This window comes from Acomys minous, assembly GCF_964271855.1.
Source record: "Acomys minous genome assembly, chromosome: 1".
Taxonomy (NCBI): domain Eukaryota; kingdom Metazoa; phylum Chordata; class Mammalia; order Rodentia; family Muridae; genus Acomys; species Acomys minous.
Window position 1 is genome coordinate 92,107,112 of NC_140483.1, and position 72,089 is coordinate 92,179,200.

Here is a 72,089-nt window from a genome sequence, read left to right on the forward strand (position 1 = left end):
TCACTCAGTTCTGTATACTGCCTGAGGTAGTATGGCATTTTTTATTTAATTTCTTGCATATTATGATCATGCCTTCCTTATTTTTCAGTAAAGATATATTGTCATGGAAGCTATGGAAAAACCCAAGAGAAACATATAGCGATATCTGCTTGTAAAATGTTCCCAGTAGACATCTTAACACATCCCTATACAGTTGGAGAAGCTTCAGTCCCTCTCCTGACATTCTAGTGTCACTTCTGTTCCCCCACCCTGACATGCATGTTTTGGGGGTTGCTGTGATGCAGAAAAAGGAACAGAAGTAATAATTTTATTAAAAAGTTTTAAATTTATTATGCAGTCCCTCATGTTAGGATAGTAAGGTGAGGCATGACTAAAAACCAGGGACACTAGAAGAAAAGAGATTCCCCAGTTTGTTGACCCCTTGAAGTCTCTCACCAGGTGAGAATAAAGACCTCTAACACAATTAACATGTGCTATGAAGGTTCCAAACATAGGGATATTATTTTTTTCATAAGTAAATGTATTGAAAGAAGAGTCCTAAAAGATAACCAGTCTTAAGGCCAAGTAGATCCACAAGGTCTTGCTACATGCCTTGGTGTGAATGTTTTTTTAACAAGAATAGTTTATATTTTTACAGTAAATCTATGCTAATTTGCTGTTTACCTTAAGAAGTATAACTACTTCAGATATTCCTCAGGAGCCTATTTGTGATCTAATTTAATTTACTCACAAGCGATACTTTTGAGACAATAGCATTAAAATACACCAAAATACACTCAAACAGAACAATGAAATGAATAACATTATTCAAGATGTAAAAATGGAAATGGTAGCAATAAAGGAAACAGAATCTGAGGATATCAGAAGATGAAAACCCTATGGAGAAAGAAAAGGAACTACAGACATAATCATCTCCAACGGGATACAAGAAATGGAAGAGAGAATCTCCAGTAGAAAAGATACAATTCAAGAAATCAATATATTGGTCAGAGAAAATGTTAAGTTTAAGAAGTTCCTAATACAAACATTCCAAGAAATCTGGGAAATTATGAAAAGTTTAAACCTAAGAATAATAGGAATAGAAGAAGGATAAGACTTCCAGCTCCTGAGCTCAGAAAATATTCTCAACAAAATCACAGGAAAAAACTTCCACCACTTAAAGAAAGAGATGCCTATAAACCTACAAGAAGCTTACTGAACACAAAATAGATTGAGCCCCAAAGAAAGAAAATCGTCCCACCACGTAATAATCAAAATATCAAATGTACAGAACAAAGAAAGAACATTAAAAACTGCTAGGGAAAAAGTGTAAGTAACATATAAAGTCAGAACTTACAGAATTGCTCCTGACTTATCAACAGACAATGAAAGCCATAATGGTCTGGGAAGATGTCATGCAGACTCTATGAGACAACAGATGTCAGCCCAGTTTAATCTAGGCAGTGAAAACTGAGTCACAATGGATGGAAAGAACAAGATATTCCATGGCAAGTTTAAACAGTACCTATGCACAAATACAGCGCTACAAAAGTATTTCTGTTTTTTCCTGGGTGCGGTCAGCCTCCTTTGATCTTTTCATGGATTTGGGTTTGCAAGTATTTTCTTTAGAACTTTGCAACTAACTTCAAAAAGGACCTTGACATATCCCCATCCTCAGGTTGAATTTCTATGTAGGTATTTGTTAGGATAACTGTGACATCATAAAAATAATTGGGCCATGTTTCTTATGCTTTTTTATAGAATAATTTGAGGAGCATCAAGTATGCTGCATTCCGGAAATACAGGGATAACTCAACTGTGTAAATCAATAAATGTTATCTACCATATAAAGAAGTTGAAAGAAAAAGGAAGGGTGTGACTTTCCATCGCAGAGCTGCCATGCTCTCAGTTATGTCTTACTTTCAGATTTTTAATGCACATTCTCTTTGTAAGTTTTTTTATTTAATTTTTGTACATGAAACTTTTCCTGCATTTATGCGTGTGTACCATTTGGGAGTCTGGTGATGGAAGAAGTCAAAGAATGGTGTCTAATACACTTGAAGTCAAGTTAAAGATAGGTGTCACAAGTACTTTTAAACAACTAAGTATCTCTCTGACCCAAATATGTCTTACTTTCATCCAGCGGCCCTCTCTTTCTATTAATATACTTAAAATCTATGTTAAAATAACTTTTAATAAAGATAAACTTCTGCTTTATACTGGCTTATTGGAATTTTTGTTCCTCTTAGAAAAAGCTAAAGATATTTTCTTACTTGAATTGAGGTGATTAAAACATAAAAAAAGGGGGCTAGAAATACACAACAGAAGTAGACTGGATTTAATACCTCCTTCTGCCATTCATTGGTATATAATTTACCCAAAAATACAGTCAAAACACCCATACATATACACTGAAAAAACAGTTACCCTACTATATTATATATTTTTGAGACTATTGTGAATGGTATAATTGATTTCGTTTTCGGTCCACATATATTCATATATTATAGGAAGGCTACTGATTTTTGTGAGTTAATTTTGTCCCTAGCTACTTTTCTGAAAGTACTGTCAACAATGGGTATTTTCTGATTAATTTTGGGGTCACTTCTGTATACTATCATATCATCTGCAAATAAATATACTTTGATATCTCACTACTCTATTAGCATATACTTGATTTTCATTTCCCATATTGATCTAAGACTTTAAGTTCTATATTGAACAGTCATTTAGAATGGAACATTTTGTTGTCTCCCTGATTTGAATGAGATGCTTTGAGTTTCTATTTAAGATGATGGAGAAAATAGCCTTGTAATTTTTCTTGTTTTGTTGAGTTGTCCCTTATTCCTAGTCTCTCTAGGATTTTTTTTTTCCAGACAGGGCTTCTCTGTGTAGCCTTGGCTGTCCTGGACTAGCTTTGTAGACCAGGGAGACCTCAAACTCACAGAGAAACTTTTGCCTCTGCCTCCCCTAGTTCTGGGACTGCAGGTGTGTACCACCATGACCATCTTCCCCAGGATTTTTAGCATATGGTGGTGTTGATTTTTTTCAAAATCTTTTCTGTCTCTAGTGAGATAATCATAACCGCTTCCTTTTTCTTTCAACTTCTTTATATGGTAGATAACATTTATTGATTTACATAGTTGATTTATCCCAGTATTTTTGGAATGCAGCATACTTGATCATAGTTGATAATATCTTTGATCTTTTCATAGATTTGGGTTTGCAAATATTTTCTTGAGAACTTTGCAGCTAACTTCAAAAAGGACCTTGACATATTCGCACCCCCAGTTGAGTTTCCATGTAGTTTATTTATTAGGCTAACAGTGACATCATAAAAATAATTGGGCCATGTTTCTTATGGCTTTTTATGGAATAATATGAGGAGTATCAGTATTAACTATTTTTTTGAAATTCTACTAGAATTTAGTGTTAAAGTAATCAACCATCTGGTTTTTTTTTATTACCTGACCTTATGATTGATTCTATGTCACTATAGCATAAAAGGTCTGTTTAAATTCCTAATTTATCATCACATAATTTTGGTTGGTTGTAAAGATCAGAGAAATTATTCTCTTATTTTAGATTTTCCTTTTGGCAAAATACAGATTATAAAAGTATGTTCTTATAATTTTCTGGATATCCTCAGTGGCTCTTTTTTTGTTTTCCTTTCATTTCCTATTTTGTTAATGAGGATCTTCACTCTTTTATTTTAGTTAATTTCACTAAGGGGTTTGCTATCTTACTAATTTTCACAAAATAAATAACTCTTTGTTTAACTGATTCTTTGCTTTTGTTTGTTTTGTCTTTTTATTTTTTATATTTGGTTGGTTTTATTTCTGAGTTAGATTATTTCTTTCTGTCTACTCCTTTTTTATTTGATTTGTCATTCCTCTTTCTTTCTTTCTTTCTTCTTTATTTCTTCCTTCTTTTGTTCTTGAGTTTTCAGTGTGCTGTTAAATATTCTATGTAAAATCTTTCCATTTATTTTAATGTAGGCACTGGATGCTATGAACTTGCATCTTTCATCATTGTTTTCCATAAGTTTGTTAGTGTCGTGTTTTTATTTTCTTCCTCCTCCTCCTTTTCCTCCTTCTCCTCCTCATCCTCCTGTTTCTTCTTCCATTATTTTTGTTTTGTTTTGGTTATGGTTTTTGTTTTTTTGAGGCAGGGTTTTCTCTATGTAGCCTTCAATGTCCTGGACTTGTTTTGTAGAGCAGGATGGCCTGAAACTCACAGAGATCTGCCTTCTTCTGCATCTTCAAGTGGTGTCATTACAGGTGTGCATCAGTTTGTAATTCAATTATGAAACTTCTTAATTTTGTTTCCTAACACATTGCCATTCAATAGTGACCTGTTCACTCTACATGATTTTTTTTATGATTTCCTTTTTTTCTTTTATCGCTGATTCCCAGTTGTAATTTGCAATGGTCAGATGAAACGCTGATTGTCATTTTGATTTTTTTCCTCTCTATTAAAACTTTCTTTGTGACTATGTATGTTCTGTAAATATCTGTTAGATATTTTTGGTTTATAAAATCAATGAATGTCTGCTTTTCTTTAAGTTGTTTCAAGTTGATTTATTAACTGGTAAAAGTTGGCTATTGAAGTCTCTCAGTATATGTGTGTGATGGTCAGTCTGTGATTTGGGCTGTACTTTACATTTCTTTCATGAATATGTGTATACTTTTGCTTGTTTCATAGATGTTAAGAATTGCAATATTCTTTTGGAATATATTTCCTTTGAAGAATAAATATGCCCCCTCTATGTCTTCTGATTAGTTTTAGTGTGAAGTTTATTTTGTTAGAGATTAAGATGAGTATCCTGTCTTGCTGCTTTGGTCCATTTGCTTAGGATTTTTTTTCCATTCTTTTATCCTGACATGATGTCTATCCTTGATATTAAGCTATGTTTCTAGAATGCTCCTGGAGGATGAATCCTGTTATCGATTCTGCTACTCTGTGTTCTTTTAATTATGTAATTGACACATTGACTTTAAGAATTATGAATGAGTACTGTTATTGACTCCTGCTATTTTATTATTGTGCTATGCTTTGCGACTTTTGCTTGGTGTTATTTTCCCTCTTATTCATTTTATATCCTTGCTTTAGCCCAAGTCCTTTCGGACTCCCAGTCCTACTCTCTCTCCTTCTCTCACATTCCTTTTCCTTATTACTCAGAAGAGGGAACCTCCTTCCACTCTACCCCAGCTCATTAAGTCCTATACAAAATAACACCCTTGGAGGAATTTTTGGGGTCATTTATATACAGTATCATATCATCTGCAAATAGGAATAATTTGACTTCCTCCTTTCTCATTTGGATCTACGTGGTCTCCTTTTGATGTCTTATTGCTCTTGTTAGAACTTCAAGATCTATATTGAAGAGATATGGAGAAAGTGGGCAGCCTTGACTGGATAGAAATTTAACTAAAAAAACTCAGTAGCTTTCCTATATACAAACGACAAACAAGCAGAAGAAGAAATGAGGAAAACTACACCCTTTATGATACCCACAAGCAATATAAAATATCTAGAAGTAACTCTAACCCAACAAGTAAAGGACTTGTTTGAAAAAATCTTTAAATCTCTGAGAAAAGAGATTGTAGATGATATCAAGAGATGGAAGGATATCCCTTCTTTGTAGATCGGGAGAGTTACCATAGTATAAATGGCCATCTTACCAAAAGCAAATTACAAATTCAATGCAATCCCTATCAAAATACCTATAAAATATTTTCAATACGTTGAAAAATCAATTCTCAACTTCATATGGAGAAACAAAAAACTCATGTTTTAGAACCATGTTAATAATAGTTTAATGTCCTCATATAATTGCCATTGGATCTCATTGTGTTGTTTGACTAATATGATAACTGTTAAATTAGCAATCTCATTACAAATAAATAAGGACAAATTAAAATGATATAATTTGTGGTTTTCTAAGTGTTTAATTTTATATATATTTTAAAATACAAGACTTAAAAGAAATTATATACTTTCAATTCATTTTTTTTGCTTAAACCAGATGGATACTTGAACACACATCTGGTAGACACAAGACAACATAATTTGAGGTTTCTTTCTATAGCAATACTAGAATAGTATCACCATTATATGATGTGTAAGGAATAATTTCATAACCATAAGGTCATTCTTGCCTGTAATCTCAGTAAAATTTTGCAACAGAATCCTCTTACAAATATGGGTTCCTCTCTTACTAGGTTTACAAATCCATGTAGATATTAGGCAAAATAAAAATAATCAGCATCATCTCAAGATATTACAATAAGACAATAACTGCAAAATCAATAAGAAAATAAATCTGCCTTGTTTGCCTGGTCCACCTAGGGCACAGCCAACAGAGGTCCGTTGTCAGGTCCAAGGATCCATCTATTGCTCTGAGGATTCCTGCATCAGTAACATCCAGCCTATATCAGGACAGCCAGATAGCTTAAGGACAGCCTAAGAGCACAGTCAAGAATATCCAGGGTACTATGACAGCATCAGAGGCCAGAGCCTCGTGGAACTTTTGTGACCATATAGTTGGTCACAAAACAAGCTTGAGGGCATATAAAAGAATTGAAATTAACCCTTGTATCTTATCAGATCACCATAGATTAAAGCTGGACTTCAGCAACAATAGTATCAATTTAAAGCCAACAAACTCATAGTAACTGAACAACTCTTTGCCCAATGACATTGGGTCAGAGATGAAATAAAGAAGGAAATTAAAGATTTTCTAAATCTCAATGAAATTGAAGGCACAGCAGAGCCAACCTTATGGGACACCAGTGAAAGCAGTACTAGTAGGAAAGTTCATAGCACTGACTACATTCATACAGAACTTGGAAAGATCTCAGTCCAGCAATTTTAAAACACACTTGAAAGTCTAGAACAAAAAGAAGCAATAACACCAAAGAGAGGTACACAGCAGGAAATAATGAAGCTCAGGGCTGAATCTATAAGTTCAAGTAAAGGAAGAGTTTTAAAAAAATCAACAAAACCAAGAGCTGATTTTTGAGACACTCAAAAAGATAAATAAACCCTTAGCCAAACTAAATAATAGGCTGAGAGACAGTATCCAAATTAACAAAATCAGAAATGACAACTGGGGCATAACAACAGACACTGAGGAAATCCAAAGAATCACTAGGTCTTATTTGAAAATCCTATACTACACAAAATTGAAAAACTCTAAATAAACCAGTAGTTTTTCTGAATATATACCTCTTATCAAAATTAAATCAAGAAAAATTTTAAATAGATCTGTAACCCTTAAGGAAATAGAAAGAGTCATTTAAATTCTTCCAACCAAAAAGAGGTAGGGGCCAGATGGTATTAGCACAAACTTCTACTAAACATTCAAAGAAGAGCTAATACCAATATTCCACAAGTTATTTCACAAAACAGAAACAGAAAGAAGATTGTCAAACTCATTTAATGATGCTATAGTCACCCTGATAACTAAACAACAGGAAGGCTCAACAGAGAAAGATAATTTCAGATCAATTTCCCTTATGAACACTGATGTAAAAATACTCAATAAAATACAAGAACATCATCAAAAATGATCAAGTAGGCTTCATCCTGGGGATGCAAGGATGGTTCAACATGTGAAAACCCATCAATGTAATCTATGAAATAAATAAACTGAAAGAAATAAAGCTACATAATCACTTAAGTAGATGCCTGAAAAGCCTTTGGCAAAATGCAACCCTCCTTCATTTAAGTCTTGGAGATATAGGGGCCTACATAAACACAATACATGCAATATTCAGCAAGACAACAGACAACATCAAATTAAATGGAGAGAAAATCAAAGAAATTCTACTAAAATTAGGGAAAAGACAAAGTTGTCTTCTATCTATATATCTATTCAATGTAATACTTGAAGTTCTAGCTAGAGTAATACGATAACTAGAAGAGATCAACAGGGCATGATTTGGAAAAGAAGAAGTCAAAGTACTGCTATTTGCTGGTGATATGATAGTATACCTCTATGACAAGAACTTCAAGTCTTGAAAGAAGAAATTTAAGATCTCAGAACATGGAAAGAACTCCAGTGCTCATGAATCAATAGGATTAACATAGTAAAAATGGCCATGTTGCCAAGAGGGTTCTACAAATTCAATGCATTTTCAATCAAAACTCCAACACAATTCTTTAGAGACCTTGAAAGAACAATTATCAACTTCATGTGGAACATTAAAAAAAAATAGAATATCTAAAACAATCATGTTCAATAAAAGAACTTCTGGAGGTATCTCCATCTGTGATATCAAGCTGTAGTACAAAGCAATAGTAAGAAAAATTGCATGGTATTGGCATTTAAAAAAAGACAGGTTAATCAATGGAATCAAGTTGAGTACCCAGAAACAAATACATACAACTGTCTCCACTTGGTTTTTTAACAAAAAAGACAAAACCAGAGGAATGTCTAGTGGCCAAGAAGCACTTATAGATATTCTCAATGTCCTTAGTTACCAGAGAAATGCAAATCAAAATGATCAAGAAACTACATCTTACTACCTTCAGAATGGCTAAAATGAAAAATTCAAGTGACAGCACATGCTGGTGAGGATGTGCAGCAGGGGGGGATACTCCTTCAATATTGGCAGAAGTGCAAACTTGCACAACTACTTTGAAAATCAATTTTGTGGTATATCAGAAAATTGGAAAGAGTTATACTCAAGACCCCATTATACCACTCCTGGGCATATAATCAGGATATATTCCATCACACCACAAGGACACTTGTTCAGCTATGTTCATAGTAGTTTTATTAGTAACAGGCAGAAACTGGAAATAACTAATTGTCCCTCACCCAAAGAATAAAGAAAATGCAGTGCATTTATGTAGTGCAATACTACTCAGCCATTAAAAACAAGGAAATCGTAGCAGGGCATGGTGGCTCACACCTTTAATCCCAGCACTTGGGAGGCAGAGGCAGGCAGATCACTGTGAGTTCAAGGCCAGCCTGGACTACAAAGTGAGTCTAGGGCAGTCAAGGCTACACAGAGAAACCCTGTCTCAAAAAACAAAAACAAAACAAAACAAAACAAAACAAAAAAAAAACCAAAAACAAAAACAAAAAACAAAGAAATCATGAAATTTACAGGCAAATGATTGGAACTAGAAAAGAACATCCTGAGTGAGGTAACCAGACGTAGAAAGACATGTGTGGTATGTACTTACTTACGAGTGTGTTTTAGCCATAAAGTACAAGATAGTCATGCTATAATCCACAGATACTCAGATGAGAAAAATAGACATCTGAAGTAGATGGGCAGACAGAGGAACTTAGCTGGAGGGAGTAGAGATTGGAGTAGATAAACTTGGAGAAAGCATGCAAATTGGAGGGCTTCTCTGGGAACTAGGGAGGCTCCTGAGTGTCTATTGGTGTAGCCTTATTTGAAAATCCCAGAAGATGGGACTATGGAGCCTGAAATAGTCACCTACTATAGCCAGGCATGACTTGTAGTCCGGAAGGAGGATAATAACTCGCACACAAAACCTTGAACCTAAATTTGTTTTGCCTACAGAAAATGTAGGGGTAAAGATATAGCATAGATTGAGGGAATGACCAACCAATGATAGGTCCAATTTATGAATAACACCATGGCTCAAACTCCTCTCCAAGATGACTGAAACAAAATGGCTTCTCTCAGCATCTGACTGAATTGTTCTGCTTGGCCTTAAACTAACTGTAGGAATCTGTTCTAATTTTTCTAGCTCTTTCTCATTCTCTAGCAAATTCTGTCTTCACCTAAGTCTAGCTTGTTTTCTCTGAATCCTATCTCTGTAAAAATCTTCTAGTAAAACTGCCTTACCTCTCTCTCCTTCTACACTGCTCTCTCTTCTGGCCTCTCTTTTCTATCTGTTCTTTCATGAGTTAGGCATATCCTATACTGTCATATTTTAATCTCACTTGTCACTTTACCTCTCAATTAGACATCAATTTCAAACACAATTGCTTCCATCTACCAAAAAACTCACCAATATTATTTGGGATTAAAGTTGTGTACTAAGGGCATTTCTGTGTTCCAACCAGGAGGATTAAAGTTGTGTGGTGTTGTGTCTGAATTCCTTCTTGAACACACAGACATAGAAAGTCTTCGCATGTAATCAGAGCAGCCATGGTGTTAGTTTAAAATTCCTCTATATAAACTACCAGTATATAAGTTTTCATGGCTGACATTTTTACTGAACAGTCAGTTGGTATTTTTAAACATCATTTTAATATTTTTTGTAAATTCTGTCATTAGGCTACATACATTTCATCTACATTGACTGTTTGTCCAGATCTTTTGGTCTTTGAGTTTATCTTTCTGAAATGATAAAATTGCCAGATAGGAATTTTTTTTTAAGAAAATATCTTTTTATATTCACTATCTACTAATGTTTTAAAAGAAATTCTACTTGTTCTGTCCCTTCACATTACCAGTCCTTTCCCAATTGCTAAAGATTCCTAGTTTTGCTGGTTTCCATGAAGGGACAATAAAATAAATCAATGACTTTTTTTTTGCAGTACATATTCCTAATGTGGCAGGTTTTATAGAGATCCTTCCTTTGAAACCTGAATATTACACATTTCTATGGTCTGGATCCCATATGATAAGGCCTGGTTAAAAATATTAATGAAGTGATCACTAATTATCCCTTGCTACATTCATAGATGGGTACCTTGCCCAGTCATCATCCGAGAGTCTTCCTCTGGCAGCATATAAAAGTTGATGCAGAGACCCATGGCCAGACATTATGCAGAAAAAGTACAAACTGGAGGTCTCTTCCAGGTCCCTCCTCTCTGAGATTGGGAAACCCTGAAAAAGTGGGGATGGGAGGATACTAGGAGTCAGAGTGGCAGGAGATAGAAGGAGTACATGGCCCACCAAATCAACTAAGGCATGTTCTTCTGGGCTCACAGTGATGAAAGCTGCAGGCAAGGAGTCTGAATGAGTCTCCACCAGGTCCTCTGTGTATATGTTATGGCCACTAGCTTGGTGTTTTGTTTGACTTCTAACAGTGGAAGCAAGTGTATCTCTCACTCTTTTGCCTGCTTCGTCCTGTTTGGCTGCGGTCTCTTGGAGGCAGGCTTTTTTCTGATGAAAAAAAATAGAGAAGTGGACATTTGAGAGATAGGAGGTGGGGGTGGCTGAGAGGAGTAGAGGGATGGGAAACTGTGGTTGGAGTGTATTGTATGAGAAAATAATCTATTTTCTATAAAAAAATGCTAAGAGACACACTAAATTACCAAACTTATTAGCTTTCCTGTGAACTTTTAGCAGCAGTGATCTCTAATGCTAATGCATGTGTCAATGTCAGCATACATGACAGTTTCATTGTTTACTCTTCTGTGTATAGGCATACACTTCTTGATTGAAAAACATTCTTATAGTTGCTTTCTATTTCTCTATTTGTTGCTGTTTTGTTGTTATTTTCTATTTGTCGCACCCTCCTGCTGGCAGGAACGACACAGATACCAGGATTCTTCTCAATTGCGCTTTATTGGGAGCGCCCTTGAAGCTGAAGTGAAAGACCCCGAATGCCCACTAGCATGTCATTTAAATACTGTCTGTACGTGGCGTGTCAAAGTCTCATTGGTTGCATTTGGATGCCTTATTAGCATGCCTCATTAGCATGCCTCATTAGCATGCCTACAGTCAAGAGGGCCGTGTTGGAGTGCTTCATTTGCATACCCCTGTTCGGGAGGGGTGCATTGAGAGGGCTTATGTCTGCGTATGCGAGGGAGCGTTAATGGTCGCCGCCAAGTGGTAACGGTCGCCGCCATTATCGGGTGCGGCCATGCCTTACATCTATTAAGAGTTACATGGTCAGACAATGTTAAGGTGGAAGCTTGCTTGATAACATTTCAGTATTTAAAATCACATGAAACAGCATACACCTTGATTCATAGTATGTCAGAGGTTGACACAGGAGGATTGTCATTTTCAGGCCAGACTGAGCTACAACATAATACATTGTCTGATATCTGACAAGACACAACAATAACTGAAGCACAAAGAAAAAAGAAAGAAAGAAAGAAATTCATTTATTGCAGTTGCTATTTTCACTTAATGTCAACATTCATAAAATATAGTGAGATGACTCTTTTTTGTTTGTGTTGTTGTTTGTTTGTTTTTCAAAATAGGGTTTCTCTGTGTAAGATTGGTTGTCCCAGATTCACTGTGTAGACCAGGGTGGACTCGAACTCACAGTGGTCCACCTGCTTCTGCCTCATAAGTACAGGAATTAAAGGTTTACATCAAAATGCCCAGCTGAGATGACTCTTTGGATAAGAAAGACAAAAGAATCTATGCCTAGAAATCCAGCTTTATAGAATATTCTTATGGAGACGTATGACTCATGGGCTTTTGAGTCACTTTTATTATCCCTGAAATAATGATATTGAGAATTTTATGGTCTTGAGTTATATCACAAATTTTATGTAACAAATATCTAAGAAAAATACATTAAAGATTTCTATAAATTGTAAATCAGTATGTTGTTTTGTCTTACTAGGATAATGAACATATTTAGAGTACGCTTGCGTGATTCCAACATTAATGCTAGTCCTGAAACCAGACTCATTGAAACATTCTAATGAAGTAAATTTTCATGTTGGCCTTTCTTGTTTGTATATTATTTTTCTGTATTTCTATTAACCAGTCCATTAAAATAATAAAAATTACATTACATACAATAATCATAGGAAGGACAATTATGGGAATGGAAATGAAAAAGTGTGAATAAAATGATGCTTTCCCTAAAGATGCTGTGTAGAGAATAATTTGGGTTATCTATTTAACAGAATAAAAGTGTTCTTTTCTTCACTCATTGAAATCACTTTTTGGGGGGACACTCATAACTGCTTTTAAGACTTTCTTTGAAAACACATCATTTTCAAAGTACCTTTAAGAGCACCTAATCCCTACATAATTTGAAGAAATTGCACCTTTCTGAAATAATGGAAAATTTCTAGATAACTAGTTTATACAATAAGAAACTACTGCAGACTTTTTCTAAAGGGGATTACATTACAGAGTGAAACCTTGTGCCACATGTTGGGTAGAAAATATACCCCACAAATAAAAAAAATACATGGATTAAGCAACAGAAAATGGCAATCTAAGATTTTTTTTCTCAGAATAATTTTCAGCTCAGAAAACATCTAGGCATTTTTTTTTTAGAAAAGATGATTATGTAAAAAAACAATAGTTTTAAAAGACATGTAAGAAGCAAACACAGAACTATTTGGATGTTATTCAATACCACAGTATTTTTAAAGGTAACTTTACACTGTGTGTGTGGAGAGTTACACACATGAGTAAGAGAATGCAGATTGAACTTGACCTAACTTGACAAATTATATCTATCACATTTACTGAGTGTTATTTTTACATCATTACTATGATATCAAGGCACAGAAGAAAAATAGAGAGGAAAGCCAGAGAGCAGATAAATCACTATCTGGATGATTTTAACCCACCTCTTTAAGAGGGAAAGACAATCACCTTTTTATGTTTCTCCATAATGTAAAGCACAGGTACCTGTAGACTGATTTCAGGTGTTGCAACTTAATTTGTTTTCATTTACTCATCACAAAGCAAAAGCACATCATACCTGCCTCAGTTAGCTGACTTTATACTCACAAGCAATTGCAAATATCATCTCCAGCACAAATCTTACAAAAATGGCCATTTTATTTAATTACTATCAACATAAACTTATACAAAATTAAGAGGATTAAAATCAATTTCCTGGAAAGCAATACATCCTTTATGGTCAAATATCCAAGCAGCAGAACTCTTACAAAGTACAGTCATATAAATCAATTTATTTTTTATATTTTTACCATCATCTAATAATTTTGTATAGGGAATATGGCTAACCATTTCTTCTAAGGATTCACTTGAAACTAAGGAATTTTTACAAGTCATGATCTCTCTGCCAAATTTGATTTAAAAAAAAAAGGCACCACAGGAGATGAAGGCAAGTATCTTAATGGGAATTGCATAAGGGTTACACATGGATATTAATCTAATAATCATATCAATGTAAAGGTGAAGTAATGTAATTGTATTTAGATGAAAAAATCTGTAAATATCACAATCAAGAGGTGAAAATTTCTTAATATTATAAAAATAACTAGGCCATATAGCTAGGCTCTTCTCAGACTAGCTCATTATTAAAATAATCAATTTATTGTAATCTACATTCTGTCACATGGCCAGTTACCTGAGCTCAGGAACAACACATCCATCCTCTTCATATGTAGGTGCCTGAATGCTGCATGCCTGGCTCTATTCCAGAATCCCTTTTCCTGTCTGATATCTACCTATTTCCTGCCTCAGTCATAGGACCTATGATTTGTTTTAATTGACAGGTGTTACCTCCATTCAATACATAAGAGAGTCCTCCTACATCTCCCCTTTTAAGTCTAATAAAAGGTTCTTTTTCTTTCAACAATGAACTAAGATATAATAATAACTATGAAACAGTTACGGAAGCTATTGGGTAAGATTTACTTTCACGATGTACAGTCCATATGCATTGGGCTACTTGGGAGAAAGTGTTTTATTATCTTTCCTATCTTGATGAGTTTAGAGTTCATTTTCTAAATCTTTTCTATTTTTATTTGTATTACCAATTGAAAAATGTCTTTGTAGTCCAGGCTTGCTAAGACTGAAGTACCAACCAAGAACTTTACATGGCCTGTACCTAGTCAGTCTACAAAGATATGGCCAATGCACAGTTCAGGCTTCATGTGAGTCCTCTAGTAGGCAGACCAGGGCCTGCCTCAGACATGGACTGTTTTGTCAGCTTTTTGATCATATTCCCCTGGCAGGACTGCATTGCCAGGCTACAGTGGAACAGGATGTGCTCAGTCATATACAACTTGATAAGCTGGGGAGAGTGAAAATAGGGCTCCACTTTTCTGAGGAATAGGTGAGGTGTGGGGGGTGGGGCAAGAACAGCAAACATTCAATGGCTGAAAAATATCCCTGGTCTGCAAAAGCCATTTTGTATAGTGTCATATAAGGAGAACCATCTGGCCTCTTGGCCTCACACTGGTTCATCAAGCTTGTATTTCTTGGGAGGTAGAGTCACATTTCTCCACTGGAATATTCCCTCATGCACTTTCTCTACCATACTTTGGACCTAAGTGACTTTATGAAAACCACTCTTATTAACAAAAGAGGATGAAAGCAAATAATGAAAACAAAATTGCAAAGATGTTATGTGCTGTTTAGGCATACCTATGTAGATATCATCTAATTCTTCTGTTTGTGAGATACTTTTCCATTTTACATCAGTTATTTATTTATTTATTTATTTATGTAATTGCTTATTTAGATAACCTAATTGATGGATGTATATTTTATTATTTATTTATAATAAAATAATAATATGTTTACTGATTTATTTTTTATAATGTTATACTACTTTTGTTCACTTAAATTTTCAATTTTGACTTTGTTTACAATAAACTCCTTCCATGGGTGGGCATTTAATGTATAAAAAGTAATTCATATAATACATTAATGTAAATCTATACAAGAGATTTGCTGAAAGCACTTGACATTAGTGGGTGCTGTGATCTTTATGAAAAAAATTTTCTTTAATAATGTCTATGAATTTGGGAAAATATTACTTTTTTCAGATTTTATGTGACTAGTCTATGTGTATGGCAATGGGCAATAGAATATTTTTCTATGAAAAATAAAACTTGTTTATTTTATTCCACATGCCCTGTATTCTCATAGTAATGTAAAAAATTTAAAAAGCAGTTACAATATTTTGAACAAAAGAATCATAAAGAAAACTTGTATTATTGTTACCAAAATTTAAAATACCAGATTCTCAATACCCAATAATGCAGCACCATAAAAAAGAACTTATGAGCATAACATTGATGGAGTTATCTGAAACACTGTAGCTTATTTTTGCACATAAAACTTTGAAATTTTCTATTTCTGCCTTTTTTCCTTTTCTACTGATAAACATTTGGATATTATACAAAACACACACGTATGCATGCAAATAAAATGGTCAAATAAATTTGCTAAAAGAAATTAATTAAGAAGCCCTTCTTCTCCAAAGAGAATTAATGAACATAAACAAAGATGACAATAGGTTTTCATTTTGTTTGAGCAGAATGACATTACACATTTTAACTACACTGGTTATGAAAACATGTGTCAGCTTGAACATAATTTCTTAGGATTCTAAGAGTATTAAATATTGCTTTGCAGCTGTTCATAAAGTATGTACCCATTTTTTGCCATATGGGAAGGACAAATGAACGTCTTCAAAGATCAATAAGAGAAAAACAAATCACCATATGCAGAAATTATTCAATGCCAAGCTGGCACAGTGACCTCTTTTTAAGTGTCTGGAATGCTGAGAGCTCAAAGAAGTGATCTCTAATTTCACTGAGGGAACCATATCAGAATTTAAATTTGCTTATTTTGAGAGAAGTGATGTATTGTTCAGCATTCTATAGAGGAACAGAACTGATAGAATGAGTAAATACACACACAAGCACATATATTATCATATATATGACACCATATATACACTATATATATATATACATATATATATATATATAAAATATAAAAGTGTATGTATGTGTGTTTGTGTGTGTGTGTGTGTGTGTGTGTGTGTGTGTGTGTGTGTGTGTGTGTAAGTGTAGTCTATAAAGGGAATTTATTAGAGTGGCTTATGGTCGAGCTCAAGTAATAATGGCAGTCTCCCAACATTAAGGTCAACAATCGAGTAGTGGTTCAGTCCACAAGGCTGTTCTTCATAAAGTGGATTACACTTAACTCAGTCATATTAACAGAAAACTAGCTGTTATGTTAATCCTAATAACTTGGTGAATAAATCAAAGTTCAATCTATAACAATAAATAATTTGAGCATTATGAAAGATACAAACACAGTCTCAACTATTAGGTTAGGACCAGGACCACCAAGACTGTGGACCCCACAAATTCTTTCATTTTTCCTTCTTCCATACAATACATCCTAACTGCAGTTTCCCATCCCTCCTCTCCTCCAAGTTCCCCACCACAACCTCCCATCTACCCCTGATCCACTCCTCCTGTGGTTCTCTTCAGAAAAAAAAAGCAGGCCTCTCAGGGATATCAAATAAACGCTGTATAACAAGTTACTATAAGATGAGGCATGAACCCTCTTATGGAGGCTGAAAAAGGCAAAGCAGTAGTAGGCAAAAGAGTCAGAGACACACCTACTCCCACTGTAAGGAATTATGCAAACACGCCAAACTACACCAACATAACACATATGCAGAGGACCTAAATTAGACTATACAGGGTCCTTGACTACTGCTTCTGTCAATGTGAGTCCCTATAAGCCGTCTTTAGTTGTTTCTGTTGGTAGTGTTCTCCTGGTATCCTTGACTCTTCTGGCTTCTACAATTCTTACCAACCTTCTTCCACAGAGATCCCCAATGTCCAAGGAGAGTAGGTGGTGGAGATCTCCAAGTTTGCCTCTTTCTCCACCTGATGTCTGGTGCTGGGTCTCTGCATCTGATCCCGTCTGCTGCAGAAGGAAGCCTTCCTCATGATGACTGTTCAAGGCACAGTTGTAATAGCAGACTAGCACTAAGAATATTTATTTATTTATCCATCCATTCACTTATTTATTTGTTATCTACTTATTTCTTTTTCTATCCAGTGTCTCCAAGCTGTTGAGCCTCATCTTCCTGATCATTCAGGCAATGTAGGGCACTGACTCACTTTTGTGGCTTATAGCAATCATTGGTTGACAATTCCCACAAGTTCTGTTCCTCCATTTCCCTAGTGCATCCTGCAGGAAGGATAGACTGTAGGTTGCAGGTTTTCTAGACCCACCCCTGGAAGCAGTTTTGTTACAGAAGATGGGCAGTTCAGGCTCCACTTCCTCCATTACTAGGAGTCTTCACTGGGGTCAACCTCATTGCATCCTGACGGTTTCTACTGAACCAGCCTTCCACACACCCCCAAATGCCTTCCAGATTCAAGTGTCTCTCCCCATAGTCTCTCCTTTCATTGACCCAACTTGATCTCTCCTACTCCCATTTGCTCCTGCCCCACCTCCACCTACAAAATCTATTCTGTATCCCTTTTCAGAGAGAGCCAAGAATCTGGCTTAGGTACTTTTTGTTACTTAGCCTTATTTGGTCTGTGGATTATGGCACGATTATCAATTACTTAATAGCCAATATCCACTTTTAAGTAAGTACATACCATGTTTGTCTTTCTGGGTCTGGATTTTGTCACTTACGATGATTTTTTAAGTTCCATCCATTTTCCTGTGAATTTCATGATGTCTTTTTTTTTTAACAGCTGAGTAATACATTGTTGTATAAATGTACCACATGTTCTTTATCCATTCTTTGGTTAAGAGACGTTGATGTCGTTTCCAGTTCCTAGTTACTATGAAAAAAGCTACCATGAACATTTGAAGTGGCTTTGTGGTAGTATTGAGGGTCCCTTTCCTACATGTCCAGAAGTGCTTAGCTGGTTCTTGAGTTAGACCAATTCCCAGCTTTCTGAGGAACTTCCATATTAATTTTATAGTACTTGTACAAGTTTACTCCCACCAGAAATGGAGGAGTTCTCTCCGTGCACCACATCCTTTCCAGTATGACATGTCACTTCTGCTATTGATCTAAAATTCAGTCTATCCAGCACCATAAATTGAAGATGCTTCTTTTTTTCTGTTGTGTCTTTCTGGTGCCTTTATCAAAAATCCAGTGTCCTTATCTCTGTGGGTATATATCTGCATCTTCATTTCTATTGGTCAACCTCTCCATTTTTATGACAATACTATGTGGGTATTTATTACTATAGTTCTGTAATAGAGATTGAAACCAGGAACAATGATCCTTTCCAGAAATTCTTTCATTGTACTACATCTCTCCCTTTTTATTATAACAATATGTGTAAAATATTTAACTTTAAAATCAGAATAGTTATTATGTTTATATTTGATTCTCTATTAAATTCTGTGACATTAATATCATTTTGGATCCTACTACAGAAAATTAATCATTTTAAAAGATTTATTTACTGAGGTTAGAATATTTTTAAATTTATTTCAAATTCATGGTCTCTTTTTCCATTAGTTATTGTTACATGCATATGTATGTGATATATGTGTATATACCTATGTATCTAAAATACCTAAATACAACTTGCTCAGTCTGTATTACATTCCTTATATTAATATATTTTCAGGGCTAACCAATCAGTATTGGAGAGCTGATTCACATGGTGTTTCCTGAGCAAACTATTTCTCCTGATATCCACATTCCTTAGTTCTCTGTACATGTTTTGTATAAGGTTGAAGCCTCTTGAGCTTCCACCCATTCACTGTGACATGTCTTCTGCTCTTGTCCTTGTTCAGCTAATAATTATGCAGCCGTTTTGGTGAGATTTCTTTGGATGCGATTAAAAAGGAATATGAAGGAAGATAATACTTAAGAGTCTCAAAATTCATGAGCTATTTGGCTCAAAATTAAAAATGTGAAACATATGGTTTCATAAATGAAGAATAAATTTATATAATTATTATATCATATTGTTGCTTCTTCATAATACTTCTGTTAAAATGGACATTTAAAAAATATTTGTAAATATCAAATATTTATGTATATTATTATTACTACATCTTAAATCACACAAATATGTAAAAAGAGTGAAATTGATGAAGAAAAATGTATGTCATAGAGTTTAGGATACCAGATACATTAAGTGAGGTTAATCATCATAATGAATAAAAATAGATAAAAATGCATGAAGTTGATATTTAAAGCTTAATTCTTAGAAAATATGTGTCTGTATTTTTTCAACTAAGGGAGTCTTGGAATAGAACCAATTACCAATTGACTAAAGCTTATACTATTTTTATAATATCTCTTTAGGTTTTTTTTTCTTAGGTTTCCCATTTTTGTTACTAAAATTTAGATGAGTTCAGTTGCTTAAATTCAAACTTTTAATACATTTAGTTAGTAAGGCATAAATCACAGCATTTTCCAATGTGCTCAGAAACAACACTGATGCTTCTGTATGTTCACAGGTTGCAGTCTGTTCCCACACTTGTACTCTTTCTCTTTCCAAGAACATGTCAGAGAACTTTGAATAGGACTATGTCAGTTTAAATTCATAACACACATGCACACACACACACACACACACACACGCACACACACACATGCACACACACACACACACACTCATATGAATCTCAGTTTACCCAATGTTTATATATAATGCTAAGCAAACTCTCTTTTGAATTTTTTAAGTTACTAGGCCTGAAATTAAGAGAATTTAAATAACAGAAAGGGTAAAACAAGAAGAAATCATTGTAATGAACCACTCGTTATCACAGAGACAGTGTGTAACTGACAGAGGATTGAGATATTAATTTTTAGTGCCAAGATTCTAAATCATATTTATACATCAACAAATAATAACTATAATTGATGATTTGTCATAATATTTATAAATATTAATTTTTACATTGCATACATTAAAGTGATTAAAAGGAATTAAAAGTTAACCCCAGACATATCTCTATGCTTCTGTCTGACTGCTACCCCTCCACTCTGCTCTGTCTCCAGTTTCCACTCTTTCATGGTGAGTCTAATAACTGCTGAAATAAGACAAAAAAAAAAAGTAAAACCTAGATAACAGATTCAGTAAGACTCCCATATGCATTCCACTCAACTTTTATATTAGACTAAGAAATGCTTATAACACATTGGCATAAAAAGGGAAGTTATTTAGTGCTGGTATTGCTTGCCAGCTTTATGATAATTTTAATGAAATGTTCTCCAGTATCTCCACATATAAAGGGCATTTAAAATGTGAGACAGTGCTCAACAGTTGAAGGTGTACAACCAACAGGGGAGAAATGGTGCAGTAATAAGCAATTCAGATTGTTGTAATGTGACTCTTCTTTTCCGGTGTCAGATCCACTTCTTTTTATACTTGGAATAAACTATCTTATATAGACGTGAATAAGTAATAATGGATTATATCCCAGCTGTGAGCCTTTTTGAGGTTGGCAAAATAAGGAGCAACTTGAGACTTTCAGACAAAATAGCACTATGTATGACAAATAAAACTTAAGCAGGTTGCCCTGAATATTCTTATTCAAGGAAACAAGAAACTATATCTTGATAGCTCAATTGTTTACATGTAATCAGTCCTGTGCCTTGAGACTCAGGAGCTAGTAAATTAGGGAAGTCATCCGACTTATTTATTTTATGATTGTACGAATATTTACTAACCCCCAAATTGGTTATTATCATCCTTATAGTAGGTTTTCAAGTAATATTTTTGTATCTGAGAAATATACTTGCCTATTCTTTTCTTCCCATTGCAGTCTCTGCGCCTATTCTCAGATTGAGAAACTCCCAAGACTCAGCTCAGGATTGCATTTCCTTTCTACTTACACAGTCTTACTAGAAAAAAACCTTTCTTGTCTTTAGTTATAACACTTGATTAATCTTGATGGTTTCTGAGCTTGGATATTTCTCATTGATGAACTCTGACATCATCATACTCAGCAACTCTTCTTTCTTCTGTTAATATCTAATGTCAATAATGTGGAAAACTGACCAAGGAACATCAGCAGGTGAAGACACTAATCAAATTTACAGTGCAACAAGTGTTACCATAGTTCTCACCTACTTCACATTATGGCAAATCGAGTAGCAAACTCTGGACATTCTACTTTCAAACTATCCTTGAGCAGTAGTAACTTGTATCTCCTTACCTTCTAACTAAAGTCCAGAGCCTTCTCCTCTCTCAACTAAATGGCCACCATAAGTTTCTTACTGTACTCCCTGCTTTTTCCTTACTGTGCTGCTAGGCATCTCTCTTTCGCAGTCGCATGATTATTTTCCATTATAAGTGATGTAAAGCCAAATTTTGCTTACATGAAGTATGCTGGGGTCCTGGCTGTCATGGCACTTTGGATTCCCTGGCCTTAATCTCCAATCTTGTTTATTAAGGTTCTATCTCATATCTCAAGATACTCAAATGTCTACATCAAGGCTGAAGAATACTTGAGGAATACTCATTCACGTCTCTATCCACTTTGGAGATCTAGTGCAGTTTTTCTTGGGACAGCAGAAATGTTTTTGTCATGAGGAAAGGCCAAGACTCAGTATACCATGTTCAAGGTCAGGGTAGTGAGAGAAGTGTACAGAAGACACAGCCAGCTGTGTATGCTTAGGAGAATTTCCTTATTGACATAACTGTAGCTAATGCAACACTTTCATTACCTTCCTATCATTGTACCAAGTGACCACAAACACAGCAACCAAACAACTTAACAGTCTTTTTATTTTATTGATAATGCCACACATGCCACACAAATAATTTTCATGCCTGTCATGGCAAATATGGCTTATGATTTCTAAGCAACACTGGGAACATGTTTTATCCTTAGAATTATAATTAAAAACAAAGTTTGAAAAAACACATTTGTTGATTCAAATAGTTTTAAAAGCAATCATATGAAATTTTTACATAATAAAAATTTTACATTGGCCTAATGCTACATATTTATATAATAAAATTATTTTTTACATATTACATATGTAATTATACATATATATAATTTCACGTGTGTGTATGTGTGTGTGTGTGTGTGTGTGTGTGTGTGCACTTGTTTGTGTGTATGTGTGTTTATGAGAGAAGACCTATGGATAGGCAAGGTAAAATGACTGGCCACTGCCAATATTTAGTGGATACTTTGTTCTCTTTCTTTTGAAATACAGGAACCTTCTGTTTTGGTTATGTTTTCCACTCTTCTTAATTGAAATACTTCTCATTCAATATGAGAATGGTGACTAAATTGTAATAGTATATAACACTGCATTACTTCATATTTTCTCATATATTCTAAGAAAGACATGTCTTTTTCATAATTCTTAGAAATTTTCCTGGTGATTTCTAGGTACAATATTGCACTGACAATTGTAGTATTTATAAGTATGAGAACATCCTCGTGAAAAAAAATTGTCAATCACAAAGTTTTTAATTCAATAACACTCTAAAATATGACAGGAAATATGAATATATTTTTCAAATTGGCAAAATACAGTGGTTGTTGGTTTGTTGTCTGTCAATATTACAGAATTAGTTGCAAAGCTTAGAGAGCATTTGTCACAGTTGTGTTCTGAAATGCACATAAATATAAATTTCTACTCAGATATGCATACAAATTTCAATTACTGCATTAAATGTTAGATATGCTCCTTTAAATACATATAATCAATTTATAATAAATAATCCTATAAATCTATATTAAACAATCAAATAATATTGAACAATGTAAGTTACACATTGAAAGTTGTATAGTAATGGAAATATATGTGTATAGAATTGCAAACATAGAATGCTTCCTATGAACTAGGGTCTGGCTGAGGGTTAGAGCACCTGCTGCCAAGTAGGAAAACCAGAGCTTCTATCATAGCATACATGTATACAGCAGTGAGTGGGTGTAGGTAGGTATAGGACTGTTCCCCATGAGCCGACAACAATTCCTGAGTCCCTGGAGCTTACTGCCCTCCATCCTGCATTCAGTTTCACAGAAAGACCCTGTCTCAAAAAAAAAAAAAAGAGAGTTATAGACCAGAGCAACTTGCTTCCTCTTTGAGCCACTTTACACACACTACTCTGTGCACTTGCATACATATGTGTATACACCCTACACATTCATTTTACACATTCAATCTAAACAACTATTTGAATAACTTACTTTAAAAAATCTCTTGAAAATAAATTGGATACCACTCTAAAATGGTGCTTCCATTATAATAAAATTTGTTAACAATTATTCAATAATGAGGAAATTGAAAGAAACAAATTAAAATGCATTTTCTGATTTTTCTATTAAAAAATGAAACCTCATGTTCACTAGAGGCAACATATAAATTATCCTTTTGACCTTATATCTGGTTACTTGATGCAATGGTTTAGAGACTAATATTGAATAGAATCATTTGGGAAACAACAAATATGAAGGAGAAATAAACCTATCAGTTAATACAGTTATTTCTCAAGTGTCTGATAGAAAAAAAAACAGAATTAAATTTCCCAACTCCACTAGTTGAATAATCTTAGTGTCATGGAACCTAGAGCTTCAGAGGGCCCTAGGGAGGATAAAGGATTTTTCCTCCCTGTCTATAACTTGCCCCAGAAATTGAAGAAATACCTTGTCTTTTTCATTATAGGTCCCTAAGAGGAGCAGCTTTCTGACTTATTGCTTCAACTACATCAGTTCACTTTTCCATGTTCTCTCACTTTTCCAAGTTAACAACCCACAGCAAAAGTGTCAACTACTCTACCTTTAGAGACACAGCATCTCCCAAACATCCCTTGAGCACTTGAAACTACTTACTGATGGTCACTATCACTATGAAGTAATTTTTAAGGTTCCTACTTTACTCAAAACACATAATAATCTTTCCAATTTCCTCAATGAATGTAACTTTTCAGTCCACTTATTAGCCTACATTCTTTCATAATACTCTCTAGTTACTCTTCATTCCAGTATCTGTATGTAACAAGAAACTGATCAGAGTGTCCTTCCTCATATTGTAAAGTCCACTGTCCACTTGATGGTACTGAACATTGAAAATGACCCCCTAAAGTAGTAATTTAGCTAACTGTTTGATTAATTTCTTATAGTCACAGTCATGAATCTTGCCATGTAATGGCTTTTTTAAAATTATTAATAGAAAAAACTATTTCTAAAGTTTCTTAATTTCTTATTTTTTAGTCAAGATTTTTTAAAGTTTTGCTAATATCAACTATTTTTCTTTAGATTGATAAAACAGCCTACTAACCTCTTAAAAATTCCACTTACATACCCATACTTGATTATAAAAAATTTACAAATGGAGCACTATTGAAAGAATTTATTATATTCTGTTTAATATTTCTCAGTGATATCAACTTCTTATTAAATAAGATATGAATTTTTGTTAAGTACTGTTGGTATTAAATATGAAACATTTATATATGTGATGTTATTTAGAAAATCCAATCTTATTGCAAAATTTTACACATTGAAAATGTATGTTACTGGAGGTTATGCAAAGACTTTAAAGAATATTGAATTCAGAGACAAAAATCATATTCTAACATGAAATCTGAAAAAAAAATACAAGTAAAAATTTGAGGACATCCTTCTGAATGTAGGAGTGGCCAAAATAGGTGAAATACTACATTGAAATTTCAGACCAAATACTATATGGAATATATTGTCCATCTATTCTGTACATTATCAATGGTGTCCAGAATTCATATCTGTAATAAAAAACTGTTATGAGCAATACTTAACTGAGCAATCACACATAAATTCATATATATGAGTTCAAACAATATTGGAAGAATTTGCACAATTTCTGGTTAGAATAAATTCCAAAAATGAGTTGTGATATTATGGTATATATTGTCAAGTTCACACTAGAGAACATGGCTAAAAATACGTGTGATTGGAGAGTGTTATTGCTCTATGAGAGAATGCTACGATATTTACCTAGTATGCATGATGCTCTAGATTCAATTTCAGTAACAAATAAATAGAGAATGTTGGTATACACATGTAAGTCTAGAATTACAACTTTAGAGAAAGAAATACCAAACTCAAGGGCATCCTCTGATGCTTAATGAGTCTGATGTCAGCCTAGACCCTGATCCTCTGTCTCTATTGCTTCTAGTACTAACCATTCTTTGTATTAAATTTTATGCATGCTTATGAATCTATAAGTATATTTTACAGTTTTAATTAAAATAATTTTTTTTCTAAATCACAAAGACTCATCAAATACTAAGTACCAACTGTTAAACAAAAAATAGTTAGGTTTTAGGGCTGATATAGTTAGAAGTAAAATTTAATTATATACATGTTTGGTATGATAAGAATCAGAATAAGTAGTTTATACCATGTTTAATAAATGAGTTGTTAATGATTCTGTGCTTTTGAAAAAACATACTTTGTAAACCTGGAGAATTTATTTTCACAAGTATGGTTTATTACATCAGCTCTTTATTTTGAGAGACTAGAGAAAATTATTGATTTGCTACAAATCTCTATTTATTAAAGCCCCTGTTTATGACTCCATAATGAATGTGCTTTTAGCTACTAGCTTTGTCAGTCAGAATTCTAAACAGAAACAATTGCAGTATTTTATGATGTTATATTGATTACATTTTACATAGAAAATGGAGACTTAGTCCATTTGATTGTGGAATACAAGAAGCCACACTACCTTCTATCTGCAAGTTAGAAACCTCAAAAAATGATTCACCTAACTTAGTTTTAGGATAAGTGGCTGTTTTTCAAGGAAGCCAGTCAATGGTGTTAATTCCTGAGTGAGATGTGAAGTTAAGATTACCTGTGAAAGTTCAGGAAAGAAAGCAGGAAACAGATGACAAAATTCTCCTTTCTTTAGTTTATTTTCTAGCTGAAAGTCTATAGAGTGACTCCCAGTCACATCACAGAAGCAGTTCTCACCCAGAAAATCCATCAGAAGCATACTCATGAATATTTATACTGAGCACACCTCTGATGAGTCAACCTGATGCACAAAGCTAAGCATTATTTTTCTTTATTTTCCTACAATATTTTAAGAACAGTTTTCCCTCCCACAACTCCTCCCTGATCCTCTACTTCTCTTTACCCACCTAACTTTATTCCAACTTCATGACCCTCTTTCTATCACTCTCAAGAAAATAAAAAAACCCAAAATGCAGAATCAAAATTCTGAACAACAAAAGGGATGAAAAATGCCTAAAATGACTCTATAGTCATAACTATTCTTATTAATCAAAATTATGGAATATAAGCGTGTGAAAATATAGTAAAGTATAAACTTGCCTTTTCACAATGGAAAGTAATAATTTATCATAATTACTTATCTTTTTAGCGAGTGCAAATCTAGTAGGTATGACCAGATGATAGAAGAATGGGGAAAGATGAATGAGATGCCTGCAACATTGTAAACAGGTCACTGGTCTTCTACGGCATTAAAAAAACCTATTCCCTCATTGGGCAAAGGAAGCTTGCAGAGCCTTTAAATTCACAGATGACAAAAAAGAAAAATATTTATAGATGAAAACATTAAGCATGATAACTGTCTTGAGAATGATCAATAATTTATAAATTTTAAGCATACTCACTTTCAGGCCATTATTCAAGATAGACAGTGAAAAACACTATGATGGACATGCTTAAGTTCTGGTTTATGAGCATATTTTTAAAAATCTTACATCATTGGCAGAACAATTCTGAACATTGTTAAACTGAAGTTTCAGGGAGGGCAGACTGGAAGACTATTCAACAGGACTGGTTTCCTATCCAAGCCACCTGTAGCTAAAACACAAAGAAAGAATGCTTTGATGCTATGAAATACAGGAGGATACCTGGTGAGGAGCCTTTTCCACTTAGCTGCTGGGAAGCAAAAGGCCCTAATCCTAAAATAGTTCACTTTTAGTGTTAAGGAGGTCTAGACTCAGAGGACTTTCTTCTTAACCTAGTTTCTGGTTGCAAGCTCCCTGCTATGTCTCCCTATATGAAAGCATAAAATACTTCTGGTATTCATATAAAAAAGTGTTCAGACCACTAAGGGCAGCATGCTACAAGAGAACAACAGCTACTTCGGTAATTGTTTACATCACATTTTGCATTTCTGGGGAGAGAAGCACAGATCTTATACAATAAGCAAGCAACCCTTTCACTAGCAAAGTACACTCACGGTTCTGTTTTACTACATTTTAAAGTTCATTTCATTAAGATGTAATTGAAATATAGTATTAGTAAGACTGACACTTTTTAGTAGGCAAAAAAGCAATGCAAAACAAAACAAAGTAATCATAGACTTTTTTCCCTAACAAAACCAGGAGAATAACTACGAGAACAATCCATTTATGAGATTGTAAGGGATGCCTATTGATATTAGACCCTTGTCTCTCAGTCTTGTCATGATTGATTTCAAGTTGAGAAACGTTAATATGTATACAGTAAGTAGGAGATGTGTAATAAACCTTATCTACTTAGCTGAAACTTGATCTAAAATAATTTAGTAATAAAACATAAGCGTACCCAAGAATTCCATGAATATTTCTTTAAAAATGGCTCTGGTATCCATCATCCGGATACCAAGAGGGTAGGCATTGTTCTTAATTTTCAATAAAAATTTGTTGGGTTGCTACAATGTATTTTTATTCAGGCCTGTAGACAAAGTAGGAATGCTGCTTTCAGGGTCCATTACTGCTAGGGGCTACTGTGGTTATTTGAAGTATGGATTTTATCCAAATCTTATTCTGATGGCCATATATGTCCTACTATATTAACTGATGGTGAACCACATTTAAATTGGAGTTTGTACTTCACCAAAAGGTCACTTTTAGTACTTCACTATCTAAACAATGAATTGAAGGATGTGCAAATTTAATAACCACCCAGGCTACATTTTTTTTTGGCAAATGGATTGATTATTATTTTTGTTTTTAAGAAATAAAAGATGGATGAAATCTGCTTTCAATATTTCTTCTTATTCTTTTTATATTCTCTATATATTCCTATAAGTAGGATGGAATAATTTTCAGAGAGCCATGGAGAATACCAGACAGCTGGAGGATCCCTTGACAATGCTGCCCTGGAGTCTGTCAGCTGTGAGGCTTCATTTTCTTATTTCTGAATATCACTTATGATGGCCATTGAAATGTGAAACTGGAATTTGTGAATATAGTTAATTCTCTCCTTTTCTTATTCCATTGGATGTTTACCTAGGGTTCTGAGAAGGAGATGTTCCAGTGGTTTCATGGGGAAATACCACCACAAAAGCAGCTTACTGTTGGCCATTGGTTATAGTTCTTCTAAGCACAAAGGCTGCTTTCTCAGCTCCTGTCATGATTCACTCTAGATCTCATTTCTTCATGGGAAAGCCCTGTATACTAGCTCTGAGCAATCTTTTATGCAAGCACCAGACCCTCATTGAGGGACAGGAAGACACCAGATTCAGATAACATCTTTGTTTTTCTTCCTGTTACTGTGATGAAATACTCTAGCAAACCAACTTCTGGAAGAAAGGGTTTATTTTAATTCAAGGCACAATTCTTTGTGGTGGGCAAGTCAAGGCAACAAGAGCTTGAAATAGCGTGTCACATCACAGCCCCATTCGGGAAGAGGAATTGAAAGAATGTATGCTAATATTCATCTTACTTTCTTTAATTTGTACTGTCCAGTATTCTCTAGCCAGAGAATTATCCTACTTAAGGTGGGTCTTCCTGTCTCAAGTCTCATGATCAAGATAATAGTTAACACTCTTTTCTGGATACTCATCTCCTAAGTAATTCTAAACTCTATATCATGTGTGCTCATATGGTGGGGGAGGAAGTCTCCTTCTGTCAGAGCTCTAGAAGAGGGGATTGAAGCAGAAGAGGGAGAGAGAGAGAAGATACAAACTAGGGGGATAAAAATCAGGTTGTAATCAGAATAAATTATAATAAATTAAAATTTAAAAAACAATTAACAATAATCATCACAGGTGGGGGGTTTTTCTAATAAGTGAGCTATTACTTATGATTGGCTGCTTATCATTCAGCGATACCTTTGTTTTTCCTACAGTAATACGATTGATTCCCGTGGCTTCCCAGTAGTTAGGTTTTGTTTTGATTAACAGACAATTTGAAGCAACTTTCCTTCAGCATGCTTGCCAACTCCAAGACAGTGTCGGATTGTTTAGAGAAATAACTTACAACCTCGCCATCTGCATTAATGCACCAGCTATAATCCCTTGTCTTTTATGCACATAAAAATCAAGTGACTTACTTATATTTGGCAGACCAAGTGTTGAGGAGTATTCATTAATAGTCTCTTGAGCTAATTAAAGGCTAAATAAATTATTCATTCCAATATAAACCATCCCTGTATTAATGCAGCTTGTCATACAGACTCTGCAAAGAACCTAAAAATTAGAAAGCAAGATAAGCAGAAGCCGTCCATACTTTAAAATCTTTGATATTACTTTGACACTTGTGTTGGTTTCAAGTGATGATAAAACTCAAATATTTTCAATGTATTTATATAATGTCAATTTTATTAAAGAATTAAAAGTATCATTATTTTTAAAATATATAGTTGTTACTCTAGTTTATGTGAAGTCTCTATAAATGGTCTTGAAATCTACATATCTTGTTACATATGTTAACAAGTTCACATTAATTAAGTTATTTATTTATTTACCATCCTCTCTCCTCTCTTTCACACTACATTTCTCACTGAGGAGATCAGTCTGTGAATCCAGAATTAATCTTTAGAATATCTTCTAGATATTGCATGCAGGTTGACATGTCACTAATTATCTGCCTGCCACTCAGATCAAAAGCCTAGTACATCTTAGGAGACATCTCTTTAACTTCCTCATAAAGACTGTGTGTCCCTATTTTCTCCAGTTAGCTGAGGTTTTAATAGATATTTGTATCCTTTGAAAGATCATATGCCTATAGATTATCCTAAACTTGATAGGAGCTGAAAACTGCACAACCACTATTGAAATCAGTGTAGAAGTTTCTAAAGAAGATGGAAATTGATCTACCTCAAGATCCAACTATATCATTTTTTGGCATATACCCAAAGGATGAGATGTTTACTTACCACAAAGAACCTACACAAAATGTTCATAGTAGCTTTATTCATCATAGCCTAAAACTTGAAACATCCTACAAGTCTCTCAACAGAAGAATAAATAAAGTGTGATTATTTTCACACTTTACTCAGCCTTACAACAAACAAACAACAAACATACAAGCAAACAAACAAAAGAACATCATGAAATTTGCAGGCAAATGAATGAAAGAAGAAAAAAATTTATCCCAAATGAGATATTCAAGACCCAAAAAGACAGATATGCAGTGTACTCACTTATATGTGGATATTCATTGTTAAATCAATCATAACCCCAAAACAATCTGTAGAGCATCAGAGGGTAGGTATAAAGTAAAGGCATATAGGGAACCGATATATCTCCATAGGAAAGCAAAATAGAACAGATAGTTAATAGATTTATTTTGTAGGACTGAAATGGGAGGATTGAGAGGGAGTTGGGGAGAAGAGAATGAGGGAGGAAATGTGAGGACAGACAACATTAAGGGCTATTGATTGCTAGATAATCCGAGTTCCTAGGGTAAAGCCAAATACTGGACTAAAAAAGAAGGCTTCAAAACAGATATTGAGATCATGGCTTGTGTAAAGAAAAGTATGCAATTGAGTTTGTGCAGTACAGCTCTGGAGTTCAGAGGCAGGATTTCTGAACACAGGAATTTAGTGAGAAACAAACAGAAGCCAGTTTGAATCAATCAGATTGCAGAGAAACTTTGATCCAGATCAGCTGAGTTGACCCAGGCGAGAAGTATTAAAAAAGAACTAAAAAGGGGGAGTTTATTCTGCAGTAAGTCTTGGAGGCTGAAAACATTCTGGTCATAAGTTAGCAGATAGATGCAGGAAGCTGAAGCCTTAAGTTCCAGGATAGAAGAAAATTAGATTGTATAGAAAGCAGAAGCTTCCAAGCCCAGGCCTAGGAGTAGTTAGAAATACTCTGGGTTCAGCCCAAGCCATCTATTCATAAAGACTTATCTCATGCTCTTATCTGGTGAAATTAATACATTTAGAGATATTATAAATGAATAGGTAGTATTCATTACAGTGTGGCTTAACATAGAACAGAACTCTCTGGGAAGCAAAGGCAGGAAATGAAGGACCATGATTTAAAGACTAGACATTTTTATCCTTTTGTGGAATTATTGAATAATGCAATTAAGAATTGTACAAAGAACGAAGAGAGCATAACCGTCTACTTTTTCAATAATCATTGAGTCATGAGGAATATCCTAGGTGAAATTAAAGCAACAGATTTTAAACAGGCAAGTCTCAAAGTATACTTCTCCTATTTTAATTAGTGGAAAAATATATTTGTATACATGTATATATATGTATGTGTATGTATATATGTATGCACATATATTTGTGTATGTATGTATATGTGTGTATATATTATATAAATGATAGCATATATATATATATATAGTTAAATCTATTTAATAAAATATAAATACATAGAGCTAGAAGATACTTTATTTTTTAAGAGAATGTTGACTCAGAAAGAGAAACTCGGAACATTCGCTCTCATTTGAAGTTCTTGGCTCTAAATTACCTTGAGTAACTTTAAAAATCAGAAAATTAAGAAGGCACCACTGTTGGGGTGAGAGGAGAAAAAGAAAAAGGACTAGTAGAATACAATTTAATTTTACTGTGTCAATCATTATAAACAGGTACTCCCATTCCATAGTATTGTTTGTCAATGAGAGATGATATATTCTTATTTATTATGAAGATGTATTAACAGAGAAAATAGATTTATGATATATCTAAATCCTTTTACCCACTGAACTCAAGATGACTTGGAATAATCTTATAAAAGCTTAATCTTATGACCTGATAATCTAAGTAATAATTAATAGGAAATGCTTTGACTTTAGATTGTACTAATTTTAAGCAAACTTTATGTGATTAATGATGATAAGCTAATACTTTGCTTTGTAAATATTTATTTCCAAAAATAATTATTGTTGTCACTTTTATCTTGCTTACTGATTTCTCATCTGCAAATTGCTGAGAATAACACCAACTAAGGAAAGACCTCATATAAATCTAGAAAGAATAAGTGGGTGTGGCACACTGTGGTAGCTCTGATGATATCTTGTCAACTCTTACTCTTATATGACCTTAACCTCAGATTCTGTACTTTAAATTGATGAATGGATTTACTCAAACTTTTCATTTTTTAAAGAGTCAACACTAAAAAAGCTTTATTTCTTCTCATTTTGTGTTTTTCCTTGTTGATAGGAACGTAAGGCCTCCTGAAGCTTTAATTACATTTTACTAGTATACCTCCAACATTATTTTTATAAAATGAATTACTTTTAAATGTGTATGATTGTGTGTGTGTGTGTGTGTGTGTGTGTGTGTGTGTGTGTGCGTGCGTGCATGACATTTCCTGGAGATGTCAAAAGAAGTAGATCATAGTAAACCTAAATTCACATGTAGTGTGAGCTGGTTAATGTGAATGCTGGGAATTTAACGTGCATTCTCTGAAATAGCAGAAATCTCTCTGAAGTTGAGCCATCTCTTCAGATTTTTTTCCCCAGGAATTATGTTTATTTCCTTGTTTGGCTTTGTATCATATAAGAAATTAAAGAATAGAATTGAGTAAAGACAATAGTAAAAACCATAGAATTTTGGATAAATTGTACATTTTAATCATTGTAATATATATATTCTTAATAAACATATGGTCCTATCTATATTGAACAGAACATGATTTAAACCCTGTTGAATGAAAACATATTTATGTTTTTGGTAGCAGTGAAAATTTTCAGAAAACGAATTTCCAGCAGTTAAAAGCAACATGCTGCAACCAGCCAAACCTTCAAAGAAAAAACCCAGGGGAGGCAAAGCATTATACAACAATATCAGGTGGCAAGTAGCTCCACTGCAGATGAATGATAGTGACAAACAAATAGGTTCATGAGAGCTGAGGATTTCAGCGCCTAAAACACCTAACACTACAGTCTTATACTAAGAAATTAGCAAATTTCAGTAGACTATATTTAATGTAAACTTGCTCTCTCTCTCTCTCTCTCTCTCTCTCTCTCTCTCCCTCTCTCTCTCTCTTTCTGTGTGTGTGTGTGTGTGTGTGTGTGTGTGTGTGTGTGCACTATGAACATAACAGAACAAAACATACATATAGCATGATCAGGGATTTGGAACTACACATGCCATAAGAAAATAAAGAATCACTATTATTTTTCTTCCTGAAATAAGTAGAAATCATGTTCCGATGACATTTCCTATAGTCCCTACTCAGACTTTATATACAGAATTTATGGCCACCAGCTGTCTCTGGCCAAAATGCTCATCACAGGACTGAGATGGTGACTGGATTACTTCAACAAAACAATGCATTTGTAATCCTAGAATGAAGAGAGATATATATCACTCCAAATTTTGTGTTATAGTCTAACTTAGGCAATATTTATACTTCACTTCATTGCTTTGCAATGTTAACTCAATCTGAGACATTAAAATTTAAAATGAAGTTTAGGTACATACGAGCATTTTCTACATACATGATAATATTTTTCTCATAGAAATTAAATATTAATCTTATAAATCTTTTATGTTATTAAGATAATCAGAAAAATTAAATTATGATTATGTATAAATTGCATGCCCTTAATGAATCATGTCTGCTTCCAGAACCTCACCGATATCAGCCTGTAGACTGGTCTACAAGAAGAGACACTACCTTGTAGTTTCTAGGACCCTCTGGATCCTTCTATTACCTCATTCTCCCATGTTTCTCTCATCTAGAGTCCCACTAGAATGTCCTCCCTTCTGTCCCACTTTCCTGGTAAGTGAAGACTTTCATGGGACATGCCTCATGAGCTAGTACACAGATATAAGTGAGTATATACCATTTGAGTCTTTCTGCTTCTGGGTTAACTCACTCATTATGATCATTTCTAGTTCAATCCATTTGTCCACAAATTTCAGGAATTCCTTGTTTTTAATAGCTGAGTAGTATTCCATAGTGTATATGTACCACAGTTTCTTTATCCATTCTTCTATTGATGGACACTTAGGCTGTTTCCATGTTCTGGCTATTATGTATAAGGCTGCTATGAACATGGTTGAGCAAATTTTCTTGTTGTGTGCTGGAGCATCTTCTGGGTATATTCCAAGGAGTGGAATAGCTGGGTCTTGAGGAAGCCCTATTCCCATTTTTCTGAGATAGCACCAGATAGATTTCCAAAGTGGCTGTACTAGTTTGCATTCCTACCAGCAATGAACAAGTGTTCCTCTCTCTCCACATCTTCGCCAGCATGTGGTTTCGCTTGAATTTTTTTTTTTTTTGGTTTTTTCGAGACAGGGTTTCTCTGTGTAGCCTTGGCTGTCCTAGACTCGCTTTGTAGTCCAGGCTGGCCTCGAACTCACAGCGATCCGCCTGCCTCTGCCTCCCGAGTGCTAGGATTAAAGGCGTGTGCCACCATGAATTTTTGACCTTAGCCATTCTGATGGGCGTAAGATGGAATCTCAGAGTTGTTTTGATTTGCATTTCCCTGATGACTAAGGAGGTTGAACATTTCTTTAAGTGTTTCTCAGCCATTTGATATTCCTCTGGAGGCCGATTTGGGCCCAGGGGTCCCGCTCAAACTATGGCACCAGCCAAGGACAGTACAGGCTGTAAATGTTAAACCCCTACCCAGATCTAGCCAATGGACAGAACATTCTCCACAGTTGAGTAGTGAGTGGGGTATGACTTTCTCTCATACTCTGCTGCCTCATATTTGGCCATGTCCCCTGGATTGGGAGGCCTGGTAGCACTCAGAGGAAGGATAGCAGGCTACCAAGAAGAGACTTGATACCCTATGAGCATATAAATGGGGAGGAAGTCCCCCTCAGTCACAGTCATAGGGGAGAGGAGTAAGAGGTAATGGGAGGGAGGGAGGAATGGGAGGATACAAGGGATGGGATAACCACTGAGATGTAATATGAATAAATTAATTAAAAAGATGAAGAAAAAAAAGAAAAGAAAAAAATGTTTAAGTTCTATAAACAAAACAAACAAACCAACAAAAGCATAAAAAACAAACAAACAAACAAAAAAGAGACACTACCAATGGCAGTATGTACTAAGAGAGCTAGTCCTCATCGATCTCTCAACCTAACTTGGGTGACTAATGCACCAGAAGGGAGCATCCTCAACCAAACCGTACAGGTATCTGCTAAAAACACTTGGTTTCCTCCTCTAGAAATAGCAGGCAAGGACCTAATGTCATGTGGACGATGGGCTACCAGTGGTGTTAGCCAATTCAATGGGGGTAATTTCTATGTATGTCCTGGAGAAAACCTCAGGAAAAGAGGATGCGGTGGGACAGCACATTATTTCTGTGCTCCATGAAGCTGTGTATCTGCAGGGAGAATGAGTTGGACTGCTCTCAAATCCACAGATTTAATTAATTCAAACCCAAAGGTAACCAAAGAAACGACAACTGTAAAGACGGTATTCCCACCTTAATAACAACTTTTAGTGAGGCAGGAAAACAGGCCATTTGCGAGACTGGAAAGACTTGGGAACTCTGTCTATAATTCATGGGGACATGACCCAAGTCCACCAGGCTGACCAGCTAACCCCCAATGACAGGACTGTTAGTAGGAATACTGCCAAATACAGTCTTTGTCCCACCAGAGCTGCCCCCTAATACCACTGAGATAAGCCCTGCCAGATAAGCCGCCCTCTCCCCAATAACTCTGGTCAATGATGCTTACACCTTCCAGATTCTGAATGACTCAAACCAGATATGACTTCTTCTTGCTGGCTGTGCTATAATGCTAGGCCCCTATTCTATGAGGGGATAGGGTTGGTGGACAATTATACTGTGACCAGCAAACCTGACACTTGACGATGGACTCATGAAGGGTTATCTTTCACCTTGCAGGCAGTTTCAGGCCAAGGACTATGCCTAGGTAAAGTTTCTCCTTCATACCAGCACTTGTGCAACTATACCGTGTCTACAGAAAACATTCCCAGTAAATGGATAGTGCCCCCAGAAAAAGCTTGGTGGGCATGTTACACAGTTTTGACACCCTGTGTACATGGAGGTCTGTTTAATGATAGTAAGGCTGGGAAATCTGAGTCTTGTTTTAGTCCAACTAGTGTCCCACATTACCTGATGGGGATATCGGAAGGAGACATCATGAGAAACAAATGAGAAACAATTTTCCTTACTCCCACTTTTATTTTAGGAGTTGGACTAACTGGGGGGAGGAACAGGAATTGCCTCTCCAGTCTTACAAGAAAAAAATTACAACAACTTAAAGGCAGACATAGATCTAGTTTATGCAGGAACTATAAATGTTCATCTCCCTCTTAGAAAAGAATGTTGATTCTTTAGCAGGGGTGATTCTCCAGAATAGAAGAGGCTTAGACTTGCTGTTTCTCCAAAAACGGCGACTGTGCGCTGCTCTCCATGAAGAATGTTGCTTCTTTGTTAACCTTTCTGGTGTCATCAGGGAATCATTGGCTGCGGTGAGAAAAAAACTGGAAAGATGGGTTAAAGAAAGAGACCAATCTAAGGAATGGTTCCAGTCCTGGTTTGCGGCATCTCCCTGGCTAACAGCTCTAGTTTCGATATTACTGGGACTTTTAGTAGTACTTTTAATCTTTGGCCGTGATATCCTAAAGAAGTTAGTTCGATATATAAAACAATGCCTGGGAACTATTCAGGTCACGGTTCTCAGACCTGAGTGTCAATATCAACAATTAGAAAATAAAACCTTAAGAGGACCCAAGTTTGCCTCCACTAGTCACCTGTCAGAAGGGGAAACGTAGGAACAAAATTGATGCCATGCTCTCTATATAATGTATATTCTACATTTAATGCTGTGATCTGGGAGTTTGTCCTCCAGGTGGCACCACTCCTTCCCACACTGCCATAAACTGGGCTTCCCAGCACTCTCCACAAACTCCAGAACAATTGAATCCAATTAACACCCAGTCATCCTCACAGATAAAACAACTTCTGTGCAGATTCAGCCTTCTGGACCCAACCTGCCTGAAGGCTGACATTCCTGAGACTCAACTTTCCCATGAGATCCAGCATCAACCCAACCTGCCTGAAGGTCTACATTCCTGAGACTCATGACCCCGCGCTATGGTTTTTTCCTTACTTCCCTGTGACCCCACCCCTAATTACAGTTTTTTCTTATAAACCCATTACCTTTGAAGCTCCGGTTATCATTCTTCTATCCTGCTGCTTTAGGAAGACAGTGATCTGAAGCTCTGAGCCCATAATACAGGACCCTGGGTATATTGCATTGGTATTGAGTCCTGTTGGTCCTTTTGGGGGGTCTCGCAATCTGGGTAATCTAGGCATAACAGTATCCTCTGCTCACCTAGCTGTGAATCCTTTAATCTATGTCTTGCCTGAGAACAAATGCCAACCATTACAGTAATGTTATTAAGCTCTGAGAGTAACTAACTGCTTGACGTTTATATTTAAGGCAGCTTCCATGGGATGGCACTGATAAGTATGCCTGATGGCTTATCTATGCCAATGAAATGAGCTAATTGAAGCCAGGTTAAAATTATAAAAAGGCGGGTTTACTTGGTAACTGAAGCTCCTAGTGAGTTCACCAGCCTCCATGTATGAGGTCAGAAGTGGAGGTGTGGCTTTTAAGGATTGCTGGTGAAGGAAGATGAAGTGTATGCCAGCTGCTGGGTGGTTCAAGGGGAGAGGGGTGTGGGTGTTTCCAGGAATGCTAAGAATGTAAGTAGGCTTTCCTTTGAGGGGGTAGAGTTGGAGAAAGATGTGGAATTTAACAAACCACGTGGAGGAGGAGGAGGCAACCTGAGATGCCAACTGAATAATACCACATACTATGGTTAAATAGGTCATATGGCCTAGAAGAAAATATACTACTGTTAATCTGATAATTTTTTATAATATTAAAATAACTACTAATGACTTACTGCTGTAAGTTTTACTCAATCCTCAGAAGTTTCTTCTTGCGGAAACCTTCAAGTTGACAACACATAGACAAAAGAGTTTATTTTTTCTTCTTCTTCTATACTTTCTGTGTTAAAATCCATGAATAATTATGTTGAGTTTCCCAATTCACAAAAGATAGAAGATTCTTAAGAAAGCTATTGTCCTCCATATATTTCCTAAGATTTCTTTGGCTTCAAGCTTCCTTTGAACGAAGTGTATTTCACATTTCCAGTCAAAACTGATGCAGTTTGTATATTAAAAATTCACACAGACACACACACATGAAGACAAACAAAGAGAGGGGGAGGGGAGAGAGAGAGAGAGAGAGAGAGAGAGAGAGAGAGAGAGAGAGAGAGAGAGAGAGAGAAGTAATGAACTTTTCATTTGTCAGGTTTCCTGGGATGTGATTAGATAATAAAAAACACCATGATAAAATAAGTATACATATATGCATTGCTAATATCAAGCTGCCTTGACAGCAGGCATTTGTCAAAGTACAGTTCAACTGATGCATCCAGGAATGGAAATTCTTACAAGATTTATGTGTCAACAGAGAGGGTGTCTAAATCAAGAAATTCAAGTTGTGAAATAATTGATGAATATCTTTTGATCAGAACATTAGTCCCTGTCTTAAGTTAAGAATACATGTGTAGTGTTCTGTCCTAGCATTAAACATGTACCTAGAGAAGTACGTGTGAATTAGAATTTGAATTATTAAAATTTCCTTAAAAGACAAACAGATGAATAAGTAAATTCTGAAGCAATCATAAGCTGTTATGTGCTTCCTAATGTGTTTATATTCTTTGTATATTTTCTTTCTTTCTTTCTTTCTTTCTTTCTTTCTTTCTTTCTTTCTTTCTTTTTTTACATATAAGCCAAGTGGATTTATTTCAGACCAGGGGAGAGAAATTAGAAATTTGGGGTTTTACAAATTATGCTAAAAACAATATTACATATAATGTAATTAATATTTAAAAAAATTCAAATGATCGCTTGCCAACATTTTTCTCTTTTCTTAAAAATTCTATATTTGCTATCATTTAGTCTTTATAATAACATACTTTTAAAAATGATAAAGATTATACTTTTGACATTTTTATAAATATGATTCTTAGGATTTTTGCCAACTTTGCTTATAAACAATATGCTAGTATCAAAAAATTCTGATGCTTATAAATTTTTATAGGACTGAATATCTGTATTAGAAAAATCATAAATTAAAATTATGACTCAACTAATAAAGAAAAATAAAGCTTTATTTTGAGCAACCTTCATAATGTTGTGACCCTTTAATACAGTTCCTCATGTTGTGGTGGCCCCTAACCACTTATATGCTTATATATATAGATATTTATATATTTATATATACTTATATACTTATATATACTTATATACTTAATATAATGTACAATGTTATGTCAAACGTTCATTTATATGCCCTATAAGTAGACTCTGTACATTTATTTTATTTTAAATTAATTAAAATTACTTTCTTAATTTTGCAAAATAATTCTTCTATATCTGAGAGTCTTCCTTATTGCAGCAGGGAAAGTCCTATACTTTTCTAAAAACTACTGGATGTTCCTTACAGTAATATTTTCTCTCTCAAGTTGCCTCAATAAAAACACAGCCATTCTAATTAGGGCAGGCTATTTATTTCCTTTCTTTTGTTTTTTAAATTATACAGTCAATATTGTGATCATGCACTTTGCCAATAAGATTATAAATTGTTGGGGGGATCCAAGATGGCAGCAGGCAGTGTGGACTGTGTTTGGAAGCTCCAGGGAACAATTCAGGGAATTGCATGGATTTCTGAGCCAGGAACACCGGGGTCCCCACACCACAGTAGCAGGAGTGTTCCATGGTTCGGGAGGGGGGGGCCAGGGAGTGGAGGACCTGCGTGCCCCTGCACGGGAGGAACACAGATTTTCTCTGATTGGAGCAGCAGCAGAGGCAGCTGCAGCAGCAGCAGCATTGGCACCAGAGGCACCAGCAGCAACAATGGCAGCGGTGGCAGCGGTGGCTAAGGTTTGCAGCTCGGGGCCTTTCAGTGGAGGCAACTGGAGTGGTGGCCAGTGGGAGCTGCTGCGGGAGAGGGGACTCTGGACAGGATTTGAGTCGCGTGGTGCCTTGTGACCCAAATTGGACTTGGCAGACAGTTCATCCCCCGAGGCCCTGGTTCACTCAGTGCGCTGTGCCATCGAGACGCTAGCTCAGCTCAGCCTGCAATTCTGTCTGAGACACTACCTCAGTGCAGCCACAGCTCCCCTGCTGTGACGCAGGCTGGGCAGAGCTCTCAGTTCCACCCTAGGCACCAGCTCAGCTCAGTGGCAGTCCTCTTGCTGTGACACAGGCTGGATGGAGCACTCAGGGCCACCATAGGAGCTAACTCAGTGCAGCTGTAGTTCTCCTATTGTGACACAGACTGGGCAGAGCGCTCAGTTCCACTGGAGTCATGAGCTCAGCGCAGCCTCAGTTCTCCTGCTGTGATGCAGGCTGGGTGGAGAGTGCAGTTCTACCCTAGGCACCAGCTCAGCTCAGCGGCAGCTCTCATGCTGTGATGCAGGCTGTATGGAGAGTGCAGTTCCACCCTAGGTACTAACTCAGTGCAACCACAGTTCTCCTGCTGTGAGGCAGGCTGGGCGGAACACTCAGTTCCACCGGAGGCACAAGCTCAGCACAGCCGCAGTTCTCCCGCTGTGGCAGACGGTTCAGGCCCTGAGAATTAAGCTGAGCTCGACATGTGGTTTGGGCCCAGTGTCCCTGGCTGGGCTTGGCAGGGGACTCGGAAAGCTGTGGATACCTTGGCCTGACACAACACTCATTCAGAGACCCAGAATGATTGCAGAACCCACAGCAAAGGGGAGCTGAGGATCACTGGCTGTGAGAGCCCAAAATGACAAGGCTAACCACCTGCCATCCACACCAGTGAAGCATCAGAGCTTCCAGCCTACGGAAATCGTGAGAAAACAAGTGAATCTATTATCAGACTCCTGTCAGCCAACTCTGGAAGTTACCCAACAAAAACAGAAAGGACAAGATGTCTAAAGGGCAGCATAAAAGCATACAAAAAGAAAGCCCAAAACAACATGGCATCTCCAGTTTCCAGCTATCCCAAAGAAAACAACCCAGACAACATAAATACAATGGAAACACAAGAAAATGACCTCAAATCCTTGGTAATGAGGATGATAATGGAGGAAACAAATAAAATTCATAATGAAATGCAGGAAGACGCAGCCAAACAGGTGAGAGACATAAAAGAAGCACATAGAGTGGAACTGGAAAAATTTCAGGAAAATGCAAACAGCCAGATGAAAGAAATAAAAAAATCTGCTCAAGATCTGAAGATGAAAATGGATTCAATGATAAACACACAGACAGAAGAAAAAGAAGAATGGGAGACCTCAGAGAAGAAGGTGAGTGACACAGAGGTGAGCTTTTCTAACAGAATCAATGAGATGGAAGAACGAATCTCAAGTCTAGAAGATACAATCACAGATCTTGAAGCAACCATTAAAGAAAATGACAAATCTGGAAAACTCCTGACACAAAACATCCAAGAAATTAAGGACACCATGAAAAGAAGAAATCTGAGGATAATAGGCATTGATGAAAGAGAAGATAGCAGACTCTAAGGCCCAGAAACTATTCTCAACAAAAACATAGAAGAAAATTTCCCCAATGTAAAGAAAGAGATGCGTATAAGCATACAAGAGGCGTACAGAACACCAAATAGAATTGAACAGAAAAGAAAAACTGCCTGTCACATAATAATCTAAACACAAAACATACAGAACGAAGAAAAAATATTAAAGGCTGCAAGAGAAAAAGGCCAAATAACATGTAATGGCAAACCTATCAGAATTACACCCAAATTCTCAGCAGAGACCATCAAAGCCAGAAGGGCCTGGACAGAGATCCTGCAAACCCTAAGAGACCACAGATGCCAGGCCAGACTACTTTACCCAGCAAAACTATCAATAACCATTGATGGAGAAAAAAAAATTCCATGACAAAAACAACTTCAAATAGTACCTACCAACAATCCAGCTTTACAGAAGGTACTAGAAGGAAAACTCCACCCAAAGGGTCAAGATACAACCAAAACTACTCAGGAAATAGATAACTATACCATGGCAAAAACACAACTACACAAACGCTCGACTGGAACCAACAGCAAAATTAAGACTCTTAACAGTCACTGGTCATTAATATCTCTCAACATCAGTGGCCTCAATCCATGAATAAAAAGACACAGACTAACTGAATGGGTGCTTAAACAAGATCCTACATTCTTCTGCATTCAAGAAAAACATCTCACCCATAACGATAGGTATTACCTCAGGATAAAAGGTTGGAAAAAATATTCCAAGCAAATGGTCACAAGAGGCAAGCAAGCATAGCCATTTTAATATCGAACAAAATAGATTTTCAACCAAAATTAGTATAAAGGGATGAGGACGGACACTTCATACTCATCAAAGGTAAAGTCAACCAAGATGACATCACAATTTTGAACATCTATGCTCCCAATACAAGGACACCCACATTTCTAAGAGATCTGCTAAAAAGGCTTAAACCACACATCGATCCCCACACAATAATAGTGGGAGACTTCAACACCCCACTCTCACTGAAGGATAAGTCATTGAAACAGAAACTAAGCTGAGAAATAACATCATTAACCAATGCCATGGGTCAAATGGATCTAACAGATATCTATAGAACCTTTCACCAAAACAAGAAAGAATATACCTTCTTCTCTGCACCCCATGGAACCTTCTCCAAAATTGATCACATCGTAGTTCACAAAGCAAGCCTCAACAGATACAAGAGGATTGAAATAATACCTTGTATCCTATCAGATCATCATGGGCTTAGGCTGCAATTCAAAAACAACAGAAATAACATACATGGAAACTAAACATCTCTCTGCTAAATGACACCTGGGTCAGGGAAGAAATAAAGAAAGAAATAAAGGAGTTTCTGAAATTCAATGAAAATAAAGGAACAACATACCCAAATTTGTGGAATACATTGAAAGCAGTGCTAAGAGGAAAATTCATAGCACTAAGTGCCTTTAAAAAAATTGGAAACATTGCATACAAGCATCTTAATTACACAACTGGAAGCCCTAGAAAAAAAGAAGCAGAAACACCCAAAAGGAGTAGACGTCTGGAAATAATCAAACTCAGAGGTGAAATTAACAAAATAGAAACTAAGAAAACAGTCCAAAGAATCAACAAAACCAAGGACTGGTTCTTTTAGAAAATGAACAAGATAGACAGACCATTAGCCAAACCAACTAAAAGGCAGAGAGACAGTATTGAAATCAACAAAATCAGAAATGAAAAGGGAGACATAACAACAGACAATGAAGAAATACAAAGAAGCATAAGATCCTACTTTGAAGGCATATATGTCACAAAATTTGAAAATCTAAGGGAAATGGTCGATTTTCTTGATCAATTTCACTTGCCAAAGCTGAGTGAAGAACAGATAAACAAGCTAAATAGTCCCATTTCCCCTACAGAAATTGAAGCAATCATTGATAGTCTCCTAACCAAAAAAAGCCCAGGGCCAGATGGTTTCAGTGCAGAATTTTACTAGACCTTCAAGGGCAAGCTAATACCGATACTCTTCAAGCTACTCCAAAAGATAGAAAGGAATGGAACATTACCAAATTCATTCTATGAGGCCATAGTCTCATTGATACCTAAACCTCACAAAGACTCAACAAAGAAAGAGAATGTCAGACCAATTTCTCTTATGAACATCGATGCAAAAATACTAAATAAAATACTTGCAAAACGAATACAAGAACACATCTAAGATGTCATTCATCATAACCAAGTAGTCTTCATTCCAGACATGTAGGGATGGCTTAATATACAGAAATCCATCAAAGTAATCCACCATATAAACAAACTGGAAATAAAAAAACATATGATCATCTCTTTAGATGCAGAGAAAGCATTTGATAAAATCCAACACCCATTCATGTTTAAAGTTTTAGAGAAATCGGGGATGCAAGGCACTTTCCTCAACATAATAAAGGCTATATACAGCAAGCCAATAGCCAAAATCAAAGTAAATGGTGAGATACTCAAGGAAATTCCTCTAAAATCAGGAACAAGGCAAAGCTGCCCACTCTCTCCATATCTCTTCAATATAGTACTTGAAGTTCTACCCAGAGCAAAAAGACAACAAAAGGAGATCAAGGGTATCCAAATGGGAATGGAGGAAGTCACATTATTCCTATTTGCAGATGATATGATAGTGTACATAAGTGACCCTCAAAATTCCACCAGAGAACTCCTACAGCTGATAAACGCCTTCAGCAAATTGGCTGGATACAAAATTAACTCAAAAAAGTCTGTAGCCTTACTATACACAAATGATAAGCTTGAAGAGGAAGAAATTAGAAAAAACACACCCTTCATATTAGCCACAAGCAATATAAAATATTTAGGAGTTACTCTAACTAAGAAAGTGAAGGACTTGTTTGAAAAAAATTTCAAAACTCTGAAGAAAGAGATTGAAGATGACATGAGAAGATGGAATGATCTTCCTTGCTCATGGATCTGGAGAATTAACATAGTAAAAATGGCCATCCTACCAAAAGCAATCTACAGATTCAATGCAATCCCTATCAAAATACCTACACAATTTTTTAAAGACATTGAAAGTTCAATTCTGAACTTCATATGGAAAAACAAAATACTCAGAATAGCTAAAACAATCTTGTACAATAAAAGGTGCTCTGGAGGAATCTCCATACCTGATCTCAAACTATACTATAAAGCAATAGTAACTAAAACAGCATGGTACTGGCACAGCAACAGGCTGGTTGATCAGTGGAATTGAATCAAAGACCCAGATAGGAATCCACACACATATGGTCACTTGATTTTCGACAAAAAAGCCAAATCCATTCATTGGAAAAAGGATAGCATTTTCAACAAATGGTGCTGGTCTAACTGGATGTCTATGTGTAAAAAAAACATGCAACTGGACCCATATTTGTCACCTTGCACAAAACTCAATTCCAAGTGGATTAAGGACCTCAACATAAAACCAGAGACACTAAGTCACTTAGAAGAAAAAGTGGGGAAAAGCCTGGAACATATTGGCACAGGAGACAACTTCCTGAACAGAACACCAACAGCCCAGGCCTTAAGTTCAACAATGAATAAATGGGACCTCATGAGGCTGAGAAGCTTCTGTAAGGCAGGAGACACTGTCAAGAGAACAAAGCGACAGCCTACAGACTGGGAAAAGATCTTCACCAAGCATAAATGCTTTTTCTTGTTATTTTGTATATACCAGTTTCAAAGGAAGAGTTAGAAATTAAGCTCAGTCACATCATCCCCACATCCTTCACTCCGGAAGAGGTTTAGCTTGTATTCCCATACTTTGATGGAAGATTCAGCTAAATGTAGAATAGTCCTTATTAGTGTCATTTCCTTATACTGTGAATGCTCTAAGGTTCTTTGTTTCTGAGTAACTGATTCGTTACTTCATACATATTTCCGAGTCTTTTGACCAATTAAATTTGAAGATATGTTACAGTTACAAAAACGATAATGAATGAATAATTTTGAAACATAAAGATTAAGTTACAGTACACAGTATGCAAATTTCTCTAAGGTGACTTAAGAAAACTGCTAAGTCTGGAATGATTTAAAGACAACAGGTATTCAACAATTACATAATTATTCCATGGACTTATAGAATCCATGGCTGCAACAAATGGTAAGCCAAATGTGTATGCATTGTCTTAATATATTTTATGTGTTGTGAAATCTAGTTTCTTTTTTTAATTTTATTTTTTATATTTCATTAATTTATTTATATTACATCTCAATTGTTATCCCATCTCTTGTATGCTCCCATTCCTTCCTCCCTCCCTCCCTCCCATTTTTCCCTTACTCCTCTCCCATATGACTGTGACTGAGGGTGAACTCCTCCCCCTGTTTATGCTCATAGGGTATCAAGTCTCTTCTTGGTAGCCTGCTATCCTTCCTCTGAGTGCCACCAGGCCTCCCCATCCAGAGGATGTGGTCAAATATGGGGCACCAGAGTTCATGTGAAAGTCAGACCCCACTCTCCACTGAACTGTGGAGAATGTCCTGTCCATTGGCTAGATCTGAGGAGGGGTTTGAAGTTTACTGCATATGTAAACCTCAGGTCAAGAAAAAACAAGAAAGAACAAAGTAGAGTGTTAGCATATAAAATCTAGAGTACAATGCCTTTACCTCCCTTTTCTTTTTTTCTTTTTTTTTCCAGTTTTTTTGAGACAAGGTTTCTCTGTGTAACAGCCCTGGCTGGCCCAGACTTACATGGTAGACCATGCTGGACTCAAACTCATAGAGATCTGCCTGCCTCTGCCTCCCGAATGTTGGGATTAAAAGCATGCACCACCACACCCAGCTCTTTACCTCAATCTATTTTTAGAAGATAAAATTAGTCTACCACTGATAAAAAATAAAGCATTCTGATATCCAGTACAGAGTTAACATAATAAAATTATAAAAACTGAGAATCTAGATGGTTTGGAAATGAGAGAAGCTTACTTCATGTATTTCTCTTCAAGAAGAAAACATTGCACCCACCATATACCTTGTAATGAGCAAATGTTGGGGGCTACATGTAATTGTTGTTTTTGTTTTAATCTTTATTATTTTTTTAGATAAAAGGATGAGATGAGAAGCATATCTAAGCTGTGTGAATACATGGCTTGGGCTGAGCCCAGAATGTTTCTTTCTTTGTTCTAGCTATCCTTAGGTCTAGGCCTGGAAGTTTCTAGCCTCCATACAATCTAATATTTTGTATCTCAAAGCTGGAAGAGTTCAGCTTCCAACCTCCATCTACTAACCTAGACCTAGAATGTGGCAGCCCTCTGGCTATTTCTGAACTCTCATTGGCTGGTTCAACTTAGCTATTATGATGGTCCAAACTTCTCCCTAAGATGACTGATTTTATCTGGCTTCTCTCTTGACTTCTAACTAAATTTCTCTATTTGGACTCAAACAACACTAGCCATATATTCTAATGCTCTGGTTCTTTCTTATTCTCTCGATTGCTCTCTCTGCCTCCTGTCTCTGTAAAGCTGCTGCACTAAACGCTGCCTCTCACTCTCTCTACTACATCCCTTTCCCTGTGATGCTTTTGGTAGCCTCTCTTTTCCGTGTTGTTCTCATGGCAGTTGGGTATATTCTATTTGTGACTTATTCTTTCAAATCTTTTTCCGACTCATCACTTTGCCTACTCCAAAATTAGAGGCCACTTTCAAAGTTACTTTAAAAGATCACTGCTTCCTTCTATAAACTAAACTTACCTTCATTGTCTGATACTAATGTGTACTAAACGTGTATCTCCATTCTTGCTGGATCACATAGGCCTAGAGGGTTGTTAGATGTCATCCCTTGTCAGAGAACACATGGTACTGGATTAAAATTCCTCTAGTGTGATGATTATTTTTGAAAGATTCTACTTTCACAAGGAAATGAAACCAAAGACAGTTTACTGTACAATCAATTGAGCAGATAGTTGGATAATCATTATTCAAATTTACATTCTCTATCTCTTCCTCCTTCTCTCTTTCTTTTTTTCATTTTATCCTCCTTTGTCTTCTATGATAGTAAAAGTTACAAATTAACTTCAAGCTTACCTGCAGCTTGTTTACCCTGTGTTCTGCAACCCAAGTCTGTAGTGACTTTTTCAGTGGGTACTTTTATCTACTAGTTCTGCTGCACAATCAAAAACAAAGACAATATCTTGCACTGTTTTGAAAGGCTCAAGTGTCTCTGGCCAACAACTCTTAGACGTGTATTCCACATCTGATATTGGAATTCCCGCTTAATAATCTCTGCCTTCTGGTGATGAGCATTATCCACTCATGGATGCTGCCTTTAAACCAGTTTAATGTATTTTAATAGACTTAGAACACAGTAGATTTCCATAGGGATGTTTTATATATATTTAATTTTGGTTAGTATCTCCCTGTATCCACATCTCTCTCCTATCCTATCCTTCTATCTCCATTCTAATTTGAATTACTTCTACCTCACATTTCCTCAATCCTACTTTCATTCCACATGATGGGGATGGATTTCTTTCATAACACATGCCTAAAGCAACTTAAATTACTGTTTTGATTGCCTATCATCATCATCATCACTGCCACCACAACTACCACCACCACCACCACCACCACCACCATCATCATCATCATCATTATCAAATCCAAATGTTTATTCTTGATGTCACCAAAGAACATTTTTGGGAGATACTAATCATGTGCTATGTGATTGCTTGTAAGCATACAAAATGTTGTTCATCCTTTAGATACAACATTACAAGATTGATTTGTTATAGAGAATAATGTATTAAACTGAGTCTATAGACAAGAATGGAATATACAACATGAACTACATGTTAAACGTAGCATTATAATACTAAGAGAAAACCTCCAAAGAAGAGTAAATTTTAATCCATAATTCATTAACATGTATCCTGGAAAATACATAGTAAGAGAGTAAGGCAATGTCTTCAATTGCATTTAATTTATTCCAAAAAAATTTTGACCAATATAAAGCCTTACTGTGTTGTAGTGAAGTTAATTGCTAACTTCACTTAAATGCATACTTTAGTGGGAACTACTATTGTTTTGACTCTCATCTGTAAATAATGTTGTCTACAAACAATGCCTGCTAAATCTTTAGAGTGGAAAGCATCAGGTCATCAAGAAGCTATGAAGTGATGTTCTTATCACTTGATATTTGTATGCAGATAGGGAAATGCAAGGTTGTGAACATTACATTGCAAAATTAAAGTTCTGATAAGGCACCAAAAGAAAAATAATTCCTCAAACATGACTGGCCTGTTGCCATTTTAACTCTGCATACTTTATCAAAAGCAGAACATAATCACTAATGTAACTCAGAGTGCAATCAAAAGTATTATTTTCTCACATAGAGAGTGTGATTAAGTTGATAGTGTATTGACCTAGCATTCAAGCAATTAGGAGGTGAAAGTAGGAGGATAAGTTCAATGTCACCCTGGGCTTCATATTGAGTATGAGAACAATTCAGAATATGTGAAAACTCTTTTCAAAGGAAAAACATAATCAATCAAATAATTAAAAAAACAAATATCTTAGTTTTGGAGAATTAAAGATGTTATTGGTAGTATGTGCCTTCAAGTGTGAAATCTTATATTTGCAATGTGTGTGTGTGTGTGTGTGTGTGTGTGTGTGTGTGTGTGTGTGTGTGTAAAGAAAGGCTGAAATTTAAGAATTGTCAGCAGTTTAGTAAAAAAATCTTTCCTTTCTCTACATGTTATATTACAAAATAAAATTCAAATGAAAAATATAGTACAATGTTACCAACATATAAATATATATAATATTGTATTTCTATCTGAAATAATTGCAAATGAAGAGTGAAGAGAAAGAATAGGAGAGAAACCTGTCGTAGAGGCCCTTTGAACAGCTCCACATAGGAGGGGATTGAGTCAGATATTGAGACACACATTCAAACTTTGGAGTGGAACACAGGTAGTCTTATGGAAGAGGTAGGGAAGAGAAGAACCTGGAGAGAGCAGGAGCTACACAATGGAGCCAACCAATCTGGACAGGATGGAGGGGTGCTGCAGAGACTGGTGTACAAACAAAAACCATGCATGGTGAGGACTTAGACTTTCTTCTCAGATGTAGTAGATAGACATCACAGTCTCCATGTGGGTCTCATAATATGGGGAGTAGGAACTACTTCTTCCATTGAGGGTGGAAGGGGATGAGTCACAGAGGGGGAGGCCAGGAGGCAAGGATGAGTGGGATACAATTGGAATGTAAAGTGAACAAATTAAAAATAAAAATAAAGCACTGAGCTGACCTCACTGCTGAGATCACAAGCTGAACTGATCTCAGGTACCCCAGAAAAACAAAAGAGAGAACTCCTGGGTTCATAAACAGCCACCACTCACCCATATGTCCACCACATACCCAGCTGGTAGGTAGCTAGTGAAATTCCTAGGGCACAGTACTAGCTTAAGTCTGCAAAATCGCCAGTGTCTATGGGTTCTAACACAAGGCAGACCCTACAGCTAGGATCACAAGCAGATCTAATCTCACATCTCTCAGAAAAAACACAGAAAGTTCTGAGGTCCAAGCAGGCATTGGTCATACACTCCATTCAGATACATCACAATGGGAAGAGGTCAGCATAAGAATCCAAGCAACAATCACCAGTACCATTTGCTACCACCAGAAACCTGAAACCAGCATTCCCGCCACCACAACAGACCCTGGAGATACTATCTCAGCTGACACACAAGAGAAGGATTTCAAATCTGAGGTTATGAAAATGATAGAGGCCTTAAAGGAGGAAAATAAATCCCTCAAACTAGAATTGGAATACACAAAGAAAGAATTGAACAAATCACTTGAAGAAATTGCAGTCAATATGGAGAAAGAAATGGATAAAAGCTTTCATGACCTAAAACAGGAGATCCAAACTATGAAGAAAATACAATCTGAGATAATCAGGGAAACGGAAACTTGAGAGAAAAGGACAGGATCTACAGACACAAGCATATCCAACAGAACTCAAGAGATAGAACAAAGAATATGAAAGATAGAAGATATGACTGCAGAAATGGATACATTAATCAAAGAAAATGTTAATTATAAAAAGCTCTGAACATAGAATATCCAAGAAATCTAGACACTGTGAAAAGTCCAAACCTGAGAATCATGGGGATAAAAGAAAAAGAAGACTCCCAAATGCAAGGCCCAGAAAATCTTTTCAACAACAACAACAACAAAATCATGGAAGAAAACTTCCCCAACCTAAAGAAAGAAATGTCCATAAATATACAAGAAACCCATGAACTCCCCATAAAATGGACCGGAAAAGAAAATCCTTCCTCTACAGAACAAAGAAAGAATATTAAAAGCTGCAAGAGAAAAAGGCCAAGTCACATATAAAGGCAAAAATCAGAATTTCACCTGACTTCTCAACAAAACTATGAAAGCTAGAAGACCCTGGACAGAAGTCATGCAGACACTAAAGAACCACAGATGCCAACCTGGACTACTATACACAGTGAAGCTTTTAATCACCATAGATGGAGAAAACAAGAGATTCCATGACAAAACTACATTCAAAACAGCACCTAACCACAAATCCAGCTCTCCAAAAGATAATAGAAGGAAAATTCCAAATAAAGAATTTTACACAGGGAAACAAAGGAAAACAAACAAAACAAAAGAAACATAAAAACAAAAGAAAGAACACACACACACACACACACACACACACACACACGCACACACTCTTTCCATCACTACCAACATCAAAATATTGAGAACCATTAACGACTGGTCATTAATACCTCTCAACAGCAATGGCCTCAACTTCCAAATGAAGAGGCACAGGCTAACAGAATGGTTGCAAAAACAGGACCCATCAATCTGCTGCATACAAGAAACACACTTCAGCTATAAAGATAAACATGATCTAAAAGGGCTGGTAAATGATTTTTCAAGCAAATGGACTAAAGAAACAAACTGGAGTAGCCATCCTACTATCTAATAAAACAGACTTTCAACAAAACTAATTGGAAGAGATGGGGAAGGATACTTCATACTCATCAAAAGAAAAATACACCAAGATGATGTCTCAATTCTGAACATTTTTGTCCCAAATGCAAGAACAGCCACATTCATAAAAGAAACATTACTAAACCTTAAATAGCACATTGTATTCCAAACTTTAATAACAGGAGACTTCTACACCCCACTTTCACCAATATATAGATCATCACAGCAGAAACTAAATAGAGAAACACTGAAACTAATTGACATCATGAACTAAATAGAACCAACTGATAGATACCAAATGCAGAAGAATTCAGCTTATTTTCAACAGCTCACAGATCCTTCTCCAAAACTGACCATATAATTGGTCACAAAACAAACTTCAACAGGTTCAAAAAGAGGGAACTGATTCCTTGCATTCTATCAGACCACCATGGATTAAAGCTGGATTTCAACAACAAAACAACAGAATGCTAACAACACATGGAAAATTTACAACTCCTTACTCAATGATATCTGGGCTATGAATGAAATAAAAAAAGAAATTAAAGACTTTCTAGAATTAAATTAATCCTAAGGCATCACATACTCAAACTCATGGGACACAATGAAACAGTGCTAAGAGGAAAATTCATAGCATTAAGTGTCTTTTTAAAGAAATTGGAGTGATCCCATAAAGAGGTTTTAATCAAGTTTGCCAAATACAAATAGCCAAATAACTATAAATGTTAACATGTATATAATTTCTGAATATCTTGCGGCTCTTCTTGCTGTATGTTGTTTATTTTATTCATATGTAATAATATAAATGTATATGTTAAAAAGAAACATAATAAAAAATCTTAAAAATAAAATAAAAATAAATTAATTTTAATAAGTTCCGTATTTCATCCAACTTCAAAAGTCTCTAGATTTTTCAGTGTCTCAACACTGTTTACAAAGCCAAAGTCTTCTGAGAATCAAGACAATCTCTTAAATATAACCTCCATGTCCAATTGAAATAAAAAAAAATGCAGATTACATACTTTCAACATGCAATGCCACAGAATATGTATTGCTGTTCCAAACCAAGCAAAGGGGGTACAGAGAAGAAATAGTGGTCTGAAGCAAGACAGAAGCAAAACCTCCAAATCCTGCATCTGCCATGCCATACCATCTGGCCAGCTCTCCTTGGCAGGTATCTCATGAACAATCTCTAATATCACGGGGCTCCAACAAAATCCAGGCCACATCTTCACAGTTGCCATAGCCTCTCCTCTTCTCCTTGCAGGACTGTCCTGCTATTTACTGGATTTCATTAACAGCAGTGGAAGATATCATAACCTCTTTTCTATATCCTTCAATCTAGGTTCCTACAAATTTTAGGACAAGAGTAAAAGTCAACTACATACTGTTTCATTTTTGTTGAAATATCTCAAGAAAGGTCTCTTGGTCGTTTAGTAATATTTTTCCTTTCTGAAAGTTCTTGACCTTGGACCCCACAGTCCAGATCACCTGCAGTACTTTTGTTTTCCATGATTTTATTGGATGACACAGTATGTGCCATTTAAAGCTTTGAATGACATTTCTACTCCAAAGTTCCAAAAGATTCCATATTTCCAAACATGAGCAAGAACATGCATTTCCTAGCAATACACCATTACCTAGTACCAGCTCCTGTGGATTATTAACTCCTTATTGCTCTGAAGAGACACAATGAACAAAGCAACTTATAAAAGAAAGCATTTAATTGGAGTATTCCTACAGTTTCAGAGAGTTAGTCCATTATCATCATGATGGTAAGCCGAAAGGTATATCAATAGATCTGAGAAATTTACTTCCTCGCCCACCTGCATTAAGCAGAAAGAGAGGCAGGAGTATTGAGCTTTGTGTACAATCTCAAATTCCATCCACAATGAGACACTTTCTCCAACAAAGACACACCTGCTCCAAATAAAGCCCATCTCCTAATCCTTGAAACAGCCCAATTACCAGGTTGCATGGTATGAGAATTTAAGTAGTACACTATTGCTTAAGGCAACACACCTTTTACAGTTAGATATTAGAGAAATTAAGCAGCACGTGATCCGGAGGTTTTCTCATAACAATAAGCTCTAATGCAAGATGTCATGGGAAAAATACAGTCAATAGTCCTACCAATTTGAAAATCCTATGAAGCACAATGACCTGCCTTGCAAGACCAAGCCAATTACCTATGGATGGTGGTGTGTTGGACCTTACAAAAAATCCTCTATTAGCATTTTCCCAAACAAGTGTGATTTCTAACTGAATTCTATATATTTATTTTCAACACCCTCTTACAAAGAATCTTATTTTGTAATATATCAAAATTGTGACAGAAATTTACAACTTGCCAAAATGTATGAATAATAGCCATGGTTGCCTCTAACGGTACATGATAATACACCTATCACCAATGCTGAGTTGATTTTGTGAAGGAAAGTGAAGAAATATTTCAAAAGGCAGAGGACTTGTTTCTTTATTTCTGGATAAAGACTGCTATCTAGAAAGGCGCACTTATTCAATTTCAACCTTAGGGTCATCTAAGGAAGAATTGAGTAATAATACCCAATTACAAATGAAAACAAGTAGGGAATATATATATATATATATATATATATATATATATATATATATATATATATATATATATATATATTGTTCCTTCATGGCTAGATAGTAGAGTTTAGTGTTGGTAGGATTATATAATACTTCAGATACTATAAAAACTATACAGAACTTTTAAAATCTAAATAGATATATACTACATAGCCCAGCTATACCAGTCTAATTTTTTAGCAAGTTATCACTGAAGCAATTAAAATAGTCCCTGAGATAAATGCCAAGGGTTTTGATGTGTTCTGATTCACTGATAATGAAACCATTTGCCTTGGCTACTCTAGTCCTCTGGGTCATACCTTTTCCTGAATGAGTGTTTTTGGAGGCTCTGATGTGGATGACTTCCTGCCTGTAGATGCCAAACTTGCAAAGACCAAGCAGAAGGAATTTTTGTGGCACATTCACTATATTGTAGAGATCATTTGACTGACTGAGCCTTCTGAAACCTAGCCCTTAATTCCCCACAAGTGCCAGACCATACTTTTCTAAAGAAAAAAGCCAAATTTGATAGCTTAACATTTTTCTGAAATAGTATACATTGTTATATCATCCGCACACCATTTAATAGCATCAATCGTTGTGTTAACATGAAAATATATTCTACAGTGTATCACTGACTCTAATATTAGGGCAACTGAAATTTTTTAAAATTGATTTTCTTTTAAGTACACAGAACTTCTATCTAATCCCCCTACTTGTAATTTTAAGACAGTGCAAAATATGCTGTAGTAGTATAAGTATCTTAGTCACTGTTCTGGTCACTGTTCTGTTGCTGTGAAGGGGCAACATGACCAAGGCAACTTTTATGGAGGGTACTTAATGGGGGGCCACCTTACAGTTTCAAAGGTACAGTTTCAAAGGTTTAGTTCATTATCATCACTGTAGAGAGTATAGCCACATGCAGCCAGGCACTAGGGCAGTGGCTGAGAGTTATATCAGTGGGCAAAGACAGAGAGAGAGAGAGAGAGAGAGAGAGAGAGAGAGAGAGAGAGAGAGAGAGAGACTAGGTCAGGTGTGGACTTTGAAACCCCAAAGCTTGGGGTGAAAGTGGGAGGGAGGGAGGAATGGGAGGATGCATGGGATGGGATAGAAAATGAGATGTAATAGGAATTATTTTTAATTTTCAATAAAAATGTGTAAAAAAAAAAAAAGAAACCCCAAAGCTTACCCTACTGACACTACTGACACACTTTCCCTATGACCATACTTACTCCAAAATGATACACTTCCTAATTCTTCTAATTCTCTGTAATAATGCCACTTCCTAGTGACTAAGCAAAAAAATATAAAATATTTGAGTCTATGAGAACCTTCTTATTCAAAGCTCTACAATACGTGAGGAAATAAAATTATTGGACATTATTTTGAAAATATTAGCACTATTTTAATACCTTTTTACAAATTTAATAACATAAAGTTAGGGCTAATGGGGCATTATTTATTTGAACTGAAACTGTTATTTTTCTGTCTAACATCTAAAATGGAATGACAGCCAGGTTGCAAAAGTAGTTCTTTTATTATATTGTTAAGCAAAATACTGGAATTGAAAAATGTACTTTTTTCTATTTGCAACTATGAGTGGAAAGACTGAATTAAATTACTCTGAACAAATTTTACTTTTCTCATTCAAAGACATACTGCAGAAATATAACAAACATGAACTCAAGTAGAATCAATTTGTCTTGTCCATTACTTCTCCTCTTCACTCTAAAGGACCACTTAAAGTCAGGATGACATTAGCATGGGCAATTGTCAACATAATGGATTAAATCTGCTAGAAGAAATCATCTGTTCAGATTTTCGGTACAGTAAATCTTTCTGTAAATAAGGTTATGATTGTGGAAAATTATATAATGGCTGTTGTCTGATATCATCATTATATAATCTCTGCTTTAAAGTTAAAAGGCCTGGTCTGGAACCCCATGGAATAAGGCAAGACATTAACTCAGACCTAAATGAACTAAGGTGCAAGAAAAAGCTACCTAGGGAGAGGAAGATTTCTATAGCACTAATAAATCTTTAATTTTTTTTAACCAATTGCTTGAGTGTGTGTCTGCTTTTAAGATGAGGTCTTTAATCTCCATGAACTTTAATTTTGTTCAGGGTAATAAATAAGGATCTATTTGCATTTTTCAACATGTGGACCTCCAGTTAGACTAGCACTATTTGTTGAAGATGCTACCACTTTTCAATTGCAAGGTTTTGGCATCTTTGTTGAAAAATTAAGTTTTCAAATGTATGTGGGTTTTTTCCTGGGTATTCGTTTAAATTTCATTGATCAACCAGACTATTTCTGTGCCAGCAAAATGCTTCTTTAACTACTACTGCTATATAGTACAGCTTGAGATCCTAGATGGAGATTTTTCCAGAAGATCTTGGCTCCTGTTCAGATATAGCCAATGGGCAGCTCATTCCCCAGCTGAGAAATTGGTGGAGGAGCCTCTGACACAAAATCTGGTGCCCAGGATTTGATGACTGCCACTTGATGCAGAGGCCCTGCAGTAAGACAGAGGAAGGCCTATTCAGATAAGTCCTGATAGGCTGTGGTCAGATGGCCAGTGAGAAGAACCCGACTTGTCAAATGTCTAGGAGAGGGGAATAGGAAAAAGAGGGAGGGAGGGTGAGAACAGAAAGATAAGAACAATGGAACTACCATTGGGTTGTAATTTGAATAAAATCTAACCAAAAATACAAAAAAATATCTAGAATTATAAGGGAGATTGACCAAACTCCAGCAGCCTGTGGGAAGTCATTTTGACCTTACTAATTGATAGGGGAAACATATCTTAGTAGTGAGAGGCAGCATTTCCCTGAACTCTAGTCATCCTTGGGAGAAAAAAAAAGTATTCTTAAACACTGAGCTACCTCTCAAGACACTGTTCTTTCCTTCTTAACTTCAAAAGCAATGCGGGCACATTTCTCAAGCCACTTCAGATTTTCCAACATGGTGGATTCTACTCCAGATCTCTAAGCTAATTAAATGCTTTCTTGCTTTCTGAAAAATGAATTAAATTATTGACAGAGAGCTAGGCCATTTAGTACCTAAACTTCTTACTAAGCCTAATAACTTGAGTTTGAACCTTGAGACACACAGTAGAGAAGGAAATAATAGAGTCTCATAACTTGACTCTCGTTTCAATGCATTTTTTTGTGTCAGTTTCAGTAAAAATGACCTCCAAAGGATCATATACTTGAATGCTTAGTCATAGGGGAGTGGCACTACTTGAAAGAGAATAGGAAGTGTGCTCTTGTTGGAGGAAGTGTCTCACTGTGGGTGGATTTTGCAGTTTCAAAATCACAAGGCAGGCATGATCTTCTGCCTGATCTAGATGTAGAACCCTCAGGTATTTCTCCAGTATTATGTCTGCCTCTGTGTGCCACCATAATCTTCATAATGATAATGGACTAAACTTATGAAACCTAAAACAAGTTCCATTCAAATGCTGTCTCTTAAAGGAGCTGCTTTTGGTTCCAAAAAGAACACTGGCTAAAGACACACACACAAACACTTCTGTGCAAACACCCCCCACCACACACACACATGAACATACACACAAATTAATAAGTGTAGTTTTAAAAAATGACTTTATGTCCTCAAATATTATTTGTCTTAAGAAAAAACATATGGAGTGTTAGAAGAATATAAATTTTTAAAAGTTTGCATAAATGATGGATACTCCCCTCATTTCTTCCATACCAGCATCTGTCCTAATCCCTGGCTAGGTGGAGTCTCTCAGAAAACATCTATGTTGGGCTAATGTCCAGTTTTAAGTGAGTATATTCCATGCATGTTTTTCTGGGTCTCGGTTACTTCACTCAGGATGATCTCTCCTAGTTCCATTAATTTGCCTACAAATTTCAAGATTTCTTTTTTTTTAATAGCCTAGTAGTATTCCATTGTGTAAATGTATTATAGATTCTTTATCCATTCTTCAGTTGGGAGACATCTAGGTTGTGTCCAGATTCTGGCTATTACAAATAAGGCTGCTATGAACATAGTTGAACAAATGTCCTTGTTGTATGGTGGGACATCTTTCAGGTATATGCCTAGGTGTGGTATAGCTGGATCTTGAGGTAGAACTCTTCCCAAATATCTTAGAAAGCACCAGATTGATTTCCAAAGCAGTGGGGGGAGGATTGAAGGGCTCAGAGGGTTCAGAAACCCAACAAGGAGACCATCAAGGATTGCGGATCTGGACCCAGGGGCCTGCACAAACTTTTGCACTAACCAAGGACAATGCATGCAGTAAACCTAGACCCCTGTTCAGATCTAGTCAATGGATATATCATCCTCAATAGTTGTGGGAAAAGTGGGACTACCTCTGACATGAACTCTCGTGTCTCTAATTTGATCACTTACCCTTGGTGGGGAATTCAGGTGGCACTCAGATAAAGGGAAAGAAGCTATCTGAATGAGACCCAATAGGCTGTGGTAATATGGTCTGGGAGGAGGTCCCCTAATGTCAGAGGCCTAGGGGAGGGGACTAGGTGGGAAAGGGAAGATACAAAGGAGGGAATAACAATCTGGATGTAGTCACAATAAATTATAATAAATTAAAATTTAAAAAAACCGGATGATGATGATGATGATGATGACCCATTCACAAAATTAAAAGAATTAATATGGAAAATGGTAGTATTACTAAAAACATTATACATAACTCATCTAAGTTTTGAAATTTTAATAATGTTCTTTAAGAAATAGAAAATTTGATCTTAGAATTCATTTGACAACAAAATGAAAAAGTGATGATGATATCAATCCCTAATTTCTCTTGTGAAACAGAAGCATAGTATAAGCCCCTGGAATTAAAAAAAAAATGTTGATGTATCCAATAAAAGAAAGGACCTGCAACTATCCCTTTGAACCTATAACAACACTATGAACTTGAAATGTGCTGAAACATACGTTGAATAAAAGACTTTCCCTTTAACCAATAGTGTTTGGAAAACCGGATATCCACATGCTTCACAATTAATACAAATCTAATACGCTATACAAAAAAATAAATTTAACATACATCATAGACTATATTATAAGATCTGAAACACTGATCTGTGTATAGGCATCACCATGAACTCACTCCAGGATATGGACATATTAGAAACCATTCTGAAAAGGATTCTGATAGCTCAGGAAATAAGAACTAAGAAAAAGATCAGAGGAAGCTATAAAACAGTCAAAATACATGGCATACTAAAAACAAGTTGTCCTCATGAACCTCCTTGCTATATGTAATATATGTGTGCAAATGTGAACTAAACACGGAAGGATTTTCAGGATGTTCTGTTTGACAGCTAAAACCATTAATGAATTATCCCTTGACTAAAGTGCAGTTCAGAAGCTGACATAAAGGTGATTTGGTAAGGTTCATACAGTTCCTGCAATAATCAGCAAAATCAGAAGGAAATGTCTCAAGATAATAGATTTCAAATGCAGGAGTAAGGGCATAGCAGAATAAGAACATTCTATATGCCACAGTGCCCTTCAACTAGCCTTTAGTTTTAGGTTTCTACATTTGAACACACCTTTTTTTCTGCTCTTTACCATTTAAAATTAACAGTTAAATGTTGCAGAAAATACAGAAGCACTTTTCATTCATAAGATTTCTATAGCTTCTTTGAAAAATATGAATGAAAATAATTATGTGTAAACTAGACAGGTATAATCAAATTTGTGTTCTCTCTATGTATTTTTATTTACATTTTATTAATAAATATTATAATTGGAAAAGTGATACACATTCAAATTAGCTTGGTACAAAGACTATATAACTCATTACATATTTATTCAATTAGCATAATCATTCCCATTGGACACTGTATAGCTTTTCTTGGTATTCTATACTTTTACTGTCAGACATATATTTTTGAGACAGGCCACAACCCCAGGAGTACTTGGTCAACTCAAATGGACACCATAGTTTTTCTGTTCATGTACCCTTTTTGTTTTCTTTTATTGTTATAATTTTGTATTTATTTATTTCAATTTTCAGTTTATTGATTTTAATGTTTTTAGCAAGAGAGAAAATTGCAAGGAGAGTATTAAACTGACTGGGTCAAAAGTTGGGGAGGATCTGTGAGGAGGTGCTGAAGGGTAAAGAATATTATAAAATTATATTACAATAAAAATTTAAAAATTTTACAAAACATGAAAAGCCATGATAGAATTACAACTAGAAAATAATTAATTATATCTTCTCTCATATCGTTTCTCTTTTAAAATGTTACAAAATAGTATGAGTATTTTTCCATCTGTGTTTCTATGCAACCATGTGTGACTTATGAAAAAAGAGGGTGATAGATCTGGAGCTAAAGTTATAAATGGCTGTGAGCCTCCATGTGTATGAATTCATTTTTGAGTCACAATTCTAGCCACAGTGTTATAATATTTCAAAATCCAATCATCCTCATAAGCAACCAACAAGAACTATAGCTCTGTTGTTTCATGACATCAGTTCAGTAATTTCTGCAGTTTCCCCAATACATTTACATGCATTTTTACTTTTCTTGTGATGCACTTATTTTCCTTACTATCTGGACATGTGTTTTCTCCTTATCCTTCCAGTAACTTCAATTGCTCTACTTGACAGTTTTCTTTTTTTTTTAATTGATGAGTTTTTTGTTATTATTAAAGTTTATTCACATTACATCCTGATTGTAATCCCCTGCCTGTTGTCTTCCTGTTCCCACCCTCCCCACCCCTCCAATCTATTCTCTTCCCCTGTACTCTGACAGGAGGGGTCCTCCTCCCCCACCATCTGACCACAGCCCATCAGGCCTCATCCAGATAGTCTGCATCCCACTCCTTTGTGTTCCTATAGGGGCTCTCCGCCAAGGGGGAGTGATCAAATCCAGGGCAGAGGACCTTCCCTGCTCCTTCCCACTTTACCCATGTAGAGAACGAGCTGTCCTTTGGCCACACTTGAACATGGGTCCAAGTCCTCTGTGTTCACTGGCCTTGGTTGGTATATCAGACTGTTCAGGTCCCTTGTGGTCTCCTTGTGTATCTCCAGATAGCCTTCCCCACCCACACCCCCTTTTGATCAGGATTTGCAGTGTTATGGGATAGTTGCTCACATGGATGATAGATATCAGTCTCAACACATAATAACAGTGAATCAGTTTATGTTGCATTTTACAGAGAACCTAGCTCTGTCCCATCTTTTTCATCTCTGTGTCTGCTATGATTCTTCACTAAAACATAGTCTGGCTGAAATATTGGGCAAGAAGGCCGAAGATGATGTTCCATCATTATAGAGAGTGTTGGGTGACTGTTCAGGCAGTAAACTGTCTCAATTACTTTTTCATTTTGGAAACTGCCAACGGGCACTACTGGTTCACTCGGGCATTTATGTTTTATTCCTTCTTAAGTCTCTGAGAGGGGCTGAAGACCAGATAGTTTAGTTTTACAATCAAGTTTATTTTGTTAGGGGATAAGATCCTTTTAGATCAAGATAAAGGATTTAAGGTAATAGAGATGAGAAATGGAGGATTTTGACTTTCATTCTGAAATTCAGACCCAACAAGATAGGAAAGATGTTTACTTCAAGGTTGACAAATCACTATGACTGTAACATTTCTGTAACTCATGATAGTCTCATGATACTTCCTGCTGTATGTAGTTTGTTTAATTCATGTGTAATAAAATAAATGTACACGTTTTAAAAAAGTAAGTGTTGGAATCCTTGTTGCCGATGCTATCGCAGCAGCTGACCTCTTGCAGGCACTCCAGCTCCACCAAGAAAGAATCAAATGCCCTTTCTCTATCCCATTTAAGGTTAAAGATACATAGGGCAGCAAATTCCCTGGAACAGATGAAACCTCTTTTCTGTGCTCCCACCCAGACAAATGTATCCAGTTTTTAATTAGTCTGCTTTCAACTTCCTAACACTATTGTTATTAATTTTCTTGTTCACCATGCCTTTTGATGATAATCTCTTAAATATATATTTTTCTGTCCTTGTCTTATTTTCCCAGGTGAACAAAATACAGTATTTACCCAGTGATGCAGTTTCTTTTTTTTAAATTTTCTTATTTAAGTAAGTCATTCAGTTACATCTCAATTGTTATCCCTTCACTTGTATCTTCATGTTTCCTGCCTTCCTTCTTTCATTCTGTTCCCCTCCTCTAGGTATGTGACAGAAGAGGACCTCCTCCCCATCATATGGTCACAGCCTATCAGGTCTCATCCTGGTAGCCTGTGTTCTCTTCCTCTGAGTGCATCGAGGTCTCCCCACCAAGGGGAGGTGGTCAAACAATGGTCACCAGAGTTCATGTCAGAGTCAGTCCGGGCTCTCCACACAACTGTAATGAATGTGCTGTCTGTTGGCTAGATCTGGATAGGGATTCTAGGTTTACTGCATTCACTGCCCTTGGATGGTGCAGTAGTTTGAGCAGACATCCCCGCGGTACAGATCTTCCAGCCTTAATGATCTTCTTGTAGGTTTCTAGGATCCTCCGGATCCTTCTATTACCCAATCTCCCTTACCTCTCTCACCTGGAGTCCCAGTATCTATCCAAATCTCCTGCTAATTGAAGACTTTTAGGGGACAACCCTGTTGGGTTAGTATTCAGTTATAAGTGGGTATATAACAAGTGTATCTTTCTGGGTCTGGTTTAACTCGCTCAGGATGATCATTTCCAGTTCCATCCATTTGCCTGCAAATTTCATGATTTCCTTGTTTTTAATAGCTGAGTAGTATTCCATAGTGTAAATATACCACAGTTTCTTTATACATTCTTTGGCTGGGGGACATGTAGACTGTTTCCATGGTCTGGCTATTACAAATATGGCTGCTATGAACATGGTTGAACATATGTGTTCAACCATATGGCTGTGTGGTGGAGTGTCTTTTGGGTATATTCCAAGGAGTGGAATAGCTGGGTCTTTAGGTAACCCTATTCCCAGTTTTCTGAGAAAGCACCATATTGATTTCCAAAGTGGTTGTACAGGTTATACAAGTTTGCACTCTCAACAGCAATGAAGGAGTGTTCCCTTTTTTCCACATCCTAGCCAGCAAATGCCCTCATTTGAGTTTTTGATCTTAGCCATTCTGGTGGGTGTTAAGATGGAATCTCAGAGTCATTCTCTGATGACTAAGGATGTTGAGCATTTCTTTAAGTGTTTCTCAGCCATTTGATATTCCTCTGTTGAGAATTCTCTGTTTAGTTCTGAACTTGATTTCTTAATTGGGTTATTTTGTTTGGTGGTGTTCAATTTATTGATTTATTTATATATTTTGGATATTAGTCCTTTGTCAGATGTAAGGTTGGTGAAGATCTTTTTCTAGTCTGTACACTGTCAATTTGTTCTGTTGACAGTGTCTTTTGCCTTACAGAAGTGTCTCAGCCTCATGAGGCCTCATTTATTAATTGTTGACCGTAGAGCCTGGGCTGTTAGAATTCTGTTCAGGAAGTTGTCTTTTGTGACAATGAGTTCCAAGCTCTTCCCCATGTTTTCTTCTAACATATTTAGTGTCACTGGTTTTATGTTGAGGTCTTTAATCCACTTGGACATGAGGTTTGTGCATGGTGATAAATATGGATATAAAACATTACATTTTATTTTGCTTTGCAACAGTAGTTTAAATGCATAAGGTAGAGTAAACAGATGAAGACAATACTTCCATCAAAAATTCAGAGCAAGTCTATGCCCTCTAGTAAATATTACAGCACTTGTGTTAGTATTGACCTACTAAATAATAATTTAAATTCCTATAACAATTAGGTTGAAATTTTTGACTTCCTCCAATTTGTACATTTATGACATACACGGCTGCAGCAGCAAAATTTTACAGAATATTTTTATTAAATATAGACTGTGTGAAAGACTAATTTAATTTTTTTCTCTTTTTACATAGTTATGGAGAGTAAAATACTTCTGTAATTTCCAGGCTAGGGTGTACATACACTATCTACAACTGATTAATAATTGCCCTAATCTCAGGAAATTTTGAATATGCTTGTAAATGCCAGAGATGAAGAAGTGAAATTTCAAATCTCAGAGACAGTTTTAATAGCACAGCACTGGCTATGAAATGGGGCAGAACACAGGGTAAATAGTAAACATCTCTAGAGCTATGTACTGCTGGCTTGAAATCACACACACAGACACACATATATGCACACATACACACACATACATATGTATGTATGCATGTAATTTTTATCTATACACCTATCACTGTATTTTTAGTGAAATATATACATATACATATGTGTATATTATTATAAATTTTTGTCTTTCTGCCCATCTTGGTACATTCTTATAGTGGATTCTACAACATACTCTTTTCTTCTGAGAATACTTACCATTTATCCTATCACTTCTCTCTCTCTTTTTTTTCATATCACTTCTCCTTAATTCCTTAAACATTGAGTATAGTAAAAGCTGGACAATGTTTCTTTTTAAATTGTGTGGGTTTGGTGGAGTGGGGAGTGATTCACTTTATTTTTTTTGAGACAGATTCTCAGTGAAACTAAAGGTCATAGAATAGGTAGACTGGCCGGCAAGCAAGACCAAGGAACATTTTTATCTCTCTCCTTGATGCTTGGCTATCAATCATGTGCTTCGACTTCTAGCTTTTTTCTGTGGGTCCTGGGGGAAATGAACTTAAGTTTTTACAATGCTACCCCAAACACTTTACCCCTGAGCTATTCCTCTCAATCCTCTTCACATGGTACTTTGGATGTTTCACAACTATAGTTGCAACTTTTTATTTTCTTTGTTGGTGCCATTGATTTGTTTAGGTTTGAGAATTATACAAATCAAGTGGCCTCAAGTCTCTCTAGAAGTCACATAGAGTCTCCATTTCATTATTATTCATAACTGTCCTAGCTGAGTTGGTTTGCGCCTGTCATGAGGATCTACTTATATTTTGGTTCCTAATTTTAATATTTAGGATTTTTTTCATTTATTGATCTTTTGGAATTGCTGAAATATTTTCTCCTCCATACTATAACTTCTATGCATGTGGCCATTGTATCTTGGCTCCACTAATGCTAAATTCAGAATCAAGACATAATTTAGACCCTTGACATTCTAATCCTGAGGAGAAGAAAGGTTTCCTGACACAACAAGTTTTTGCTAGCTGGAATGGTAACACTAAGTCTTGAAGCAAAGCGTCCAGCAGACAGTAAGGGTTCAGGATTCTGAAACTCACTGTAGTATCCCACCATCATATGTGCACTGTTTATTCTTTCCTGAAGGTCAGAACTCTGCATCACTTTCTGTCTATATACTTTCATCTCTAGTCCCTAAACAAAAATAGTGTATTCCAAATATGTCTTAATGATTCTTTCCACTTAGAGTCAACTAGGGTGTCTGTACTTGTTTTTCTATACAGTATTTCTTTCTGTAGCCTTGGCTGTTCTGAGCTCACTTTGTAGACCAGGCTAACACTGACCTCACAGAAATCTGCCTGCTTTCCCTTCCCTGAGTGCAGGGCTTATTGGCATGTGACACTGCTCCTAGCTAGGTTTGTACTTTTTGGTGCTTTAAATATACCTGCTTTGATACACCTGATAATCATCTTCTGTTGTTTCATGTTTGACCTGTCTTACAAGTGGACATATAGCATAATCATATTGGCTGATAGCATCTGGATTTATTTATCCATAGTTTAAGTAATCTGTCTGCATAATAAAAAAATGAAAAATAACACAAATAGAAGGAAAATTCTTCTCAATTGAGTATTATACCACCATCTCTACTCTGAACAGTTGAATGTATCTAGTTGCTTAGATGGTCATACTCCTTTAACATTTATGGGAGAACAGGAACATGAATTTTATCATTTGTAGAAACTATAGAACAATTTCAGCTTTTTCAATAGAAGAACTGATATTTATTTTAAACACATTTTTAAAATCCTAGTTACTATTAAAATAGATTAGGAAAAACCAGAAAAATGATACTTATCAATGTGCTACATATTAACCCCTTGGCAATGGGCAAAGAGACACTTTGTTGGTAGTGGTGTCCTTATATCAGTCAGTAGCAGAGAAGTTGGCACTCCCTTGTTTATCCTAACTTAATTCCTGCCTTGGTTGCCAAAGTTGTTTTATACCTAGGGCACATAAAAATCAAAACAAATGAAATCCAGGCAGCACAGTGTGGGAATAGAAAGACAGAAATCTGAATTCCACCGTGCAACAGGATACGAGGAGAGAAAACACCTGCAGAGCTGTCCTCAGCCACATGACACAGGTAGGCTATAGACACACAGAGTCCTGCCTACCACACATGCAGATCAGAAAGAGAGGAGATGAACAAAGAGCTGCTGATAGTCATGAAACCCAGAGGCCTACCCTCTAGCACATACCAGAGGCAGGCTATAGACACCTGCTAGCCACCAGGCCACAACGCGCCACAAAGCCTTAGGGGAAGATGTCACTCGCTGGCCAGCAAGCCACATGGGCAGCCTGTAGCTGGAGCCAACCCAACATGCAAGTGTCTGCTGGGGAGATTGAAAAGAGAAGTGGAGCAGCTTGATCACTATGAAGAGAGATGGACTGAGATACTCACAGGTGGAGAGGAGTAGCCTGTCACATCCTCCACCTTGGACCATGGTGAGGTGCAAGCCCAAGCTGGCTCTGAGGGCCATATCCGTGTCTGTTGATACACAGCAGCAGGTGTTGGTCCCCATGGCTCACATCACCACTACAGAGCATAGAGACTTACCTAGTCAGGGCAGCAGCAGGGGACCATGTGGATGTCCAGAGGCTGTGAAGAATTGGCTCCACCCATCATAGGAAGTAGCTGTCTGGAGTGCTAGCTACACCTCACTGGAGAGATTTAGTGGCAATAGTTTGGAAAGAAAGCCCTGCATCTCACTGAGGCACCACAGTGGAGCTGGTCCTGGTGGTGGTTGTGTGTGCCTTCAGTCAGCCAAGGGCACAAGAGTGGGAGAGTTGACTCTGGTAGTACTGAAAGCTGCCCTCAGGCCATGAGCTAACCCTGCCCCTTAACAGAACCTGGTGGAGGCAGAACAGCACCTTGCCTGGGCAGCATGGGAGTGCTGGCCTTGGTCAAGGGGGAGCAGGTGAGCCAGCCCCAGATTCTGAGTGAAGAAGAACTGGCCCCACCACTAGTCTGCTATGAGGAGGTGTGGGTGTGGGTACGATGACATTCCTTTTCACTACTCACCTGACCTGAAGAAGTCAAGAAAGCTGGCCCTGAGATCATCAAAGTGGGAGACATTTCCTTCCCTTTACTCTTGAAAACATGCCCAGCATCTCACCTGGGCAACAGAGTGGGGTGAAGGCAAGGGTGAGCCAACCCATAAGATGTGCAAGAAGGAGAATTATTCCAGGCCTTCACAGTCTGCAGAACTTGGAAAAACAAGTTCTCCACAGGGGAGCTGGCTCTGGAGGCATGTGTGCAGTTGAGCAGGCCCCAAAGGCATGAGAGCAGGGGAGCTGGTCCTACCTTCTGCTGATGGCCTCATTGGGTAGCCTAACTGGAGCAATGCAGGAGAACTCACCCAAGTGTTGAGGATAAGGGAGAGCTAGCATGTTGATCAGCTCATCTCCCACACAGAGTTCTGAGTTTGCCCACCCCAAATCCATATAATCTGCAGTCAGCTGGGACCAGTGAAAGGGCCAGTCTTGCTTTTCCAAAGTTGCAGGATGTCACCACGCAGAGCAAAACCAGCTTAACCTGGAGGAGTTCCCTTGGCAATACAATATTGATGGTGTCACAGAAGCCAGAGACCTTCAACCAGAACAACGACTCATTGTAATGAGTGTTTGCAAGTAAAGATGTGTGGACTATGGGACACATCGTACAGCTTCCACGATGAGCTGTTTTTCTATGCTTTCTCTCCCCGCACCCCCCTCTCTCTCTCTCTCTGTGTGTGTGTGTGTGTGTGTGTGTGTGTGTGTGTGTGTGTGTGTGTGAGTGTATAGTTTGGGGGAATATGAGGTGACAGGCAGATGAGCAGAACTGGGGTATATGATGTGAAACTCACAAAGAATGAAAATGCACTTGGTATGAATCGGTCCATTTTTAGGAGTATTCTGATAAATACTAAGGAGACTTCTGGTCGTTGCTGGAGATGATAGGAGAAGATCTTATACTCTTGGCCACAAAGCAGAAATTTAAATCATGTCTGTCATTAAGAATCATGGTACTTCTTGTCTGTTAGACATTCACAGTGAACCTTCCATTTCTTATATGTTCAGAAAATTAACATGTACTTTTTCAGTTTTGCAATAGTCACTTCAGAGATGGAATAAAAAACAATTTTAGTTTGAAAATGATATTCAATATTCAAGTGAGCTCTGATCTTAATCTTGAATAGTATTCCACAAGTTGTCATGTAATTACACTTTTAAATATTTAGGGAGTATTATTCAATTAGTACCATGATAAGCCTCCCCAAAAGTGCTGTTAATTGAATGAAGAATATGAGAGTTTTACATAGAGCATTGAGAAATGCTTGAAAGTAATGATTACTGCTTTTATGCTTTGTCATCCACTAAATATATAGAATGACATATTATTGATGTTCCAGATATCTTTAAAATAAAAACATACCACAGTATTTATCACTGAAGATATCCGGAAGCAGAGACTTATATTTATGTGAAGTTACCTTGCCCCACATATCCCCTGTGTATAGTAAAATAATTAGTAAATGAAATAATTAGAGGATTTATGGTTTCTGAGTCCATGATTTCATTGCCAAATTCCAAAGTACATTGATCATTCAGAGCTAAAAGCTTGTAAATTATTCATCTTATATATTATTTAGTATTGTTATCTGTTTGATCTGTGGATGTTAGTGTGGTTGCATGTCAAAGCATATATGTGGAGGTCAGAGTACAATTTTAGGACATGTTGTCTCCTTCCATTATGGTCCCCAAAGAGTATTGATTCTAGGCCTTGGCTATATTCATATAATTTGTTTACTATAGATATATGAATTTCCTTAACTGTCATTTATGTTTTTATCACAATGGATGCTGTCATAGTATTCTTCAGTAAGTATGTTAGACATATGCAACTTAAATGATTTAGCAGGTGTATAGTATTCCTATTTTTTGAGCATATACAGGGGGAGCTAATCCCCCTCAGGAACAGTCATAGGGGAGGGGAATAAGGGGAAAATGGGAGGGAGGGAAGAATGGGAGGAGACAAGGGATGGGATAACCATTGAGATGTAAGGAGAATAATTTAATAAAAAAAAAAACAAAAATAAAAAATAAATTACAGTAAAATCCAAAAATGTCATTATATTTTTTCATTGACATTAATTATTTATATAAACCACTTTTCACTAACAGTAAGGCTGGTGACACTACATATTCTGTCAGTAAGTGTGACTTGTTTCTCTTACCTACTATTCACAGAAAACTGGACGTTTTGGCCCCAGTAATATGTTCTAGCACATACTCAATGGTTGGCATTTTCTTCGACTTTTGAATTTTTCACTTAATCAATACATTACTGAGAATTGTACATAAAAGCTGACCACATATATTGTCATCAAAAAATTTATGTAGAACCTTAAATTCATTAAATTTATATTGTATAATATAACAGTCCCTTTCATAAGCAACATAAGATTTTATTCTATCAACAGAGTTGTGAAAGAAATATTTTGTTATTACTTCCATATTTTTGACAAGGTATTGCCACTCAGAACATTTTCATTATAAATACTTCAGTGCAGAATCCTAGAAAACTGTACACTGCCCAAAATCATAGGGCTGTCATTATACTACATTTTGTCACATGATTTTTATTGTATATTAATTTATCATGTATCATGAATTCATAAATACTATATGGAGCACGAGAGGTGAGAAGATGCTGGCATTGATACTGTCAGCAAACTGCATTTTATGACACATAATTGCCACTGGATAGCTAATCAATTTAGTTAGGGTAGATGTGCAATGGGAAACTGATAACATAGGGATAGCATGAAGCATTGTAATAACTAGTATTATTGACTGTTAACTGAATTACAATAACCTAATCCTTTCCGTTTTACAGACAGAATATTCTTAGCAATTTACTTGAGAAATAATGTAGCTCCTATTTTCTTCTGTGAAGTTAAATCTAGTGGGTTGGAAACATTCTGTAGCTGAAGCACGCAGTGTGTAGGATTAAAGATTGCGCGGATTCTTCCTCTTTAATAGGACAATCAATCTTCGTTTTCTTTCCTTTGAGAGAGTTGCCTGTAAGAGTCTTAGTGAGGGGCTGGGCTTAAACGAGGTCAGTGTTTATACCAGACTTTTTCACTCCAGTGTCTTAAACTGCTGGGAAGCAATTTTGGTAAACACGCCATTTTAAACGCTGCATTCTGAGCTGGCTCAATACAGGGAAGATTCACAGATTGAAAACGATCAATAGAAAAGCAGCAGGTGAGTCAGGAGCGACCGCTAATCCTCCTACAACTTCCATGAGAAAGCTCATATCACTGAGGAAAGACAGCAACAGCAAAAGCAAAACTGAAATGGCAATTTTATGGCCATATAGTATCTGAAATATCTTGAAGGTTGGTTGAATTGCTACAGATTCCACAAATCAAGAGTATCGCTCTCAAGTTTGGGAGACTATTTTCTATTTCATTTACTGACCTGACACTGGCTTATCCTGATAAAGCACCTCTCAAACTTGATTCTACGTCACATTTTCTACTCCACTACTTCCCAGTGAAATGAGAATTTCCCAGCATACACTGCTAAGGTAAATCACGGTCAGGAGCTTTAACTTGGGAATGAATGGTAGCTCCTTTTCAGAAGTAAAGAACCTTTTTTCCACAAGCTGTACATATAGGCTTTTAGCATGGATAACAACTCAGTCTCATATAACTAAATCACTGTCTGTGGAGGTATTCAAATGAGGGCAAAATACACTTTAATTAAATTCTCACTATTCTGTTATTTTCCTTGTTATGGGACAGCAATTGTTCCATAATAAGGTAGTGTAGGTCAATAATGAAGGAATTATTTTCCTACCCCCAGTATTTAATGATTGCTTATGTCTCTTGTATTTTCAAGATATGCTCAACTGATGACTCAGATTTCTAGAACACATAATGATGTGCTAATGCTTCTTAATGTTTGCATGTTTATGAAAGCATGCATTTGTATTTCTTGTCATCTATAGATTAAATTTTACACTGTTGTTCCATCAGAGCTGAGATATCCAATTTTACATAATTATTTACTGAATTTTGGAGATTGTAATCCTTTCTGTATTTCTGGAAAAATACAAGCACG